This window comes from Lactuca serriola, chromosome 5 (genome assembly GCF_051521515.1).
Source record: "Lactuca serriola cultivar US96UC23 chromosome 5, Lser_US96UC23_V15, whole genome shotgun sequence".
NCBI classification, from domain to species: domain Eukaryota; kingdom Viridiplantae; phylum Streptophyta; class Magnoliopsida; order Asterales; family Asteraceae; genus Lactuca; species Lactuca serriola.
In genome coordinates this window covers 254,129,106-254,201,194 of record NC_136412.1, presented here as the reverse complement: position 1 = coordinate 254,201,194, position 72,089 = coordinate 254,129,106, and the positions used below count along the sequence as shown (strand labels likewise).

Genomic DNA, 72,089 nt, shown 5'->3' with positions numbered 1-72,089 from the left:
AAATGAAAGGTCATGGGTATTAGGGTTTACATGGATGTAACCCTAATCCTCCATAATATATAAAGGGGTCCTTGGCTCACAAAATTGGCACTGGTGTGTGTGAAAATGAAGAAGTGGCCGATTTTAGTGAGCTCCATATTCTCTTAAGTTCTTCCAAGTTGTCGATGGTGATTTGTGATTCCAATTGAGGCTTCCACACTATTGGGGCTAAGCTCTTAAGGCTAGATACATCAAGACTTCAAGCTCCACATTAAGGTATGTTATCCTAACTAGATTCTTGTGTTGTATATGACAATTGTATGCTAGTTATAGGGAATACCTTGGAATATTCATATTTGCATGTATAATAGAGAAAACATATATCCAAGGTATTTAGGGTTGCATGTACACTTAGGAGTCTTAGAATGCTCAAAACCCAATAGTGGTATCAGAGCCTAGGCTTGTTTTCACTTATACTTGGTGCAAATACATTTTTTCAAGCCAAGAAGTTGTCCAGAATGAAAACTCGACGAGTTCCTTCAATAAACTTGAAGAGTTAATTGTTTAATGCATGAACTCGACGAGTTTAGTGTTTGGTTTTGAGCATTCTAACACTCCTACGTGTACATGCAACCCTAAATACCTTGGATCTATGAACTTTCCAAGGTATTCAACCTAACTAGCATAATAACATTGATTTATATGAATATATCAAGTTAGAATTACATACCTCTTTGATGTAGAATGTCTTTATGAAGCTTAAGTGCCTAGTGCCCCAAGTGTGACACCTCAAATTCTTCAAACAACACCAAAATACACTTGGAATAACTTGAGAGAACTTACACACTTCATGAAATCAGCTAGCCCTTTTTTTTCTCACACATAGTCACCAATTTTCTCCAAGAATAAGATCATTATATAGTTAGGGTTACACCATGTAAACCCTAATTGTCATGGCCTTTCATTTCCATGATCCATGGTTACAAATACACCATGGAGCATCTTATGGGTTTTAGCCCAACTTGACAATCCATGGAGCATTAACCCACTATATAAGTATGGATGATTACACAATCAACCCATATATTTAATTTGTCTTCTTTTGATCACTTAATTAATATTAGATTAATTCTTGATCAATACTAATTAAATAATCTTATTAATATATTAGAACATATAATATATTAACCAACCTTAAGTGTTATTTCTCTCATTATAGTCTATCCAAATGCATGATGCCATGCAACCCAAATGGACCATGTCGGGTCGGGTCAAGTCTTACCAATTAAAGTTATGGACGTAGACATTAATCCAACAGTCTCCCACTTGGATAAGTCTATTACTATTATTGTGTATGACTTCAAGAACCGACTAGCAATCGTAGCTCTCAAAACTTTTTGTCGAACTCTGACCTTGCCGATGATCTCTGACCTTTGTCAATGACTTTTCCATTAGATAAGTGATCATATATTCCTCCATTCTAGATATCATATGGACTAAGACATGGATTATAATCATTCTCTCTGTCCATCTATTGTTTCCCGATTTCCAATTCATGATGACTGACTGATTGAACAAATCAAATCAGTCCTGGCTTGGCCAAGCACTCACATGTGTCATCATTAAATCATCGAGGGGCCCACAGATATCGTTTTTATCCCGAAGGTAAAAGAAATGGATAAACTTCGACTCGTATGCCTTGTTCTACTACTGGTTGAATCATACACAAAGGCACGTTTTATAACATCGAGTTACCAATGCGTTTTCGATCAATCAATGTACGACCAACTCATAGTAACAACTCATATCTCTAGGTTTGAAGAATATAAGATATTATCGTCTCATGATCACTCATGATACAATCCATGAAGTGATTCCAAAGAGCGCGGGTTGAATCCAATACTCATAACTTATGAGCACTCATGAGTGTTGTAGCACCACCTTGTCTAACATCTTAGACCTCTACAACCCCAACCCTTGATAGTATTGATTCATATCTACTTCCAACATATGACTGACTATGGATGGTTTGAATAACTTAGACATTCAGGAAGAAAGACCTAGTTATTCTGGAAGTCAAAACATGCAAAATGAAACACAAGAGTAATTGAATCCAATATGGTCTTGGAACTTATGAATATAAATAAAACACCTTTTATTTATCACCATATGATTACACATTATTCATTGCATACTATTTTAGCTATCAACTTTATTCTTGAATTAAAACAATAGTTGACCCATGCTCCAAGCATGTACACTATGTTTTCTAAACACTAGTCATGCCATACACCAAGTATGCACATTATGTTTGTCTATGATCTTTACTTTGTGAAATAGATCGATTAAACATAACTCCAATGATTCTCATTTCACAGTCCAAAATCCCTACCGTAAATGCAAAAATTCCAAATTCATGCCATTTATCGAAATCTGTTAGATTCTAAACTTATATGCATTGATCCTCTTGTAATGATTATGCACAAAGTCACAAAGACTTGACAACAAACATTACAGAGTATTCCAAAGGAGATCATCTCCTTGGAAACATCCTTCCTGCATTAAGTTTCCTAATCTTACATAGATTTATTGAACAACTTCCACCTTCCCACATTCCCATTTTGACAATCATTTCTGAACAAGAGTTGCCTCTTTTTAGAATATGTCAATATGGTCCTTCCAAAAATTAACACCATACTTCCAACTGTCCCTGAGCAACAATCTTTGGTAAACCTTAGATTGTTCTTGACAATTGCTTAATCATTTTAGTCATATTCAGTTCTAGACTTTTCCCTTCTTAATGCCCTGAGCATTTGGAAGAATTTAGAAAGGATAAATATTATAGCACATGCAATCGTTCCTGTACCCAAAGCAAATGGGACAAGATTCATCATGTCTCACATAAAGACATGATTCTAAACCAGTCTTTTGCTACAATATTTTTATTTGACATGTTCTCAAGATTTGACTATGAAGAGGGATGCTGTAATCATAATCGAATTTTGAGAACTCAATATATAGAATTTCCTTATGTTGAACCAATCCAACATAAAATTCATATATATATATATATATATATATATATATATATATATATATATATATATATATATATATTCTTGACTAAATATGATTAAAATCTCAATCTAAGCTTAAAATCTCACTCTAAGCCTTTTAGAATTGACATGAAATATAATTTCCTCTCACTTAATTATAGCAAAACAAATTTTTCAACCCCTGCAACTTCACGAATTGAAACCTTTTGTTTTCTATAATTAACATTGCTAACTTGCAACACCTATCATAATTATTACGCTCCCACTAAGATGATGATTATTCGCATAACACTTATGCTCCCACTAGATTTGACATGTACTCAGTAATCAATTGGACTTCTAGAAATCAATATTTTATTGACTTTCTTTACCAAAGTTCAGACTTCTGATACGAGACGCTTTGATAAAATCTTTATCAAAATCATACACCTTTCCTTAGATAGCATGCATGTGTGTCTACACAATTTCAGAACAATGAAAAGGGATGCCATAATCATAGTCTCAATTGTTTAGACCTTTTGCCATATGTTTTAAATCTACTTGGTGGAAGAGTTTCCTCACCATCATTTTCATGAATCGGAGAGAAACCTTATGACCCTTAGATTTAATGTTGTATGTGTTCTTATCCATGTGAATTTTCAAAACCTTAGTCACAAGACAAGGGTAATGACAAATCCAAACTTATATGGACTAAAATCAGTCTTAATTTCTTGTCACCTGGCAGCTCAAGGGCCTGCCATTGCTTCCAAGTTGTTATGCAACCAATTGAGAACTCTAAGAACTCATATGAAAAGCCAACTTTAATTGGAATGGGCACAGAATATGTCAACACGATAGGTTATAAACCTCAAGTCGTGTGCTAGTGAAGAACTTCAGGCTTTATTCTTGATTAGTTCTTGAGACTTTCAAGACCTTTAAGACTCCCACTGTCCTCTTGACATATAAGACTTCCTTGTCAAACATCCAAGAGATAGTGCAGATTCTTTATCAAGACAAGTACTTCTCACAATTGGCCTAAGTTGGTCTTTGTTTTATCCAAAACATCACAACTTACCAATTTCACATGTACAAGAGTAGGATACTTTTACTCTTACATTTGACTAGTGTTAAGAAACCTTCCTTTAAGATATGTCACTCAAGCTACAATCTTGGAGTATGACTCTAAGAATTGTTTTTGGAACGAAGTATGAATCATCTTCTTGATTTAACCACTTCAACCATTCATAGCTCCTCTTCTTAGCTATCAAAATGCACCTAGAGGATGAATTGTGATAAGGTCTCTTAATCATTAAGATGATCATATAACATGATACTAAAGTACTCTCCCATCTTTTCAGATTTGAGAAACTTTTATCCTTCTGCCTAATTTGATTCTTCTCATTCGTTCTGCCGTAAACTGAAATATTTTCAATGCTTCAGAATTATACTTAGGCTTGTAAGTATAACCATATTTACTAGAGTTAGTAAATCATGACGAATAGTCTTATCAGTCTTTTGTGGTGAACTTTGGTCAGTGCACAAGAATGTGTACTCGATCCCTTAGTCCTTCACTTAACTCACATATACATGTGAACAAGGAACTAGTCTTAATTTTCCAAAGATGAAAAATTCTCATTCATCATGCTATACAACTTGCATGATTCCAAGTTTCGGTCCAATCGAAACGTAGGTGATGAGCATCTTTCCTTATTTGGTAAATTTAGACATTACCACAAATGAAAGAATCAATTTCATATTTTCACTCTTGTTATTAATGGAATCATATAAGCAACAATTTTTTTTCCCAAATGTCATTGTAAGGATATTTTAAAATAAATAAAATCAAAATTTTTCCTTTTATTTTAAAAACTTTGCGGAAAAACTATCCTTACAATGCAAAAGCGCATGAAAACTTTGTTTTTATCTATTCCTAAGCAATATATCATAACTCCTAAGAAGTAGCTCAAGAATACAATCTTCAAACTATGCGATAGAAATCCATCTTTGCGATCAGATTCAACATATTCTTTTCTTTCAGTTTCTTCACTTTTATTTGGTTCTTAAAAGCATCAACAAGTGACCCAATCACATCATGTATCAAGAATCTCAGAATAGAAACTTAGCAGAGTTAGATAGTGGACTTTACTTGAAGTAGGGTCAAACTTATTGACTTTAACATCCTTAGGTAAAATTTGTAGCTTCGCAACTAATGCCCTTTCCTTTTCTCAATAGAACCATATGGACCCTTTGGAAATGGTACATGGAACAATCTCAGACTTAGACTTTCTCTTTACCATTTGGTCAACCGAGTTGACTATGGCCAATCCCTTTCAATTGGGAAGAGAATGTTTTTTCTGGATTTTCAGTGTCATCATTGTCAATGTCCATAAACTTTTGGGAAGTCAGTCTTCTAATCAAATTTGCTTTACTAGCCTTCCAAATCATTGTTGATTCAGTAGTACCAAGCAAATTGATAAGATCATTAAGGGTCTTGTCAAAGTCTGTCTCATAGGAGTCCCAAAGGAACTCACTATGTGACTTAGAAAGTGATTGAACCACCAACTTTCTCAAGAATTTGACACCCAACTCTCCCGTCTTGTCAATATGTGACTTCATCTCCAAGATGTGATCACACCTAGACCTTTCCTAGCTAATAGGGCTTGAGTAACCTTGAACTTGTGGGTTAGGGAGAATAATTGGAGGAGGCGGAGGAAGGGAAGTTCCAAGAGATTTGGGAAGATCATAGATGTCTGAACTAGACATCTTTTGGGAGATATTCAAGATAGTTGATTTAAACTCCTTAATATAACACCCAATATGAAATATTAAGGCTAGGACCCAACACAATATTTTATAACTTGGAAGAGGGATGCCGTAATCCAAGCTATAGAATATTTGAAGGTAGGTGAATGACGATTCACCAATTTCCACCATGAAAAACAAAATAATTTAATTAGGTTTTACATGGATTTGAAACTCCTAGATCTTTTGAGATTCATTGAACTGTTCAATGGCATGTTTCAATCTCGAGTGTGCCCTTCAGGTTTTGTGACTTGGATGCCGAGGATCACAAAACAAGGTGTGAAGTAACCATGCAAATTACTCGGTACCCTTAAGTGTTTACCCCTCAATCGATGTGTCGGTTAACCACACACGCTCCATCGATACTATGATAAACATTAAGTTACCCTTTGCCTACATAGTTAAATACGAGTTAGTGTGCCGGTTAACCACACACGCTCCACTAACTGACTTAAACAAAGTGCAAAGTGTAATTTCATGGATTAGCACCTTATTCACATTTTCCTAAGTAACTAAGATTGGGTATTTATAAAAGGTTTAGTTACTTAGTATTTATCATTAATACTTTTAATGAAGGGAGAATTTATAGTCTTTGTCCTACCCATTCGGCTAACGACCCTCCACCAGTCAAGGAAGCGGTAGGTGAGAGTGGACACCCATTAAACTGCCATTTTATAGGCAGTAACCTTATACCCCCCCCCCCCTTTATAGACCGGCTTTGTAAATGAGACCTACTAATGGTAAGACTAACTTTACTCTTATACATATATATAAATATTATTAACTTATAATATTATAAAGTATAAGGGTTGAATTTTAACTTTTAAAATTCTAAGGGCTAACTTGGAATTAAAGTATTCATAAGTCAAAACTTTTCAAATCCCAAAACTTGAGGGCAAGTTTTGAAACTATTCAAAACTAATTAATTCCATAACTTATATGTTTAAAGTAGTTTTAATTAAAAAACTCTTCAAGTTCCATAACTTGAGGACAATTTATGGAAGACTTTAAACTAATAAAAGAATGTAACTTTTCTTTATTTTGTAACTTATGGATTTAATTAAGTTTACACATTTTATTACTTAATGAAGTGACTCTTTGTCACACCCCAAAACCAAGAACGGCGGAAACGTTCTGGGGCGGAGGACGTCATGTATAGTATCACAACACAGTAAATGTAAATAAGCAAACAACATCATCCATTGCATTAAATATATAATTTCAATACAAGCGTGTTCTGTACAGTTATAGACACCAAAATAATGTAAAACAAAATAATATGAGATGAGTCTTGAATGCACTCCATCTTCTCAAAAGCTGGCCTTGGTACCTGTCTACTGATGACCTGAGAATACAAGTTATTTTGAAAGAGTTTATCAGCATTAAGCTGGTGAGTTCATAAGTATTTTAGTGTCAATGTTTGTTGTCAAAACGTTTGAAACTGTCTCAATGTATAAGTTTGTAAAAAATGTAAGTAAGTGTTTAAAAGTGTTTGTAAAAGTTTGAATCTCTCAGAAAATCCTATATTTTCTATTAAAGTAACCTTCTACCAAGGCTTAACTGTTTTGTATTCTCGTTTATTGTAAAAGTGGGTGATTTCCCAAGTGTAACTATTATTTAATAAAATATAGTATGTACATTAATGCTTAAGTGAGGTTATCACTAAAATATGTAATGGGTAAATCATTGTAGTACTGTAGTTTTGTATAATAAGAACTACTGTTGTACTAATTACTACTACCTTAAACCGGATTTATATTAAGGTATAATGTGATAAATTGCACCATGCTATCGACTGGTAACAACGACATAATGAATGGTCGTAATAAAAAGAAATGACGTTTGGCACCCGCAGACCTGCAGGTCCGGCTGTAGCTAGCAGCAAGGTGTAGGATAGTCAATCCAGTATAGATCTATACGCAAACTCACGCTCTCCCTCCATGTAACGACCCGTTCCCGGTATGATGATTCCTTGGTATTTATTTTGAAGTTTTGTAAAGGGACTCGGCGAGTTCATAGCCTGACTCGCCGAGTAGGGACGGGATTTCGAGCACGTGTTAGTTGGCGACTCGGCGAGTCCATATTCTGGACTCGGCGAGTCTGTCCGTCTGGGAGAAACCCTAAATCCCCAGGTTGCCCACTATTTAAGCCACCTTATAGCACCCAATCTCGCCTCCTTCACCCTCTAAAGCTGTGAGAAAACCCTAATTCGTTCTTGAGAGTTTTAAGTGATCTTGTGTGCATGTTGTGAAGGATTGAAGAAGGAGAAGAAGAAAGGAGCAAGGAGAAGAATTGTAGAGCGAAGATCCAAGGGAAAGCAAGAGTTCTTTGAGGTATTCTTCGGATTTCCTTCCCTTTTATGCTTTAAAATCCCCTTTAGATCTAGTTGATGCTTTTCTCAAGCCTTATGTTGATATGGAAGCCATTTTATGTCGAGATATCCTTAGATCTGTTCATTTAGGGGTTGTAGAGCCCAGATCTATTGTCTTTATGGAGCCATTGTGCATCATAACCCTAGATCTACCCTTTTAAGTGCCTTTTTAGCCTTTATTCCCTTGTTCATGTGTTTGTACACGTAAAGTTGGAAACTTTACGTGGTAAATCAGCTTATTGGACCCAGATCTATCATTTGTATGTATTGGATTCGAGCAGAATCGAGTGTAGAATAGCTGCATGGCGGTGACTCGGCGAGTCGGAAGAACGACTCGGCGAGTCGAGTCGCGAGGTCCCGATGTCTTCCTTTTGAGCGATGCCGAGTAGGCCCAGTGAGTTGTGGAGTGGACTCAGCGAGTTGAGGGTAGACTCAGTCATGGAGGGACTCGGCGAGTTGTTCATACAACTCGACGAGTCCAAGGCAATCTTCTTATGCTCAAGAACAACTCGTCGAGTTGTTCATATGACTCGGCGAGCCGGATGAAGATTGTCTGAATTCTTGGATCGAATGAGTACTCGTCGAGTCGATGCCATACTCGACGAGTAGCAGCGAGTAGGGTCGAGGAGTGAGGATAGGGACTCGGCGAGTTGGCGGCCCAACTCGGCGAGTCAGGTCAACCGTGGGTTGACTTTGACCAAGAGTAAAAGAGTCATTTTACCCAGTGCAGTGTTTAGTATTTGATTGAGTGTGTTTATGGACTTGTAGCCGGGGAGATACCGGAGCAGCAGCAGTTAGCCCTCAGAGCTATTCACTCAGCAGCCAATTCACGAGGTGAGTTCCTTTTCAGTAGGAGCGGGTCTAAGGCCACAATGCCGGCCCGTTTAGCTAGCAGTAGTATCCAGATTTCTATCCGATGCAGTAGTTAGCATGTTTGAAGCCTTCGTGGCTCAGACAGGATTATGTGTGTTCATGCTAAGTGATACGTTATGTTATGATCAGTCAGCTTCGGACTTCGGTCCGATGTCAGCTTCGGAATTCGGTACGATGTAGGGGACAAGGTCCCGGTCAGCTACGGACTTCGGTCCGATGTCAGCTTCGGATTGCGGTCCAATGTAGGGGACAAGGTCCCGGTCAGCTTCGGACTTCGGTTCGATGTCAGCTTCGGACTCAGGTTCGATGTAGGGGACAAGGTCCCAGTCAGCTTCGGACTCGGTCTGATGTGAGCTTCGGATTGCGGTCCGATGTAGGGGAAAAGGTCCCAGTCAGTCACTTTCGGACTTCGGTCCGATGGAGGGGGCAAGGCCCCAGTATGTGCTTGATATATTATTGTATGGTATGTGGTGATTTGGGGGAGCTCACTAAGCTTCGTGCTTACAGTTTCAGTTTTGGTTTCAGGTACTTCCGCTAGCAGAGGGAAGAGCTCGGGTTGATGGCATCGCACACACCACAGCTTCAGCTTTATCCTGGGAGTTGATTTAGTTCTTGAATTTTTATGTCATGGATATGATACAGTTTTCCGCACCGTGTTTTATTATTATTTTGAGATGCATTATGTATGGTTTTATGATATGACACCCAGATTATGGTTTTTGGTTATGTTGAAAAACGAAAATTTTGGGTCGTATTTTTGGGTCGTTTCACTCCAAGAGAATTCTGGCTACAACTCGGGCCATGACATTTAAGGCATGCTCCGACACAGTGGATCACAATTGTTAACGTATTCATGTATATGTATTGTTTCTCGTTCTAGTATACTTGTATATGTCCCGTTTCTAGTATAGATGTATATGTACATGTTTCTAGTATAGTTGTGTATGTTCATGTTTCTAGTATAGTTGTGTATGTTCATGTTTCTAGTATAACTATATATGTACATGGTTCTGGTATAGTTGTATATGTACTTGTTTCTAGTATAGCTGTATATGTACTCGTTTCTAGTATAGTTGTATATGTACTTGTTTCTAGTATAGCTGTATATGTACTTGTTTCTAGTATAGTTGTATATGTTCCTGTGTTACCCCGATGGTAACTAACTATTGATGTACTGATAAGTATGAATATGGAAGTACTTTTATGTCTATACATGTATATATGATATATAAGTAATATGGAAACGACCTTCGGATGGTCACCCGAAATCCCACCAGACCACATCCAAATCGAGAAAAAGGAAATAGGGCGGATGGCCTTCCTAAGCCCTTTAAACATTATTTATATATCTATACATATATTGGCATGCAATTGAATATATAAAAGCATAAATAAGTTTTCATAAGACATTTGAAGCATAAACATAATTTCAAGAGAAGATCGACTTGATGTCGATCTATAAAACAATTTGAAGGTATAAGTTGATAAAACAATTTAAGTATAAGAAATATTTGTTTGAATAACAGTTTGTAAATAAGTTTGGATAGTAAAAGAGTTTGTAAAACATTTCATAGTAAAGCAGTTTGATAAACAGTTTGAACAGTGGTAAAAATCGTTGTTTTCCTAGTTATTAATCACATGTGATTAAATGCAATCACATGTGATTGAAGCAGTAACTATAAGTATTTGACTTGTATCCCCCCCCCCATAAAGTATTTAAAACATTTAAAATCATTTCTAAGGTTGATTCAAGGGGTATGAACTCACTTGTGGTGAGTTGTACGAATCGTAGTGTCGGATACCGTGCTAGGTGGCAAACGGAGACTTGTTTACACGCACGAGCCTAGTTATCATATAATAAGCATATATATAACTAATTAGACAAATAATAACTTAATAAATAAGTTAAGACACTTAGGAACATGTAAACACTTTTTATAAATGTTTAAGGTCCAAATGGTTGCATCTAAGTTGCTACGGGACAAGGCAAAAGGGTTTGAAACATCAAATGGCATTGCATAAGAGTTCACCACCCAAAAAACCCCACCCTTTGGAGTTTACGGCCGTAAACTCATGGGTTTATGGCCGTGAACTCCTCACATGGTGGTTTTGGGTGTTTTTAAAGTGTTATCTTGATCCTAGTACACTCTTAGCTTTGTTGGAATAACACATGAAGTAGTTTAAGGCCCTAGAATGCTCCATAGGGGAGTTTACGGCCTAAAGTCCATTTACCCTAGAGTTTACGGCCGTAAACTCCTATGGGGTGATGGCTTTTTATTGATTTGAGGCACTTACACATCAAGGATGGCTTCCATGATTTTATCTAAGGCTAATGAGGACAAGATGCACACATTTGTGTCATTACTTGGAGTTTACGGCCCAAGATATGTTCCTTGGCTGTAAACTCCTTTTAAGGAGTGATTATGATGTCTTTTGTTCTCCATTCAAGTCCCATGTGTTCAAGGTAAATTGTCTTAAGGCCTTAGGGGTGTTTGGAATGCTTTTTACCCTAGAAAAAGGGGTTTACGGCCCAAGAGAGGTTCTTGGCCGTAAACTCCTATAAACTTATGATTTTGAAGGGTTTTGATGTCTAAAATAGGCACAAGCATTTGAGGGTTAAAGTCCTTAAGCTTTAGGGGTAGTTTAGGGTGCATTTTTCCCTTCAAAAAGGGGTTTACGGCCCAAGGAAGTTCCTTGGCCGTAAACTCCAATATCTTGTGTTTCTTGGTTGCTTTTTAGTCCCAAATATTTATACACTAACCCCTAAACAAGTTGTCTAACAAGGAATCGGGACTAGGAAGCCTTTAGGCTCCGTTTTGGAGTTTACTCCCCAAGAACGTTCTTGGGCGGTAAACTCCCGGATCTTGTAATCTAAACATGTTATTGATGTTATAAAGCATCTAACAAGTATTGAAATACATTTAGTAAAGTAGACTCACAATATGGGATGAAAACCCGAAGATCCGTCAGAGAGAATATGGCTTTTCTCTATTTGGAATTGTGAATAATGAATTAATTTAATTCAGAAAACTATTTATAGTCCTGGAATATTTTGGCAGAAAATATTTTTATTCCCGATATAGGACTGCAACAGTATGAAACTTGAAATGTCCAAATTTCACAAAACCAGGAGCATCCACTCTCCTGATATCACCTAAAACATAAACCCTAATGTACACAAACTGTTTCGGAAAAGTATGAAAATCACAGAAACTGGACTAGCTTCTATTGGATAGATAATGTTCGTACAAATGGAAATTTCGGGTTGTCACACTCTTGAACCTCCATAACTTGAGGACAAGTTATGGAGTCATAAAACCATTCAATGAAAACAAGATTGTTCATTTTGTAACCTTTTCCATCGTTTATTAGTTTTAAGAAACTTAAATCTGACCTTTCATGTAACTTTAGGACAAGTTACACAAACACATTTTAGAATCATCTCTTAGATTAAAATGGATTGAAAACACATAATCAATTAACATATCTATTAATCTAAGCAACTCATATGAACAAAGATAATTTACATCAAACTTTTTCATGTAATTAGCATAACACTTAAACTAATACAAAACATGAATCTATTGACAATTATCGTTGAAATTTGATTAGCATGAACATTACCACATCAAAAAACAAGTTTATAAGTTCAAAAACAGCTTATGGTAATGTTCCTAGTCCAATTCAAGCCAAAAAACACGAAGATATGTTGTCTGGAGGCCAAACTCGTCGAGTTCATGCTCTAATATATGAACTCGTCGAGTTTTCTACCAGAACTCGTCGAGTTTTAGGCCCTGGCAGATTCTTGGCTTCGAATAATATATTTGCATCAAGTATAAGAGAAAGAAATCCTAGGCTCTGATATCATTGTTGGGTTTTAAGCATTCTAACACTCCTAAGTGTACATGCAACCCTGAATACCTTGGATCTATGTTTTCTCTATTATACATGCAAATAAGAACTTTCCAAGGTATTCATCCTAACTAGCATAATAAAATTGATTCATATGAATATATCAAGTTAGAATTACATACCTCTTTGATGTAGAATGTCTTCATGAAGCTTGAGTGCCTAATGCCCAAAGTGTGACACCTCAAATGGTTTACACAACACCAAAATACACTTGGAATAACTTGAGAGAACATACACACTTCATGAAATCGGCTAGCCCTTTTTTTCTCACACATAGTCACCAATTTTCTCCAAGAATAAGATCATTATATAGTTAGGGTTACACCATGTAAACCCTAATTGTCATGGCCTTTCATTTCCATGATCCATGGTTACAAATACACCATGGAGCATCTTATGGGTTTTAGCCCAACTTGACAATCCATGGAGCATTTGCCCACTATATAAGTATGGATGATTACACAATCAACACATATATTTAATTAGCCTTCTTGTGATCACTTAATTATTACTAGATTAATTCTTGATTAATACTTATTAAATAATCTTATTATTATATTGGAACGTATAATATATTAACCAACCTTAAGTGTTATTTCTCTCATTATAGTCTATCCAAATGCATGATGCCATGCAACCTAAATGGACCATGCGGGGTCGGGTCAAGTCTTACCAATTACAGTTATGGACTTAGACATTAATCCAACATTTAGGCCCCTGACAGCTTACTTTTGAGTTTCTTGGCTAGAATTGGACTAGGAACACTACCCTAAGCCGTTTTTCAACTTATAAACTTGTTTTTTATGTGGTAATGTTCATGCTAATCCAATTTCAAAGATAATTGTCAATAGATTCAAGTTTTGTATTAGTTTAATGGTTAGGCTAATTACATGAAAAATTGTTTGATTTGAATTATCTTGTTCATATGAGTTTAATCTAGATCATAGTTTTCCTTGACATATTTGTTTGTTTATTTGATGATCTAAATGGCCTTTAATGGATTCCATAACTTGTCCTCAAGTTGTGCAAAGCCAAAAGTTTTTCTTTAAAAGAATTATTAAAGAGTCTTAGGTTATGAACTTGAAGAGTCTTTTCCCATAAATTGTTTTATGAGCTCCATAACTTGTCCTCAAGTTATGAATGTCCAAGAGTCTTGCCATTAAAAGCCATATTAAACTCATATGTTATAGAAATGAAAAGTTTTTGAATAGTTTCAAAACTTTCCCTCAAGTTTTGGAATTTGTAAAGTCTCACACACACTTTAATTCCAAACCCTAGAGTTTTAAAAATTAAAATTCAACCCTTATACTTTATAGTATTATAAGTTGATAATATATATGTATAAGAGCAAGTCAGTCTTACCGTTAGTAGGCCTCATTCATGAAACCGGTCTATAAGGAAGGGATAAGGTTGTTTCCTATAAAATGTCAGCTTAATGGGAGTCCACTCTCACCCACCGCTTCCTTGATCGGTGGAGGGTCGTTAGCCAAACGGGTAGGACAAGGACTAGAATTCTCCCTTCATTAAAAGTATTAATGATAAATACTAAGTAACTAAACTTTTCTAAATTCACAATCTTAATTACTTAGGAAATTGTGAAATGGTGCTAACCCATGAAATTACACTTTGCACCCTTGTTAAGTCGTTAGTGGAGCGTGTGTGGTTAACCGGCACACTAACATGGGACTGACAATGTGTGGCAAAGGGTGACTTAAGTTTTATCATACATCGGTGGAGCGCGTGTGGTTAACCGGCACATCGATTGGGTGATAAAATTAAGGGTACCAAGTCAATTTGCATGGTTATTCACACCTTGTTTGTGATCCTCGGCATCCCAGTCACAAACTTGAGAGGGCACAATCGAGATTTACACATGCCATTGAAAGTTCAATCAATCTCAAAAGATCTAAGAGTTTCAAATCCAATTAAAACTTAATAATTTTTTTTTTCATGGTGGAAATTGGTAAATCGTCATTTACCTACCTTCAAATCTTTTGTAGCTTGGATTACGGCATCCCTCTTCCACGTTATAAAATTGTTTGTTGGGTCCTAGACTTAATATTTCATATTGGGTGTTATGTTAAGGACTTAAATCAGCTGAAACTTGAATTTCTCCCTCATAGATGTCTAAGTTCAGACAACTATGGTCTTCCTCATCCTTTTGGATAGAGCTTCACTTCCTCCACCTCCTCGAAATTCTCCCTGGCCCCCAAGTTCAAAGTCACTCAATCCCTATCTGGCAAGCAAAGTCTATATGTGCTTACATCTTGGAGATTAAGTCGCATATTGGCACGCCGGGAGACTTGGGTGTCAAAGTCTTAAGGACGTTGACTGTTGATTGGGTTCTTCAATCACTTTCTAAGACACATAGTGAGTTCTTTAAGGACTATTATGTAATAGACGATGACATGACCCTTAATGATCTTACCTATTTGCTTGAAGCTGTTGAATCAACAATGATTTGGAGCACTAGTAAAGCAAATTTGATTAGAAGATCAACTTCCCAAACTTCCATGGACATTGACAATGGTAACATTGGAGATCCAGAAAAGCTTTCTCTTCCCAATGGAAAGGGTTCGGCCATAGTCAACTCGGTTGACGAAATGGTATAGAGAAAGGCTAAGTCTGAGATAGTCCCATTACCAAAGAGTCCATATGTTTCTATTGCCAAGAGAAGGCACATTAGTTGCGAAGCTGCCCATCTTTACAATGGAATTAATGAGAAATTGTTGTTTATATGATTCCATTTGATAGCAATATTAGAAAATGGATTTGATGCTTTCATTTTTGGTGGTGTCATAATTTACCAAATAAGGAAAGATTCTCATCACCCAAGTTTCAGTTGGATAGAAATTTGGAATCATGCAACTTGTATTGTATGATGAATAAGAATTTTTCATCTTTGGGAAATTAAGACTAACTCCTTGCTCACAAGCGTGTGTGAGTCAAGTGAGGGACTAAAGGATTGGGTACACTTGGTTGTGCGTTGGTCAGGTCCACCATAAAGATCGATAAGATTATTCGTTATGATTTACTAAAGTTTAGTAAATATGGTTATACTTACAAGTTTAAGTATAATTCTAAAACATTGGAAAAGTTTCAATGTATGGAAGGACGGATAAGAAGAATCAAATTAGGCAAAAAGATAAAAGTTTCTCCAATCTAGAGAGATGGGAGAGTACTTGAGTATCTTGTTTTATGATTATCTTAGTGATTATGGAACCATATGACAATTGATCCTCTAAAGACACCTTAGTGCATTTGTTTGGCTAAGGAGAGGAATCATGGATTGTTGAAATGGTTAAATCAAAAGATAAATCATACTTCGTTCCAAAATCAAGTCTTAGACTTATAGTCTAAGATTGTAGCTTGAGTGACATAATTCTTAAGAAAGGTTTCTAAACACTTTTCAAATGTAAGAGTAAAATGTTTCTTACTCTTGTACATTTGAAATTTGTAAGTTGTGATGTTTTGGATAAAACAGAGACCAACTAAGACCAATTGTGAGAAGTGTTTATCTTGATAAGAATCCACAATAACTCTTGAATATTTGGCAAGAGAGTATTATATGTCAAGAGGACAGTGGGAGTCAAAAATATCCTGAAAGAATTTCCAGATCTAGTCAAGAATAAAAAAACTGGTAGTTTCACACTAGCACCCGACTTGAGGTTTATAACCTATCGTGTTGACATATTCATATTTATGTGCCCATTCCAGTTAAAGTTGGCTTTGCATATGAGTTCTGAGAGTTCTTAATTGGTTTCACAACAACTTGGAAGCAATGGTAGCCCCTTGTGCTGCCAGGTGGCAAGAAGTGAAGACTGCACAAGTTCAATCCATAGGAGTTTGGATTTGTCACTAAACCTTGTTTTGTGATTATGGTTTTGAAAAATTCACATGGATAGGAACACATACACCATAAAATCTAAGTGTCATAAGGTTTCACTCCGATTCATTTGCATTCTCAAAGTCGTTAGTGGAGCGCGTGTGGTTAACCGGCACACTAACATAGACTTGTGAGAAATCGAAAAGGTCTAAACAATTGATACTATGATTACAGCATCCATTTTCATAGTTCTAAAATTTTTTAGACACACATGTGAGCTATATAAGGAAACATGTATGATTTTGATAATGTCTTATCAAAACATCTTGTATCAGAAATCTGAACTTTGGTAAGAAATTCAATAAAGTATTGATTTCTAAAAAGTCCAGTTGGTTTCTGAGTACATGTAAGAGCTAGTGGGAGCATAAGTGTTATGCTAATAATCATCATGTTAGTCGGAGCATGATTATTATGTTAAGTGTTGCAAGTTAGCAATGTTAATTATAGAAAACAAAAGTTTCAATTCGGGTTTGAAAAGTTGTTTTGCTATAATTAAGGGATAGGATTTTATACTTCATTCCAATTCTAAAAGCTTAGATTAAGATTTTAATCAACTTTAGTCAAGGATATATATGAATGTTATGTTGGAATGGTTCAATATAAGGAAATTCTATATATGTGGCGTTCTTAAAATTTGATTATGATTACGGCATCCCTCTTCATAGTTCGAATTGTGAGAACATGGCAAATAAAATTTATATAGCATGAATCGTGTCCCATATGCTTCGGGTATAGGATCGATTACATCCATTCTAAATTTTCCAAATGCTTAGGGCATTAAGAGGGAAAAGGGAATAGCACCGAATATGACTAAAATGATTAAGCAATTGTTGAGGACAATCTGAGGTTTACCAAAGATTGGTTGCTCACGGACAATTGGAAGTATAGTGTTAAAACTTTGGAAAGGACCATATTGACATATTCTGAAAAGAGGCAACTCTTGTTCATAAGTGATAGTCAAAATGGTAATATGGAACTGTTTCCATAGGTGGAAGTTATTCTCTGAATCTGTGTAAGATTAGAAAACTTAATGCAAAGAAGGATGTTCAAAGGAATATACTTTGAATATGAGACTTTGTTTCCATGGAATTGATCTCCATTGGAATACTTTGTAATGTTTGTTGCCAAGTCTTTGTGACTTTTGTGCATAGTCATTACAAGAGAATCATTGCATATAAGTTTAGAATCTAACAGATTACAGTAAATGGAAAGAGTTTGGTATTCTTACATTTACAAAAGGGATTGGGATTGTGAAATGAGCATCATTGGAGTCGTGTTCAATTGATCTATTTCACAAAAGAAAGGACCATAGGTAAACATAGTGTGCATGCTTGGTGCATGGCATGACTATTGTTTCAATTCAACGATTAAGTTGATAAATTGAAACAATGAATAATGAGTAATCAATATGGTGCTTAGATAAAAGGTTTTTTATTTACACTCAAGAGTTTGGGGCCATATAGGATTAAGTATTATTCTTGTGTTTCACTTTGCATGTTTTAACTTCCATAATAACTAGGTTGTTCTTCCTGGATGACTAAGTTATTCAAACCATCCACAATCGGTCATATGTTGGAAGTAAATATGAATCAAGACAGTCATCAATCTGGCTTGTAAGATTTGTCTAAGGTGAATTAGATATAGCAATGGTTGCTACAACATTCATGAGTGCTCATAAGTTCTGAGTGTTGGATTAAACCCACGCTCGTTTAAATCACTTCATGGATTTTCTCACGAGTGAATCATGAGACGATAATATCTTATATTCTTCAAACCTAGAGATATGATTTGACGACTATAAGTTGGTTATACACTGATTGCACGAAAATGCATTGGTAAAACAATGTTATAAAACGTGCCTTTGTGTGTGATTCAACAAGTAGTTAGTACAAACATATGAGTAGAAGTTTATCCATTCCTTTTACCTCATAAGGATAAAAGCGATATCTGTGGACCCCCTCGATGATTTAGTGATGACACCCCTAAGTGCTTGGCCAACCCTGGACTGATTTGATTTGTTCAATTAGTCTGTTGTCATAAATCAAAAATCGGGAAACAACAAATGGACAGAGAGAATGATTATAATCCATGTATCAGTCCATATGATATCTAGAATGGAGGAATATATGATCACGTATCTAATGGACGCGTCATTTGATTTGTTCAGAGTTCAACAGCGGCTTTAATAGCTACGATTGCTAGTCGAGTTATGAAGTCGTACTTGAAATAATAATTTTAGACTTATCCAAGTAGGAGACTGTTGGATTAGATGTCTAAGCCCATAACTATTATTGGTATGTACTTGACCCGAGAGTAGCATGGTCCGTTTGGGTTACACTTCATCGGAACAATTTGTATGGATAGACTTATGAGAAAAGGATATTTATGATTTATTAATATATTATAAGTTATGATATGATTAATATGAAATCATATTATTTAATTAGTATTGATCAAGAATTAATTTGGAATTAATTTCGTGATCAAAAGAGGCTAATTAAATATGTACTCTTATATATATATATATATATATATATATATATATATATATATATATATATATATATATATATATATATATGGAATGGGCCAAGGTTTACTTAGGTTGGGCTAAAAGTGTATGGAAGTCTATGGATAGTCCATGGAGCTTTTAACCCATGGATCCTATGTAAATGAAATGTCATGGGTATTAGGGTTTACATGGATGTAACCCTAATCCTCCATAATATATAAAGGGGTCCTTGGCTCACAAAATTGGCACTAGTGTGTGTGAAAATGAAGAGGTGGGCGATTTTAGTGAGCTCCATATTCTCTCAAGTTCTTCCAAGTTGTTGATGGTGATTTCTGATTCCACTTGAGGCTTCCACACTATTCGGGCTAAGCTCTTAAGGCTAGATACATCAAGAATTCAAGCTCCACATTAAGGTATCCTAACTAGATTCTAGTGTTGTATATGACAATTGTATGCTAGTTATAGGTAATACCTTGGAATATTCATATTTGCATGTATAATAGAGAAAACATAGATCCAAGGTATTTAGGGTTCAATGTACACTTAGGAGTGTTAAAATGCTCAAAACCCAACAACACCTTCATCAAATAAGAATATGAAGAGAGGCCCTTAACATAATTCTCAGCCTGAGTCTAGCTATCAACCTTATCATACGCCACCACCACTGCTTCCTTCTGATGGTTTTATTAGGTTACAAAAATTTGCAAAATATGGAAAAACACTTAACAATTAAGAAGGACACATGCAATCTAAAAGGATCTATGTCTTCACATTAAGGCAACATACTTTTAATTACAAAACTATGATGAACCCTAGTAAATTTCGAAAATCATAAAGTAGAGTTACATACCTTAAACTTGTTATAGCAAACAAGTTTACTTGATTCCTTCCATTGTTGATCTTAAAAAGCTAGCACCAAAAATATGATGCATCAAATGGCTCACACCCAAACCCTAGAACTAGAAGAAACATGAGGATAGAGGAGGAGATTGTAAATTTCCGTTCATGTGCTCCTTGGAAAGAGTGGTCACAAAATTTAATGCCTAAGGGGTCCTATTTATAGTTTATGTAACTTCGGGACAAAGCAAGATTTGAATAATTAGATAATGGATTTGATCCCAATTCAAATCATTTCCTTATTATCATCTAGGAGGCTTCTGGAAACCCTATAAGAGATCCCAAAACCATCCATTCCTTGGGTGGTTCTAGAATTGCTTCTTTTATTCAACTATTGAACAATTATAATTCACCCCTTGCACCTTTAATTAATTCCGATTAATCCCGAATTAATTCCAGATTAATTTTAATTAATAATTAATTCTAATTGATTTCTTATTAATTTATTAACCATATAAATTAACAAATCAATTATTTTAACAATTGATCTCATATTAATTTATTAATCACATAGTAAATTAACAAATCGACTATCTCTTTCCAATTAATATATTAATCATCTAATATATTAACAAATCATTTCCTCACAAGTTCCAATTAGTTTATTAATCATATGATAATCTAATAAAATGCACTCTCTCTATAAGTGTTATTCTAATCAAGTTATAGTAATGATGGTAACCCAAAAAGGACTTCACTTCTAATCACAAGAATATACCAATTTATTTACTGGATTAGACAACTTAATCCAACAGTCTCCCACTTGGATAAGTCTGTAATTACATTTGCAAGTATAAACCATGCATTAAACAACAAAGAGAGCTTTCCAAAGCCATTTCCGAACTCTGATTCAAATCAAAGGTTGGCCCTAAGATAAGTAATCGGTTATTCCTGTGTTCTACAAGATATTGTATGAACTAAGTCATCAGATTAAATGATCAACCTCTTGTTCATTTATTTATTTCCCGATTCCCTGATTTGTGATCAATTTAGACAACAAAATTGAACACATCAATTTAGTCCGGACTAGGCGTCTAGTTTTCATAGATCCACTCAAATCACTGATGGGCCCACATATATCGCTTTTACTGTTAAGACAAAAGGAACGAACTACTTTGACTATATACTCATATAATTTACATGTCAAATCACACATGGAATAACCCTTTTAACATCTAGTTACAAGATACGTTTGAGTAAACCAATGCACAATTAATATGTAAAGTATGAACTATATATATATATATATATATATATATATATATATATATATATATATATATATATATATATGCTTTAAGAATAGAAGATATTATTGTCTTAGAATTACTTGTGATTAAAATCCATGAAGTAATCTCTGAGCGTGGGTTTATCCAATACTTTAAATCCCTATTTTTAAATTACTCATGAATATTGTAGCAATTTGTATCCAATGTATAATCCTGGACAATCTACAAATCGATTCATGGCAGTCTTAATTCACTACTTCCAAAAGTATGAACGATTGTGTAATTTTGAATAATATTTAAATTACTCAGGAAAGTAAAACACGTAAATTGAAACACAATAATAAATTAATTAACTATGGTATCATACCCATTGATTATAAATAAATCGCTATTATTTAATCAACATAAAATTTATGAATGTGTTCACTGTATAATGTTTCAAGTAATCAACTAACCACTTGAAATAGATAATATCAGTCATGCCATTTTGTGAACATGCATAATATTCCTCTCTATGGTTCTTCCTTTATGAACAAATCAACTAGACATTACTCCAATGATGCCTATTTCACAATTCCAAATTATTGTCATTATTTAATATGTAGTGGAATTTCATCTTTACATGCATTATTTTTCTATGATGTCAAGGTTCTAAAGTCATAGAGACTAAGCCTTCGATATTTTAGAATGTTCCACTGGAACTTGTTTCTTGAAACAATTCCATGATAATGAAGTTTCAAAATCAAGGCACACTCCTTGAACACTTCCCTTGCATTAAAGTTTCTTGCTCACATGTAGATGTCACAAACATTTCCTATTATGGAAACATTTCCATATGACCATCAATTATGACCAAGAATCATCTCAATCCAGAACGTGTCACTATGTTACTTCCTAACAATATCATACTTCCAACTATCCACAAGCAAACAATTCTTCGATAAAACCTTAGAACGTTCTTGACAGTTGTTTGACAACTTTAGTCACTTAAAATTCTAGTCTTTTCACACAATTCTAAAAATATTTGAAAAATAGAATAATCGAATATTATAGCATATGCAATTGATCCTATACCTAAAGCATATGTGACTCGACTCATTATTACAAGGGTCTATATTTGTTCAATTTCTGGCTATAACATTTCCATATAGGGAATCTCCAATGTTGATACAATTCAACATGCTATTCATATATGTCTTTGACTAAGTTCTATACAATCTAAACCCTTAGAGTTGAAAAAAAGTATGAGTGTCGTCTCCCTTAAGTCCACTATATCAAAACATTTCCCTAGAGACAAGGTTTCCTACCAATAGTATTGTCAACATGCAATACCAGCATAACAATTATGCACTAGCTTTGAAATCAACTGGACTTCTAGAAATCGATACCTTTTGACCTTCTCATGGAAGTTTATATTCCTATTTCGTGATGCTTCGTCAAGACTCTAATTAGGATTCTTAAGCTTATGCAATTTATCTGGATAATGTATGTGTTCAAACCCTTTCAAGACGTGATAAACTTATCTCCTGAAAGTTTAAACAATTCATTGCCATTCCTCACAATTCGAAATATGCAGAGGGATGTCACAATCATATTGTAAATTTGAGAACGTAATTAACACAACAAATATTTGCATTGATCTTTATCATATACTTAAATCTACTAGTGAAAGTGTTTCCTCATAACCATTTTTCATGGATTAGAGAGAAACCTTTTGCCACCTAGACTTGAAAATGCATAAGTTCCTATCTATGTGGATCTATCATTCCTAACCTCCAGTTATAAGACAAGGTTTAGAGAAAAACAAATTCAAATTCAGTTTTCCTTCGTGGACTGAACTTCGTGATTATTTTAATTTCTTACCTTTTGGCAGCTCAAGGGCCCACCAGTGCTTCCATGTTCTTAGTAGCTCACCTATATTGATCAGTACACTTTCACTTACCAATGTGCTTTGCTTTTGCAGTTAATTAAAGAACATAGAACTTATAAGCATTGCGAACTCAACTGGAAGTGAACAGAAATATGAATATGTTAATTGAAACACAACATGTTATCAACCTTTGGTCGTCTGCTAGTGATAAGTAAAATGATCATTGATAGCTGAATCTTACAAGATCAAGATCAACATGACTCCCACTGACTTCTTGACATATGAGTTTTCTCTCGTGGAACATTCATTGACGAGATAAAACAAACATTCAAAATTTCGTGTGGAAACACTTCATAGAATAGGACTCCATTTATCTTTTGTTTCTCGATCAACGAAAAACATGAAAACTCCAATTCTAAATGTGTTAGAGTAAGAAAACATTACTAATCCACATATTACAAGGTGTTATCATCCATCTTAGTTTGAGAAGGGTTTTAAGATACGATTTATAGTTACTAGAGCATGGTTCTTAAAACTTGATTGGAACAAAGTATGAGTTATCTATGATCAAATTATTTCCAGCAATGTTCGATTCCTCTTCTTAGTCATATAATTGCACTGAGATGTTCTTGGAGAAGTTAATTTTGCAACAATTTCACAATTACTAAGATGATCATAAAACATGATACTAAAGCACTCTCTTTTCTTTTCAGATTGGATAATCTTTTATCTTTCTGCCTAATAGATTCTTCCATTTGTTCTTATATTCATGAACTTTTCAAAAGTATTAGAATTATGTTTAATCTTATAAAAAATCATATTTATTGAAGCATCAGTAAATCATGACAAATAGAGTTATCGTCCCATGTGGTGGATCTGAATAGTCCATATCAACATCTATTGTATCCATTATTCCTTCACTTGCCATCCCATAAACATGTAACCACTGAATTAATCAGAATTTTACAATGAACCAGATTCTCATATATGATATATTATACAATTCGAATTGTACGACACCAAGTATTTGTCCAGTTGGTGATGAGACTTCTTTTTCACTTGGTCAATTATAACAATACCACAAGAGATATCATAAGAATCAAATCTATAATTAACATTGCTATTATTAGAAACATAACTAAAACTTTCATTAATGTCATTTCAAGGAAATAAGATAAGGCAACTAAGTAAACCAAAACTTTGTATTATTGAGATAAATGAAAAATTAGAACTTATCCTTACAATGCATAAAATGAAAAACTATATTAAACATCTTCGAAGAGTAATAGCAATCTATTAACTTATCGTAACACCCTAGAAGTAGCTCTAAATTCTGACCATCAAACCATGCGACCAAAGTCCATCTTTCATGATCAAATTTACTTCACTTTGCTCAAGCTTCCTTCTTTCTTTTAGATCATGCAATACCATCAAAATGTGATGATCACATAATGTATTAAGAGTCTAAGAATAGGAACTTTTGGAACTAGATAATGGATCTACATGAAGTAGAGTAACACGACTTGACTTTACCATCTTTAAGATCTTTCTGGTATCGTGGGCAACTTTGCTTCCAATGTCCCTTCAATTGGCAGTAGAAACAAATGGACTCAGTGGGGTCAACATGTGGAATGATCTCAGAACGAGCCTTTCTCTTTACCATACGATCAAATGGTTTGATCTTGGTTGATCCCTTTCCATTGGGAAGAGAAATATGTTCTAGATCACTAATGTTACCATTGTAAATGTCCATGAAATTCTTGGAATTAGACCATATAAGCATTTCTACTTTAGTTGTGTTCTTAAGCATATATGCTTCATCAACCATCAACATATAGGTCAGATCAATTAGGGTCACATCAAGATTTCTCATATGAAAGTTCTTAACGAACTGACCATATAACTAGGAAGCGAAAGAAGAACCAAATCAATGGCTCTCTCCTTGGGGAATATAATACCCATCTTTTCCAACTTTTCAATGTACGACTTCATTTTCAGAATGTGCACTCTCATAATTTTCATCTTCATGTTTACATGCCAATAGGGCTTGAGTAGTTTCATATCTTTTAATTCGAGGAAAATGCGACATTGGGGGAATCACAGGAGGAGGTGGAAGAATTGAAGAGAGACGATGTCCAGTTCCACTATTTCCTAAGAAAGGGAAGACATTTTCACGTTGACCTGAAAGTGGAAGACCATCTCCACAAGGTCGAGGAAAAACATTTCTAAAAGAGCGAGGAAGACCATTTCTATCTTCGAAAGACATTTTAAAATTGGGAGAAGAGAGAATTCAAGTTACTTGATTTTAATCCTTAATTATTAACCCAAAATTTAATTTAAGGCTAGGATCCATATTTTCGATTCAAACTTTGACAAGGAATGTGGTAATCAAATTGAGAATCTATTTTACGTAGGTAAGGCATCTTACAAATTTCAATCACATGGAACTCATAGATCTTTGAGATTCATTAAATCTTATCAATGTCAAGTTTAATCTCGATTATGCTCTTACCAATTCTGACTGGGATGTCGAAGATCACATTTAAGATGCAATAACCATGCAAACCTGCTCAAACACCCCCAATCGATTTATAATCTCTTATTGATGTGCCGATTAAGCACACACACTCCATCAATAATTATAAACACAAGTTGTTTCATCAATTCACTTTTATAGTCCCAAATTAGTGTGTCGGTTAACCACACACGCTCCACTAATGACTCATAAAGAAATTATGTATGTTTTCATGGATTAACATAAAATTTCACATTTTCCTAAAGTAACTAGAGTGAGATTTTAAAGAAAATTCTGATAATTTATGTCATTATACTTATAATGAGATTATGTCCTATCGAACTTGTTCAGCTAACAACCCTCCGCAACATAAGAGAGCGGTGGGTGAATAAAACACCCATTCAACGGTCGTTCTATAGGCTATTTCCTTATACCCTATTTATAGCATGGTTTTGTAAATCAGGCTGACTATTGATTCAAATGGCTTTTTATACATATAGTAATTAATCTTATTATATATGAGTTCATGATCAGTCTGAGAGAAAATAGGCATAATAGCATAGCCTGAATACTAGAATTATCAACATTGGAATTGTAAGCAGCCAAAGATATATATATATATATATATATATATATATATATATATATATATATATATATATATATATATATAATGGTGTATTTTAAAACATATCAAGCTACATTGTTTAAGATTAATTATTTCAATTAATTGGTTATTTAACTAAATATTTATGCATTTAAAATTATCTGTTTAAATCAATTAATAAATTAATCAGTTAAACAATTTATGGATTTATAATGATCTTTTATTTAGTCTTATAATTAAATTAATCATTTAGTTCTATATGGATAATATTAATTGAATTCATAATTAATCATTATCTTTTGTAAAGATATCTGCTAATACTTACGGATTTTATTTACTTATCCAAAGCATGAAAAATCAAATTCTAACTAATTTCTTAGCATATAATTACCAAATAAAAATCATATATATCAAATTAGGCAATAAATCCTGTGAAATTATGGATTTGTCTTGAGTTCACGTCGTGACATATACACTGTCATTTCATGAACTCAGTCTGAAAAAAGGCAAAAAAAAATGTTCGATTCAACTAATGTGCTTTCAATGTTTGACACACCAATTAGCTCGGCTACCACTAATGGGTTTATTAGGTTACAACAATATACACAATACGGAAAAACACTTAACAATTAAGAAGGACACATGAAACCTAAAAGGATCTATGTCTTCACATTAAGGACACATACTTTCAGTAACAAAACTATGATGAACCCTAGTAAATTTTGAAAATCATAAAGTAGAGTTACATACCATAAACTTATTATAGCAAACAAGTTTACTTGATTCCTTTATTTGTTGAGTTTGGAAAGCTAGCACCAAAATTATGATGCCTCTAATGGCTCACACCTAACCCTAGAACTAAAAAACACTTGAGGAGAGAGGAGGATAGTGTAAATTTTTGTCTATATGCTCCTTGGAACGAGTGGTCACGAAGTTTAATGCCTAAGGGGTCCTATTTATAGTTTATTTAACTTAGGGACAAATCAAGATTTGAATAATTAAATAATGGACTTAATCTCAATTCAAATATTTTCCTTATAATCATCTAGGAGGCTTTTGGAAACCCTATAAGAGCTCCCAAAATAGTCCACCCCTAGGATGATTCTAGAATTTCTTCTTTTAAACTATTGTACAATTTACAATTCACCCCTTGCACCTTTAATTAATTCCAATTAATCCCAAATTTATTTCAGAATAATTTTGATTAATAATTAATTAATTCTAATTGATTTCTTATTAATTTATTGACCATATAAATTTACAAATCAATTATTAATTACATAATAAATTAACAAATCAACTATTTATTTCCAATTAGCATATTAATCATATAATACATTAGCAAATCATTTCCTCACAATTTCCAATTAGTTTATTAATCATATAATAATCTAATCAATCATTTTCTCTCTATAAGTGTTATTCTAATCAAGTTCTATTTATGAGGGCAATCTAAAAAGGACTTTGCTTCTAATTACAAGAATATACCAATTTATTTATTGTCTTAGACACCTTAATCCAACACCATCTTCCAAAGGAGATGACACTGGACCCTCGACATCTTCTACCGTGGTCACACAAACTGTCCGGTGAATAAAATTCATCGCACAAGCTTCAACCCTAAAAACAATCTGAATCTACTACCCACCATCCTTGAGTCTGGAAAATTGTGGGACAACCTAAAACCTTGAGATCTTTCCTCCTGAAAAATCAGTTCTCCCCCACTTGGAATGAACTAGACTTTGATGAATTCATAACCATTCAAAATTTCGGGCCAAACCATACAATAAGAATAAAATCATCCACAAATAATCATTCAATGTAGAACTAGAGTCGTTAAATAATTATCATTCAAAAAATCATCAAGGATTTCATTTGACACAATGAAAACATAAATGGAAAAGTACTGACGACATCAGCGGATGTTGCACCCGACCCAACTGTAGAACTGGTGACTCTAACTGCAGCCTTTGGGACCCCAACTATCCCATGACATCCATCCAACAACTGTCAAGCTAAAGGTGTTGGATCCAAAACCATCTCATATGATCTTAGCGGACAATCAGCCTTAACATGGCATGGCCGAATGCAAAAGAAACAATTTCATTGACTCCCTGTGACTATAGTCTTGGTTGTAGTGACCCTCCTGATTGCATCTGAAACGCCCAGAAACTGGTGTAACATAAATAGCTCAGTGTGCCGAACCACACCTACAATATAATCCGCGAGTCCCTTGATATCCTGACTGATCGTCAGTCACCATGTTCTTCTTGACGGTTAATATTGATGCATGAACCTGGTCGTGTTTCTATTTCTATTGTTGGGTCTCAAACTCCAACTCTTTGTCCTTGGATGCCTCCACTCAATTGGAAAGGGTCTCACAACTGGAAATGCGTACGAATGTATGGATCTCCGACCTTAACATATCATGATAATGAGTCATCCACATCTCCTTTGTCACTGCATATTGTGGGCAAAGCAACGCTCTATGAACTTGGTGATGATCTCAACCACCGTCTCTCTGTTCTGCTTAAGTGTAAAAATACTTTTGTGTCAACGGTTGAACCTCAATCGTTGGTACAAAATCTCTTTTGAACATGGTAACAAAATCCTCCCAGGTCATAGACTCGACCATACATGGTTTGATGCCCTGAACAACCTCGTGCTACCAGTCCTTCTCTCTATCACGCAGTAGACATGCTGCGAACCTGGCCTTGGCTTCTACCGGAAAAAAGCTGGCGAGGAAGGCACTTTCCATAATCCAACAAATACTAATGATAGAATCCCTCTTCCTCATGAACCATGGATCCCCACAAGCATCAAACTACTTGAAGGTAACCTCATGGTCCCATAGCAAACTGGCCTCCAAATCTGTCCGCAGAACCCTAAACCGCTCGTTCATCACTCAAATCAACTCATCCCTAGTTGAGTTGACCACAACGGGAAAATCATCCATCATGAAACTCGAAACCTCTACAATGATGATGTCATGTAGATCTCTCTCACTCTGACCCGAATCTCCATCATAAAAAGTCACCATCCTGAATCTAAAAGATAATGGAAGCACATCAAATCAATGAACATTGCTAACCTACACTATGCATAGCCACCTACCAGTTCCTTGGTATTCCTGTAACACTTCCTTGACCAAAGTATGGATCTTGTGTTTTCAGTAGTACGAGCCCAATACTACATTCCATAACTACCCATACTCGTTCCAAGAATTATTCCAAGACTCCCAAGTCACTTCGCATCACTACACTAAACTCATGGAATGCATGCATATGTCTAGTTATATGCATAATACTACACTTCCTATACTTTTCTAGGATTCTTCCCTAAAACCACAACCAGTTAAAGAACATGTAATAAGTATGGATAAAAAATTCTAAGGATATCAGATTCTAATCATTTACAACGCTTAAAGCATTTAATTAGTAATTCAGTAATATCAGTCAATGATTCCACAACACATACTATAATCAACACATATAAGGCCTACAAGGCATCTATAGAATCAAGAAATTCTAGAATGAAACTCTTGAAAACGAAAATCAATAATAAAAATGATTTCAGTTTTGCTGCGACTTTCCTAATCAGGCAATCAGTTTAGATCTGGTTATTCAAAATACATTCTACCTAAGCTGGTACTAAGAAAAACTAATAAGCTCTAGTATAATCTCTTTTACCTAGTTAAATTAACCAAAACAAGCTCTTTAGTTAACTCTAACTTTTTACTGTGTAATTAAACAAACTCTTAATTAAGATCAGAAAAGTTGCATTAAGATCTGTGTAAAATTCCTAGAAAAAAAAAACAATACTTCTCACAAGCTTGGAAGCATAAATATATGATTTTTCAGTTTATATCAAAGTTAAATCCCAACACGGAACCAATCTTATACTTCTTACTTATTACCAGTTGACAAGAACAATTACTAATTCTATTAACTTATTAACTTGAATGATAAAACCCTAGCTAGGTGATTAGACTAACAAAAATTAAAAATCAAACATTCATTAAGCTCAAAACTAAAAATTCTAGATAGAAACACAAAAAGAAAATCAGATCTGATAAGTGATCACATGAAAAGTACTTGTCTATGTAGAACTAAAAACTATGGTTTAGACAGACATGGCTAAAGACAAAACTAAACAAATAAAAAGATAAACTAACTAATTAATCTTTCTAACTAAATGTAGAAGGTGATCTTCAGCTTTCAGATCTTCGGAAATTGTTGAAATCGGAGAGAAATTGCCTCAGAAATCGTCTTCTTCATCATCTGGAGCTTTAGGAATCGTCCAACCTTCAATCTGATCAGAGAGGCATCCTATATATACAAGCCAGAGTCTTCGGGATCAAGAAACCCAAAAATTTATTAGAATTTTTTGATTTCTGGTCGAATTTTTTATTTTTCTGATTTTCGGACTTTCTGATTTGCGAAGTGTTTATTCGATCGAATTTTTGCATTTTCTCCTTTTTTTGACAAACACGAAAGTCGTCCTAAATTTTGTCTAGTTTCCAGAAAATTTTGAATCTCGTCAATTGGAGTTACGAGTCAAGAGATATGGTCAAAATTTTGGTAGGGGGTCAAAGTTGTCAGCAACATCCTTTAGGCTTTACAATGTAGCAATCTATCTTCGTATGATCAATTCGATTGAATATTTCTTGACCAAAACATCTTCCAAGCATTCTTCAACATCCTTAATAAGTTCCAAGCTCCAATTAACTACAATGCTCCATCAAACGCATCCAAAGTTGCTCCCAAAGTACTGCTCCACTCGAATTATCTGAAAATGACATAAAAACATGAGCAGTATGAGAATTCTAATGAATGACATGGGTTGAACATAATTTAAACTAATGACATGCAAAACATGAGCAGTATGGGAATTCCGGCTGACTGTACGCATCGTATCCTTCTTTTATGATTTGAAGTTAGATCAAGAAACCATGTTATTGATCTCAAGCTAACAATCAAACAAGAACATGACAAAAGACCGAGCTCATGTTTTTGATCCAACTATTTAATTTCTTTTGATTAAAACATTCTATTTCAAAAAGTCCTCTGTTTGAGTTTAGACAAGCCGTAAAGTGCGCCCAAAACCTTCAAGCTAAGGCTCTGATATTAATTTGTAACTTCCCAAAAATTACAACATAGATTTTTCAATTAAAATAGATTAACCAACTAAAACCCTCTACTTAGAATCGTTAATTAACATTTGTTTTTTTGAAACCCATAAGATTAACATAGTTGATTTTCAAACCAATGAAAACCAATGTCTTCGATGCGAGTGTACAGTCTCGTCGAGATCTTCACACCAACAACCTGCAAAACATCTAATCCACATCTGTAGTTGTACAGCTTCGTGAGTCTGCTCATGTATGTTGCGGGTAATCTAAGACGAAAAGAACTCCCACATCTGATCATCCAATTATCTGGCTCCAGAACCCGAACCTGAACCCTCACCAGCACCAGAACCACTAACTTGTCTTCCTCGAAGGGTCACCACACTAAAAATAAACCATACAAACCATCAGAACACGCATATATATATATATATATATAGAGAGAGAGAGAGAGAGAGAGGAGTCTCATAGTCTACAAGATTCCTGGTATCATCGCAGCTCTTCTTGACTCGAGTACGTATCACTGCTTCCAGTAGTACAAGCCCATACTACCTTCCACATATATCCATAGTTTCCTCAAGGATCGCTTTGAATCCTCCTAGTCACTCCTTATCCATACATACAATCCTCAACAATACAAGGCTCTCAGCATTAAATTTCTTCTTAGGTTTTCCTAGGGCAACCACCATACTACTCCCCATCATCAGATACAAAAGGAAATCCACCTAACATCCTCTAACTAGCTCATGAATACTATTACATATCGCCGACACCAGATAATTCTTCTAATGAATGGTCTCACACTACAAGGGTTGGACTCAAACAAGAGTTGTGCAATAGAGTTAAAACCTAACATTCTAAAATTATTTATTCTAAGCAATATGTAACTTAGTATATTCCCTTACTAGTTATCTAAAGTTAATGGAAAATCCTAAAAGCACAAAGCAAGTAGCATTCGAGCATCGAGTAATCGGAACAAGCATAACCTAACAGGCCATCCTATCACCGACTGATCAGTACTAGCATGCAAGTCTACAAGCTCATACAATAGGCATATATAGGCATCTCTCCTAGCATTCTATCATGAAAATCCTGAGCAAATCCTTATCCCTAACTAGCATGCGATTCACAGATTCACAAATCAAAGCATATCATAAAACATGTATGGGTATTTTGGGAAAACATACTTGAGCTCGGTCGATTGCATGCACCACACCCTTTTTCTTTTATTTGAAAACCATTTTATAAAACATTTCTTTTTGAAAAATCTACCAAACCCTCATCTTGAGTTCAGACACACCCGAGAGTATGCCCAAATCCCTTAAACTAAGGCTCGGATACCAAGTTGTAACGTCCCAAAAATTAAGACCAAAATTTTTTGGTTTTTTTATTAATAAAACCATTATCCATAAAAATATCATAAAACCATAGTGAAATCAGAGTATATAAAATAAAATCCAAGTACAATCAGAGTCATATAAAATGCATAACAATGTGGTGTGTGCACTGCAATCAACCCAGGCTCTTCCCCTTCGGACCAGAAGTACCTGAAAAATAAACTGAAAATCGTAAGCACAAAGCTTATTGAGTTCCCCAAAATACCACATACCATACATATCAAACATATAATGGGCTCCGCCCATCATCAGGCTCCGCCCGACATCGAGCCCCGCTTGGAACATATCTGTCAGGTATCAGGCTCCGCCAGGCATCGAGCCCCGACCGGTATACATACAAACACATAAACACATGCAAAAATCACAAAGATAAATAACATACAATATAAACAACATGCCTCGCCCGGTATACATATAAACACATATCATACATGCAAGAGTCACGCAGACAACTAGCATCCTAATCATAATAAATCATGGGTCGGCATTGGTATCTTCGATCCACTAAACACATTGAGGAAGCTCACCTCAAGTTATTGAATCTCTCAAATAAAATCTCGGTCTGCTGATCCGAAAAATCCTCACGCGCTAAAACCATCAAATAATATCCAATTAATAGTTGGACCTCGACCCACAATCAAGCATCTAAATTACTTGTGCAACATCCAGGGTAAAAGACCATTTTACTCTTTTCTTTCTTGGTCAAAAACAAAGTGTCAACCCTTTTGCTCAAAAGGCCCTAATTCCTAATTGGCATCCCAAGGCCCAATATGGCCCAACTTCCTAATTGGTCCCAAAATCATTACGGGCCTAATTCCAAGAAATCACATAGTCTATCCATGGCCCAAAGTCAGAAGCCTAATGGCCCAACAAGGCCCAAACCGTAAAAGCCTAAAATACGGCCCAAACCCATAAAGTCAATCCAAAAGTCAAACAGCTAAGTACGATGGGCGTACTCAGGTTTACGCTTAGTGTACTCCTTCTGCGGCCAGTACGCACAGCGTACAAGCTGGGTACGCCCCGCATACTCCGCAGACAACTAATTCAACCGATTAATCACTTAATCAGTTAAGCCATCATGCAAAACTCTCAGATTTGGTCCTAAGTGGTGACTTAACACGTAAAGTTTGCAACTTTATTCCCATGTATGTCTGAAAAAGACCAAAAACTCAAAGAGAACCATAACAAGGAACCTAAAACATGCATGGACCAAAATATCACATAAATGTTTCATTTTTATGAACAAGGGACCTCAAATGTGCTAAGATCTAACATTCATGGCTTCTCGAGTAGACCATAATCTCAAATATGGCTTAAAATACCCAAAAATGCACAAATAACACCCTAAGTTGGATCTAGCATAAAGAGCCATCATGATGAGAGCTTTTTACTTCAAATGACTTGCTAAGATGAAGATGACTCTGGATCTACAAGCTCAAGCCACTCCCAAGCAACCTCCAAGTGTTCTTCTTCTTCTACTTCACCAAAAACACCACCAAAACTCACTTTCAAGCTCAAATGTCACAAATGACAACTAGGGTTTCGATCTCAGGGTATAGAGTGATGGAGGTTGTTCAATAGAAGGTCCAAGAGTGTCTTAAGTTGTTTAAATAGGACACAAACCCTAAAAACTAGTGTTTGTATCTGCATTACGTACGCCATGCGTACTCCCATGTATGCCACGCATACGTGGATGAACCCGCGATCCGTCGATGAGCTAGTACGCTAGGTGTACTCATAGAGTACGCCCCACGTACTGGCCGGGGACTTAAATGATAGAAATTTTTGCATTAAGGGTTAAAAAGGAAACATACCAAATCTCAAATGTTACAGTTTCATGGGCCTTCCTTGTCCACATCGTGGTTTCTAGCAAATTGCTTTTTTCTTCATTAAGAGCTTAAGCCTTACAGATCAAAGCCCAAAACTTCATATCTGATCCTTTTCATTGACTTAATGGGCAAAAATTTCCAACTTTAACCATTAATACATCACCACAAAGCAAGATATATAACCCTAAGTCCATTAAGCCATCAATATAACAAAAATTTGTGCATGTTTTAAAGGGAACCATGAGCTAACACTTTTTCCATTAGATTAGGCCAATAAATGGTCACCAAGCAAGTCTAAGGTTCTACATTTGCTCAAAACTCCAAGAACATCCTTTCAAAGGATTAAGAAGGACCTCAAATCATGAAATGAGAAACAAGAATGATAAAGGTGGACGCTTTATACCTTCCAAAGTTCCACAAGATGCAAAATCTAAAGTATATACAACCTTTCAACCGAAAAGCACACCACCTTCCTCTCCCAAGACGTCTTTCAAGGCTAAAGCTTCAAAAACATCACACAAACATCAAGAACACTCAAGTGGGGGCTAGGGTTTCGAGTTAGTAAGGTGGAGGTTGAAGAGGATAATCGGAGTGTTAAGGTCTTTAAATATGGGAGCAACCCTAAAAATCATGGCTTGGGATGCAACAACCACCATGTGGCCAGATACCTGTCAAGTCGTGGCATCCAGTTTTTCTCCAAAAAATAGCTAAAAAGAAAATTAATAGAGTGGTCAGTAAGTGCATGTTGTATCCTAGCCAAACTATCTTTAAAATCTAACTTTATAACCTTTGCAAGTCTCCCAAACCAAAATTTCGATTCTCCCTATTTCTTTGTGACATCCCCATTTTCATGGTCAGAAAAGACTTTTTTTATTTATAATTATGGAATTTGTCCCATAAAGGTATTTCCGAAGAAATGTTTCTCATTGATTATTAAAACTTGGGATGTCATAAGTGATACAAGAAAATAGGCATAAACATAGTCATTACATGCCTTACAATTTCATATGATACTAATGACCTATATCTCCTTGAATCTCTCATTATATCATTATCCATGTACCTTCGTACCGCTACATGTGATACAAAGAAATTGAGTGGGTCAGGCTTGGTAGCCTAGTGAGCACATAGGGTTTCCAATCCTCAATATTATTGTTATATTGTTTTTAGTATGTATGTGTGTGTGTGTGTATATATATATATATATATATATATATCACATTAAATAGATTAATCCCAATTACCCATTCAAGTTATTCTCACTCTATGATCCTAAAATGATAATCTCGAGGGACATATCCTAAGGGATCTTTGTAAGAACGAGTAGACAACACTACATCGGGAATTCCTTAGTAATACATGTCAGTAAGGCTACCATGAGCGGGATAGAGTACTCGAATGAACACACAATCCATACTCCTGGATACTGTAATTCATTAACACGTACAAATTGCGAGTCTGCTAGTGTTCCATTGAACCGTCTAGAAGATTATGTGGTTGTTATCAATACTCTACTAGAAGACTGCTCTCAATTGGGCATGGTCTCTCACCATTATATTATCTATGGTATGGTCTTTCATATCATATTATCTCTAGTATGATCTCTCACCACTATTTTATCTCTGGTATGGTCTCTTATTATTATATTATCTCTGGTATGGTCTCTCACCACTATTTTATCTCTGGCATGGTCTCTTACTATTATCTCATCTTTTTCTCTATGTACCCTCTTTACTCGATACCATATAAGTATAATAAAATGCCTATATACTCCATTGAAAGTAGAAATCATTATCTTATTTCGCACAGATATCAGCAACACATAAAATAGGCACATAGGGCATCTAAGCAAATTAAATACTTGATATCTATGTATAAGCTGAAAATAACTATGTACTCATTTGTTAAAAGTGGATGACTGATGAATTCCGCGGCACTTCGCGTAGCACCTTGACTTTTCCTTTTATATGACCTAGGTTTAATTATCACTAGGTCTTAGTCTAATATTCATCGTGACTAATGATGGTCTAGATTTCTCACTAATCCTAATGTCTACATCAAGATCTATCAAGTAAGGAACAACCAGGTAGGATCATATCAGATGTAAGGTCTGTTTGGTATACATAGTATATTGTTTGGAAATCTCACTTTAAACACCTCGCTAAATCCAACATATACATCACTTCTGTAAGTAGAGCAATCATTATAATGACTTGGAATCACTGATAAATCTTATTTATAGGTTCATAATAACGACTATGAACATAAATATAAGTTACACTTGAAATAGAATAATTGTAGCTTAACTTATAGAGATTTTAGGAAAATCGGGAAATTATGCAGACATAACTCTGGCCTTGGAGCTTCTATTCTTCGGCTTTCTGACGCCGCATGGCCTTGCTAAAGTGGTCGGACAACTAGAGAGTAAAGGGACTAAAGGTATGTAAGTATTCCAGAGGATTTGAGTGGAAATGGTGTAAAGAGAATGCTGAAAAACGAAGATATATATATATATATATATATATATATATATATATATATATATATATATATATATAGGAGAACTTTTTAGGGTGCATTGCGTTCTTGGTCGGTGCGCGTCACGCACTTGGTCGGGGTGGGTGACGTGGCTCCAACATTATAGTCTTTTTATGTGTCATAAGGGATTAAATGTGCCAATTTAAACTATGGATGAAACACATAATTTTAAAGACATGAATGATGTTCTGAGTTAATTTTTAAAAATAAGGACTAAACATGCTTTTTAGCATATACACGAGGGACAATTGGTGTAATTTACTCTAGATTTTGAGAAGTTATTAAGATAATTGTGTTCCGTGGAGAGAGAGAGAGAGAGAGAGAGAGAGAGAGAGAGAGAGGTCACAAAAAAACTAATGGTTAGAAATAAGGGTTAATATCACAAAAGTCCTATGTTTTGGCACTAAATTGGAAAAATCCCTGAATTTAATTTTTCATTTACTGTGACCACGACATTTTCTTTGAGTTATCGTTTGAGGGCAAAGAGTCGGTCACCAGCAGGTAACCTGTACCATCCGGTCACCACTAAGCTATTTCGTAGCCATCACCTTTCACGAACCATCACTACTAAAGGGTTTTTCATGCATTCGAGAAGTTTTTGACGCTGAGAAGAATTTCACAGTCCCCAATTTCGCAACTTGAAGCTTCGAAATCGTTGGTGAAGTAAGGTTGTAGTAGAAAGGTACGTGTATGGAAACAAGAAATTGATGATTATGAGGGTGGTTATCTTCGTCTATGGAGTTCCAAGTTTGAACTAACAAGTTGTGTTTTTGTTTTTTTTATGAAACAGATGGCTTCTACTTCTAGAACTAAGAAGCCTAAAGGGCCTAAGCTCCCTGAGAAGACATATCTTCTAGTCTCTGACTCCGATAAAGATGCATTTGACTTTAGCTTCTTGGATTTTTTTGAAGAAACTTTCAAAGCCCCCTCAAGACTATGTGATGATCAGTTTCTTAACTTATTGTGTGATGAAAACGTATTAAGGAGGAGTATTTGATGGATGGTAGATGATGGAGACATTCCTAGTGTCCAACAAAAAGAGCATGCCCACTTAGATGAGGAAAATGAAGATGCTGGTGTGGAGTATAGGGTGCATGATCCCAATGTTGACTGGAAAGAGATGAGGCCCCGATTAGGAGACTGTTATGAATCCCCTTCTCAACTCAGGTTTGCTTTAACTAACTATGCAGTCCATGGAGGGTACCAGCTTTATTTTGAAAAAAGTGATAGAGTGAGGGTTATAGCTAAGTGTGGTAGTGGAACCAAGGACAACAATGATAATAACAAAATGCAGTGTCCATATAGGGTTGCAGCTGGATGGAAGTACAATGAAAGAACATTCCAGATAAAATTTTGTAATGAAATGCATCTGTATGCTAGGAATTATCATTTTGGTTCCTTAGTTATTAGCAGTTGGTTAGCCAAACACTACCTGAAAGATGTAATCATGAAGCTCAAGATGACATTGCTAGAGATGCAAGCAGATGTGCTACAAAGGTTTTCAGTGAGTGTATCTCTTGGGCAATGCCAAAGAGAAAGGGCTACTGCAATGGGGATGATAGAAGGGAATTTAGTTAGAAGACCACTATGCCAAGGTTTGGGACTATGCAGTTGCAATTAGGTTAAGTAATCTGGGTACAACTTGCTTGGTGGGGATAGAAAGTAATATAGGGTTTAACTATTTCAAAGGGTTTTATGTTGGCTTCAAGGCTTTCAGAGATGGATGGAGCAGAGAATGTAGAAGGGTAATAGGACTAGATGGTAGTTTCTTGAAGGGGCAGGTTAAGGGGGAGATTTTAACTGCTATTGGGAGGGATGTAGACAACCATGTCTACCCAATAGCGTGGGCAGTTGTGAATGTTGAGAATAAGGACAACTGGACCTGGTTTATTGATAATTTGGTTGCTGATTTGGATCTTGGTGCTGGCAATGGATTGGTTGTTATCTCAGACCAACACAAGGTACCACAACATACACTAGTATACAATATATATTTGTATGTTACAGTCATTAATATTTACATGTGTTGTGTTTTGTTTGTTTGTTAATTATAGGGACTTTTACAAGCTGTGGCAGACCTACTCCCTAATGTTGAGCACAAACAATGTGCTAGACACATCTTTGCAAACTTTAGAAAGAAATTCACATGATTAGAGCTAGAGAGTTTGTTCTGGGAAGCTGCTATAAGTACATTGGAAGGGGACTTTCTTGCTACAATGGAGAAGGTAAAGAAGATAACAGAAATAGGATACAATTATCTTATGGCAAGGAAACCTGAAACTTGGTGCAGAGCCTTCTTTTCTCATGGGTATGCTTGTGAAGCAGTAGAGAATGGGGTTGTAGAATGCTTCAATGTCATGATCAAACAAATAAGGAAGAAGCCTATAATCACTATGCTTGAGGAAATAAGGATTCTCCTTATGAAAAGGTTTTTTCATCAAGGTCAAGAGGCCACCAAATGGAGGGGTAATTATGGGCATAACATACAACTGAAGCTTAATGAATTTGGGAAAGATATGAGGTAATATAAGTTTTTATTGGCATGTATCCAAAAATATTAAGTATGTATTTATATATTTATATGTGTACTTTGTTTGTTTTGTGTGTAGGTTGTGGACAGTGGTGGTGATGTGTTTGAGACTAGGTATGGATACAATGGATACAAGGTTGATTTAGCCAATCACACTTGCACCTGCAACTTGTGGATGTTGTCAGGCATACCATGTGTGCATAGTCAAGCTACAATTAACTATGTCCACAAAGATCCAATTGAATTCATTTCTTCTTGGTTCCACAAGGACAAATATGTTGCAACCTACAGTCAGAACATACAACCTGTTGGTGGAAGCAACTTGTGGCCAATGACTGAGTTTATTAAACCATTACCACCCCTAGTTAGAAGGATGCCTGGAAGACCCAAAGTAAATAGAGTGAAGCATGCATCTGAATCAGAAGATGCCAAATACCCCTCTCAAATGTTAAAGGTTACTAGGACTGTGAGGTCTGGAAAGTGCCAACAACTTGGGCATAATAAGATTTCATGCACAAATGATGAGGTACCTAAGCCACCTGTCCCAAAAAGGAAGATTGGAAGACCTATGAAAGATGGGGGGAGGCCAACCTATCTTTAATCAATTCCCTCCAATTGAGTCTGCTATACCAAGAAGTGATGCTGCTCCTCCCACAGTTTCAGAATGTGGTGATCAAGTTAGTGGGCCTGATGTACCAAGAAGTGATGTTACTCCTCCCCCAGTTTCAGAATCTGGTAATCAAGTAGGTGGTCCTAATATTAGTCCTCTGAAAAGGACTAAGATGATGGCAAGGAGAGGAGGGAAAACTAAAGTGTCTGGATCAAGGAACAAAACACACAAGAAAACACCTAATGGTAAGAAACATAAGAGTAATGCAAATGAGGATGTGTCCCTAACCTTTGATGAGGATTTTGTTGATCTTTTTACCCATGTACCTAATGGTAAGCAAGGTATGAGTCAAGCAACAGAGGATGTTCAGGAACAAGAACATGATGACAATGAGGTGAAGGTGAGTGAAAGACTTACTTTACAGGAGTTATTGATGTCTGGATATACACATGTTGAAGCAGTGGTTGCTATGAAAGAGGTATGTTCTGGTAATCACTATTTTTGGCTTTCATATTGTAGATTTACTAACTACCCCTCCATATTGTAGGTTTATGGAGAGGTTGAGGAACAACAGATTGAAGAAAAAGAGGCTGAGGAAGGAGTTGAAGATAGAGAGGTTGAAGAAGAAGAAGTTGAAGGCATACAGGTTGAGCAAGAAGAAGTTGAAGGCATAGTGGTTGAGGAAGAAGGAGTTGAAGAGAGAGAGGTTGGAGCAAGAGTCCTACCCTCTAGAAGAAGTTATGGTGCTTACAATTTCCATTGGGAGAAAAAGAGGAAACCCCCTAAAAGAATTAGGAAGTTGAAGCTCAGGAAAATGGTTGAAGATGTTGATGGTGGTGGTTCCTCCAAAACCCCTTGGGTTTTAGAGTAAGGAGTTGTGTTTAAGGGTTCAATGGGTAGAATGGGCATTAGTAAATAGGTTGCCCTTTTTGTAAACATCTGCTTTTTGTGTTTAAGGGTTCAATGGGTAGGATGGGCATTAGTAAATAGGTTGCCCTTTTTGTAAACATCTACTCACCTGTCTTTTGGTAACAAGCTTCCAATTCATATCCATAATGTTTGGTAGAATTGGAAGTTTGGTTCTAATTAGGTTAAACGGTATGATAGTGGTTTTTGGGAAGCATTGTAAAGTACATTCCCATTTTTGGGCTGTTAACTGACATTGATATTTGGTATGATTGTTAAGTTATCAATATATATATATATATATATATATATATATATATATATATATATATATATATATATGCCTTGATCACTATAATTGTTGTTACCTTCCATAGTTTGGTTAGCTTGGTAAGTAGGTTTATACATATGTATGTGTTAAAGTACTTAATACATTGTTATCATTAAGACATAATAAGTTGTTGTCATTGTCATCTCTTACAAAACCAAAAAATTGTCATACATAACACATGCATCTACTTACTGCCTAACTTGACCAAAATACCCTTACACCTAAACTACTACTACCATTCCACCTGAACCTAACTAATGCCCACAACTTCACAGTGCTTTAACCATAACATTATGAACCATAAACCCCATCACTATCACCACCACCAAAAGCATGACCATCATAAGTAGCTCCACCTTCAACGGGTTTAAAATATCCAGTTGAATTTCTTTGTTGTTCTTGGCCTCCTCCAAAAGCTTCAAAACCTCCATTGCAAATGCTTTATTGTTGTTAGGCTCCTCCAAATCCATATGGAACATCCACATAGTTTCCTTGTAGTAAGTGTTTGGCAAGGGTGGATCAAGCCATAAAAAAAAAAAAGCCGCATTTTTTTGGAATCCTGCACAACAATCACTTGTTCATAATGGTTCAACAAGACCACAAAAAATTACTTAATATTACCTAATAGTTTGGACACCCCCTGAATTTCCTCCATGGATTATCAACAGTTTTGGAGATCGAGAATGTCGCAGGTTCATCACAATCGCATCTCAAATCTTCAGACCAACGATTCCTTAAAGCCCACTCTTTGTAACCTTGTGTGTGCGTGTTGGAGGAGCTTACCATCTTTTTGGTTTGAAGTTGGAGAGAGAATCGACCCAAAACTACCTGCAACATTCGACTAAGGGAGCAACCTGTAGAAACCGGCTCTTTGCCCTCAAACGATAAGTCAATGAAAATACTGTGGTCACAGTAAATGAAAAATTAAATTCAGGGCTTTTTCCAATTTAGTGCCAAAAACATGAGACTTTTGTGATATTAACCCTAGAAATAAAGAGAAAATAGTATTTTAACATTTTAGCAAAATTAATAATTGTGTTTTTTAACATTTTAGCAAAATTAATAGTATAATTTGCAACAAAAATACTTCAATGATATTTTGTTAAACAAAATACAAACTTTGTTACCTTTTCCTTAAATTGATTTTCCTTTTTTTTTGGTGGTTAACACATAATTTATGTTCATGAGTAATATTGTTGCACACAAAAAAAGTAAAAAACACAATACTGTCTGTGTTTGAAGAGGTGGTTATCAGTAAGCACATGGGCATGGGCCATGAGGCTATGCATTTGAACCTAAGCTCACATGGTCATGAGGGTTTTTTTTTACTTTTATAACCATTTATTATTATTATTATTATTATTATTATTATTATTATTATTATTATTATTATTATTATTACTTTTTGGTCTCTTCAGCCTTAACTTTTAACACTCTGTAAAACACCATTTTTTTACCATTATTATATCACATCATATGATACACAAATTGTTAAAAAGCATAGAGTACAAGATCCCAGTGGCAATAAAACCAACATCTACAGCTGTATAGATTGATATAAAAGAAAAAGAAGAAGAAGAATGGACCACTTTACCCCCGTGGCCATGTCCTAATCATATTTTCTCAAACACGCTTTGCTTCAAACGATGCAATTCCACCTCTCCATTGCATATATCATAGTGGATGTGATGCTGATGCATACATTTGTCAAAAAGCCAAACCATAAAGTTTTCTTCTATCCATATCACCATAAGCATGCAACTTTTATTAAAGTAAAAAAGAATCTTCAAAAGGGTACATATAGATATAGATAAATAAATATATATATATATTCTTTTCATTCCAAACTTATAGAATAAAACCCATTCGGTAACATTTTGGTTACAATAGGTCACTAAAAACCTCAACTTATATAAAAAAAAGATCAGAAAACCCCCTTTTTGATCTTTTAACAAACAAAGATAATAATAATAATAATACTAGAAACAAACATAAACCCCAAGTGTATGGAAGGTGAACTAAAAATAAACCTCCATTTCAAAGAAAAAAAAACCGAGCTCCAGCCCCGGGCCCAGGTTGTGAAATTACTTAAATGCCCCTCTACCCCTACTCTCTAACTTCTAAGATGTTAGTCAATCAGGAACTACTGTTGACCCTATATATCCATATCGCGCACCTAAACAAGGGCAGCAACCTTTGCCCGATGACCCGAAACCACAAGGGCAGAATTGGAATTGGAATTGGTGGAATTGAGATTTCCTCTTTCGTCCTCGTGGAGTTGGGATGTTTCACAAATGGAAGTGGATTTTAAATCGGCGGGAGGGATAAAACAGTCAATTGACAAGCCAGGGACATTGAAGGCAACCTCTTCAATAGACCATGCTTCTTCCATTCTGGTTTTAGTATGACTCATCGCCATTTCACCAAATCTGAAAAGGGTAACGACTGAATGACCCGAATGGGCAATCATTATGCCTTCAACAGACCTATAATCCTCCATACTTGAATTAATTGTTGTTTCCCAATACACAGCGTCACCTCCATTCGTTTGAATTCGAGTCAAATGTGAATCCTCCATGTGAACAATGAGTCCTGTTTTCTGACTAAAATACCCAAAAAGTACATGACGTATGATCTCAGCCGGACCTTCGCTCCTCGATTTCAATGTCTGCGGATCAGCAGTGAGTTTTAGGATAAAGCAATCTTCCCCGTTCATCTTCTTCTCCCCTACGCATTTCGCATTGGAAAACATACTCGCAGTTGTTCTTGGATCAAGCCCCTGTAACAAATATGTTTAAATTTCTTCACATAAATGGTGAAATCAAATCATGGTTTTTACCTGAAGAGCGCGACGGAGGGGTCTGACGGGGCCTTTGGCGGTGTGGGCGCCGAGCCATGGCGTGTGGCGCCAAACGAGATTTCCGTTGCAACCGGCGTGAACCTTGCTGCCGCCGACGGCGAGCTCGACGTACCACATATCGGGATTCATCTGCCATAGAACAAATCCGCCGGTGTCTGCGGCTCTGGCGCCGTGTTTGTTCTTCATTACTCTTGATGCGGTTTCGAACTCTGACGCTACCATCTTCACTTTCCCCATGGCGTAAGCGTTTTTTATGGAGTTTTGAAGCTTTTGACCACCGGAAGCGGCTGTGTACTGTTGTAATATGTATTGAGCAGATGAAGTTTCCTGAATCAAAATAAACACATCAAATCGAGTCAGTGATTTAATAATACAAGTAACATCCATCAACGCCACTAGTTTCAAGTCGAATCTGTGAAGTAAAAACTCGTGAACTGGGTTATATATACTGGAAACGAAGAGCAAACGATTATAGTTAAATCTATGAATAATGATTTCAGAAATTATTGATCAAATTACTCGAAATAGGCTATAATCCAAACCCAAATATCAAATTTCTCAAAACAGAAAAGAAATGTAGATTGTAGTTAGGAAACATTCGAGGGGACTCTACAGTCTACTCTTTGAAATCAATGATGGATGACATTGAAGAGACAGACTTACAATAGGTGTGTCCTTAATGCTAAGGTGAGGGAGAGGGTCATTGGTGCTAACGTGCACTGGGGCTAAAGGTGCGCCCATTACGCCAAGCAAAAGCCTCAAATCAGACCTATGTTTGTAAGCCATGGTAGCTGTCATGGACGGAGTTCTAGAAAGCTGACCCTTCATCCAGTGTCCAATAGCCGACCCGACCCGTTTCGACTCCCCAAGCTCCGATCCTTCTTGATCAGGCCCTTCATACAGCGGCGCGAGCGTCTCTCCGGTGAGGCTCCCGGACCGCCCAATCAATGGTTCCCCGTTTGTCAACTGTTTCGGCCGTCGGCGAAGAAGTGCAGACATCGGAGAGCCACTTCTCGCCGGACTCTTCGACCGCGACCTCACCGGAGACAAACCACGTATGACTTCGTCTCTTAAAGCGGAGAAAAACCCTTGTTTCCTCTCCATCTCTTTGTCAAAAACAACAGAGAAAAGAAAAAAGTTACTGAAACAGTCTAGAAAACTATCTAATCAAGCAAGGGGAGCCATGTTAATGGGATTTGTCGAATACAGAGATGAAAATGGTGTGAAAAACAGCAAATTTGTTGGGGTTTCGAAAAGAGAAAGAGAAGATTTTAGTTTAGTGAGTGGGGTATGAAATATGATGATTATGCTCCCTACGTTGTGTGTGTACTGCGTACTGTGTGAAGGGTGTGAAATGAGCCGACGCGCACTTAAACTCTGTGAAGACACACGGAACGCTGAGGGTAATTTATGAGCGTTACACCAAAAGTCAAATATGGAATTTCGATCATTTTATTTATTGTATTATAAATTATCCTGTAATATTTTTTTTCTTGAAGTGGATGATGATATATAGTTTTGATTGTTTCTGATTCGGTTCATTGTAAGGCACATGTGAAATGAATGATACTATCATTTTACTACGTAATATAATATAAACTTTAATATTTTTATGTAAAATGATATATCGAAAAAGGATAGAAAAAAATAAAGGTATCATTTAAAAAAAAAATATACTTTTAAAGAAAATTCACGTCACATGTTTTCTATTAAGGTTATAATTATTATGTTTATGTTTTTATTTTCTTTATAATTTTATAATTTATATTTATATTTTGTTAAAATATATATTATTAAAAAAGTTTATATACTTTTATTTGTTATATTTTAACATTTATTCAAATAATGTTTTCTGTATTTTTAACAATTTGTTCGAATTGATTTTTTCTAATACTTTATATTTTTGTTTGATTATATTTTTTTAATGGCGTTTTAATGTTTTATTTGTTAATATTTGTAAGAATTTCATGACCATTATAATCATACTTTGTAACGATTATTATTTTTTATTTCAAAAATTTAACTATATAATATTGAGTTATATAATTGTTATTTTTATAAAAAAAATATATATATAAATAGGTATGCTATATGATTAAAGGATCATGCTGCATATATTAAAAATATAAACCTATATTATATTTTTGAACAGTTGATGCTTCTATATTTATATATTTATTAATAGAGTTTTCTTCTTTTTTTTTTGTCTAATGTCAAATAAGTATAATTATAATTTACGACTAGTTTTTATTTGTTAATAACTAAAAAATATAGCACACCCACAAAGTTTCAAAAGAAAGTAATAAATGAAAAACACAAAAATCAAATATGATAAAATACCTTAAAACGTGTTATATTTTTAAATCTTAATATATATGCAACAAATTTAGCTTATTGTTTAAAAATTTATAAAGTTTATTTTGAGTTATCACAAAGATTGATATATTATATCTTTTTAAAAATTTAGTGGGGATGGTTGAAATATACCATGGGTTCCTAACAAAACTTTTTGTTTCTCTTTTACATCCGTAGAGCTATTGCGCAAGTTATTCATATACTTATTTTATTGCTTTTTACGCCGTTTTTGTGATTTTAATATACTTCATGACAATGTATTAAAAAAAATTACTTAGTTATACAAAAAATGGTATGGAAATGATTTTTTTTGATGTATTTCAATATATATTGGTAACTAACATCTATATCTATCTATATCTATCTATATATTTTATCAAGCTGACATTTTTCATTGAACCTCATGCATTTGAAACTCTCATTTATTTTTCATTTCACCATATTCATTTTCTTTATAATAATAATTATAAGTTAGTTAATAAATTTAAATAAATATCAAACCTAAAGTGTAATCATATATAAACTAAATTTCATTATTAAAATAATATATTTACTTTTACTTATAAAGTTATGTTTTTAACTTTTAACATATTATACTTAATTTATTAGTTTTAATATATTGTTGGATGTAAACGATTATCATTTAAAAAAACAATTTTAGAACAATTTATATAAAATAGTTAAATTATTAATTTCAGTATAACATTACAGGGTCAACTTAAATATAAATTTTAGTTTACCTTAAACAACCCAAAAAAAAATTTGTAAATAATTAAAAGTGATAAATTGTAGTGTTTTTCTAATAATGATTATAAGTTGGTTAATAATGTTAAATCAATATCAAACCTAAAGTATAATCATAAATAAACTAAATTTCAATTTTAAAATAATATATTTACTTCTACTTATAAAGTTATGTCTTTAACTTTTAACATATTATATTTAATTTATTAGATTTAAAATTGTGTTGTATGTAAACCATTATCAGTTTAAAACTTCAACTTTTGACCAATTTTGACAAAATACTTAAATTGTTAATTTAAATATAACATTACAGTGTCAACTTAAATATAAATTTCAGTTCCACTTAAAAAAACTAAAGAATATTTTATAAATAATTAAAAGTGATAAATTGTAGTGATAAATGCAAAAAACTACATTGTAATATTAGTTTAACTAAAATATTTCCTAAAGAGATTTTTATAATCATTAAAAGTTTTCAAATTAGTAGCTTAAAATAACTTATAATAACAATAGTTAAAAATAACTATATATAAATGATTATATTATTACCTTTAAAATCAAAAAACAATGTTTGATGTTTTAAATAATTATAATAATAGAAATTAAAACATTAAGCAAATAAATTTTAAAAACTTTATGAACAATAACAACAACTATAAACAACATTAAACCATATATTATATTTAATTTTATTCATATGTAATTCGCGGGTAGAAGTCATTCAAACGATTGAGATAATGCAGTTATAATAAATGTATATATTATTATATAATTTAAAATAATCAATATATTATATCAATTTAGTATACGAATTATTATATAAAATTTAACAACAACATTATTGTTATATTTAAAAAAAAACATATATTTGTAAATACTTCAACTATATAGGTGTTTCTGCGTGACGCGCGGACATTTGCCTAGTATTTTAAGAAAATATATTAAATGTGACGCACCTAGGAACACCACACTTTTGGTACGATTTAGTGGTGAAAGCTCTCATTACCGCCCTCTCTCTCCTCTCTTGATCGACTTGAGTCATTTAAATATAATTTCTATTTCTTTTTTTCATTTTATTAAATTATATGTATACTAAAAAAATTAAAATATATATATATATATATATATATATATATATATATATATATATATATATTAAATTTTATGGTTTCTAATTCCATGTAAAAAAAGAGTGTAACATTTGTATAAAATATATTATTTAAACAAAAAATTTAAAAAAATTGTAACGTTGTGTTTTTTAGGCTAAGAGTTTTGGGCATTTAGTAAAAATAAAAGTTCCTTTTATTTAAAATAAAAAAATGAGTTGAAAAACAAATAAATAAAATATGATAGAATTTCGGTGTCGGATGAAAACTATTAAGGTTTATTGGCAAAAAGTACCAAGTTAGGGAAACTTGTGATTGATTAGATGGTTTGACCAAAGAATCATATAAGACTGATTTTGTGGAAGTTAAGATAAGTAATGACTATTTGCGGGTTAACATGAGCATTTGGTGAGTTTAGGGACCATTTTTGAAAAGAGTTTTGGAAGAAGGGCTAAAAATGTCAACTTTGCCAAACCAGGGGGTCTGCACCGTTGTTCGTTGTGTGTCGCTTCGTAGTGTTGGTGCTGAATAGACTGTATCAATGTTTTGGTACATCCTTTTTCTCATTTATTCCTCCATTATTTACATGGGTTAATTAAAAAAGTTCAATATAAATGTAAAAGTATTTAAGAATTTTAAATTTATAATAAAATAAGAAAAATAATTAATTATTATAATAGAAATGTTTTTTTATCTTTTAGATTTAAACTTATTTGAATAAATAAACAAAAGAAATTAATGAGCTTTAATTTTAGGAATTTTGAAATTATAAGGTAAGTTCATTAATAAAATTGATATCCATTTATTACTATATTTATTATAATTATTACATTAAAATATCATGTGAAATTTAACAAAATAGAAAAACTCATAAAATGACTTGTGGAAAAAAAAATTAATTCAAAATAACCACAAAATAACATTTGACAAATTAAATGAGAATGTGACAACTGACAGAAAAAGCATTTATTTATTAGAGTAGATTTTCTTTTCCTCTCGTTATATCAATCCCTTCCACCTTCATAATCGATTTTCCCTCGGTTTTCTTGGTGTTTTGATGATTGAAGTTGTTAGACTAATTATTGCTCAAATCCTTCTCAACATCTTGCATCAAAGAGGTAGTTTTCCCTTTTTCCTTGAATTCGTTCTAGGGTTTTGGTTGGATTTCAAATCCGATATTTATGGTTAAATTGTGATGTTAATGTGAAATTGTTGATGTGGTTTAACTCCTTTTTTCCATCTCCAAGCTCTAACCAACAAATGGTTAAGATATTTGTGAAAATTGGAGGATGTTTGATAGGTTTTCGAGCCCTAGATCTTCAAATCTGAATTTGATACTCCAAGCAATGATATGAGCTTGAGCTTATGGTTAGATGGTACATTTCCCTTCAATCAATGATCCATTTGTCAACCCTTTGGCTTATGGTGAGATTCCATGATGTTTGAATCAAGTTCTAGTTCTAATGGTGATGATTTGGGCATTTTCATTTATAGGGTTCATTAATTCAAATGATTGATTCCAAGAAATGATATGAGCTTGGATTTGTGATTAGCTTGCTTATGTTCTTTGATTAGATTGATTATGTTCTTTCAAATACATGACCCATTTGTTAATTCATGACTAATGGTGAGATTTCTAGAGTTTGATTCAAGTTTAAATTATGTATTATGATATGGGTATTTTTTAAACCCTGAGTGTTTTAGATCAAGTTCCACAGTTCCAAACAAAGATGTGATTTCAGTGTTCTGTACAGATTATGTATTTCCATTCTAATCTATGATCCATTGGCAATCCTTGTCTCATGGTCTATATTATGAAATGTTAAATAAAACTTTTCTTTAATTTGAGAATTTTAACTTTGTTGATTATGAAACTATGTTATAAGCTTGAATAACTACATTGAATGTATCCTTTTGTCTAGTTTTTGTATTCAAGCATTCCTTTAAGAATTATAAAATAAATTTTACATCTTGTGTTATAAATGGCACTGTAATAGTCAGTGAAATTTCTAAGGATGTGAAACTTGGAATTTAATCATGTTCCAAGCTCTAGTTTCTTATAACATCAGTATTCCATCATGAAGTGGCAATCCTTTTCTCATGGTGAAATTATGAAATGTTGAATATAACTTTACTTTAATTTGAGAATTTCAACTTTGTTGATTATGAAACTATGCTCTAAGCTTGAATTCCCACATTGGACGTATCCTCTTGTCTAGTTTTTGTATTCAATCATTTCTTTAAGAATTATGAAATAAATTATTCATCTTGTGTCATAAATGGTGTCGTAATGGTCAATGACTTAGTGAAATTTCTAAGGATATGAAACTTGGAATTTAGTCATGAAATGGTTTTGGTGTGTTTATTGTAAGTATGGAGTCAAAGGAATTGTCTGTGACAACCGTCAATTTCCGATCAAGTCAAAGTCAACTAAAGTCAACAAGTCAAACCGGTCGACTCAATTAACCTTTGTGTACTAGGGCTTACGTTAGGTAATTACTATACAACTCGCTATTCTAATGAGAAATCATCAATTGAAAAGTTCGTATATCTGGATTTCCTTAACCTAAAACTGTGGTAAGTAATGAACCAAATCAATAAAACAATGTTGCATACTCATCGGGAGTGTGTAAGATCCTTAAACATGGCTTAACAGGGCTTACGGACCTTGCGTTGCGAAGCCAAGCACTCAAAAAGGTCACAAAAGAAGCCTCTCCCAATCTATTTAACTTTATCTCTCTCTATTTAAAATAACTCCCGAATCTCTCTAAGTATGTGAAATCTCTCCCAAATCTCTCTAAGTATGTGAAATCTCTCCCAAATTTCTCCAAGTATGTGAAATCTCTCTAAGTATGTGAAATCTCTCCCAATCTCTCTCAAAAGTTCCTCTAACTTTTTATAGTCTTTCGGGTCATCCCGACCCTTAACCGGGTCAAAAACCGCTTAAAACGGGGGTAAAAACGGGTAAAATAGCCTTAAGGACCCGAAACCCACACTATAGGGCCGAAAGTCCTCTTAAGGAACTGAACTGCTGAGAACCGAAGCCCCAGGACCAAACCCGATGCCTCCTCTCGAGCCCGAACCTCGCATGCGAACTGAACCCTTCGGTCCATTTCGCTTCTGATCAACTTCGCTCCATTTCGCCTCCTGACTCACCCTCGCCTTCGGTCCAGTCTTCTAAGGACCGAACCTAACCACCTTCGCCCCCCCCCCCCCCCCAAATGCGAGAAGCCTCATAGAAAGACCATTTCTTCCCTGTTTTCGACTAGTTTTGCATTTTAGGCCCGTTTTTAATTATTTTAATGCAGGATTTTCACCCAAAACTTTGTTTTAACATATAAGGCCCCATATTTATTAATTAATCACGTTTTTGGGATAAATCTTATCCAAGAAGAGTGGGTGAAGTACAAGAGGTGGAGTGTTGACTTTTCTTTAGTTTATGACACAAGCAACCACCCATACCCACTCTATGACCAACCCACACCCCTCCCCACCATACCTAGTCATATCCTTGTACTTTTCCATCTATCTCCATCCATTCTCACGTTCTAAGAGCTGGGAAAACTCACCCTCTCTCCTCACTTCACTCATTTTCTCTCATTTCCACCAAAAGATCAAACACTTTTCTCTCAACTCTTCTCTCTCAATTTCGAGATTTCCAAGGCTTTCCTTCTACTTTTGGTAAGTATCTTCATCATGCTTATGATTATTACACTTCCTTCTGCTCCAATCATGGATTGCTTACACAAATCCCATCATTTTGGTGTTAGATTCTCGAATCTTCAAGACAACCTTCTAAGTGTTCTTGAGTGGAACACTTCTCTTCTTCGACATTTATCCACCTGAAATCACCCAAGGTGAGTTCATACCACTATCTTTTCATGTTTTATTAAGTTTTAAGGGGGGGGGGGGGAGATACAAGTTAAAACACCAAGAAGAAAACTAAACTTTTTCAATAGCTTTCATCAAGAAAGTTTAACTCCATTCATGGACTGTTTTGGTCAACTTAAAAATTTTAGTTTTCAAAACTGTATTAGGTGAAAATATTTCAGGTTTATACCTTTAAAATGAATACTTGCACATCTCCATACGATTTTTCTATGATTTATGGTGATTTTTACAAAACAGCCTATCATTCCACGAACAAATCCGGACCAGTCTGTGAATATGGACATTTTAACACAAGTTAAAGACTTCCAAAAATCATAATAAAAATTATGGATAAACTAGACACATTTTATGAACTCTTAGAATTTACGAATTTAGTTTTTGACTTTGTATGATTTTTCTATGATTTTTCTAAAACAGTGCAGAAAGGTTAAAAACTAGTTAACAGCTTATAACTCTCATTCACACCTTGTAACTTGTTGAGCAATGTATGTATCATTATGTGATTATATAATATTACATTATGTGTCATTTTGTCTTGGTATATAGACATACATCAGAAAACAAATGGATTCTTACCTTCATAAGTATGGTAAATATATAAATGGTATTACGAGGTTATATCCATTGAAATACAAACATTGGTAAACTATGACAAGTATAGTTTATGCTCGCCACCTCAACAATTACTTTGATAAACTATAATAGGTATATTTTATGATTCATTTACATAACAAACATATTACTAAAGGTATTACATATACAAAAGGGTTACTACCACTACGAATAATTATGATAAACTATAATAAGTATAGTTAAGTCTATTATACCCCCACAAACGAATACGCTAATTATAATCGGTACAGTTAGGGCATATATACATTACAAACAATGTGATAAACTATAATAGGTATAGTTTATGTTTCATCTACACTACAAACTTATTACAAAAAAGGATTTCACCCTCACCACCATTTTTGATAAACTATAATATGCATAGTTCATGTTCACTATCACTATCGCTATTTGATGAACTATGGTATGTATAGCTTATGTTCACCGTCACCACCACATTTGATAAACTATAATATGCATAGTTCATGTGCACTACCACTATCACTATTTGATGAACTATGATATGTATAGTTTATGTTCACTACTACTACTACTATTTCATACACTACACTAGGATTTGGTTTCGGTCTTTGGTTTTAAGACTACATTCTATCTAGAATTGTTAGTTTTCAGCTATAATTTCTAAATGTATATGCTAGAGTTATATAGAATTTAGTTGTGATCGACTTAGAATTGGTGGGTCCGCTTTATTTCATGTTCCTTATTTAGTTGTGGGCCTAGGGCAGACCCATTACGTTCGACGGTTTATTTAACTTTAATTTTATATAACTTATATACACTTGGAGATTATGGAAGGAAATTATTGGGAATTCTAGGATGCACAATTTCATAACACGGAAACTTACAACTCACTTTTCAAGGAAAATATTGGATTTTCTGAAATTCCTTTACCGCTTTTACAAGGAAAACAATTTATTTCTCAAATTAAACTCTTATGAACTCACCAACCCTTGTGTTGACATTTTTTCAAACAACTTGTATTCTCAGGAAATCACTAAACAGGTAATCGACTGCTTTCGAGGACGGGACGCTAAGGCGTTAAAATTCAAAACTTATTTTGTCATCATGATGTAATTGATTTTGAAACATGTAAACTTACTCTATGATGTAACTCTTTCAATTATATTGATGATGGTTGTGTTTGCTTTCTTCACTATTATACTCGTTGTTATGATACTATACATGAAGTCCTCCACCCCCAAACGTTTCCGCCATTCTGGTTTGGGGGTGTGACATTGTCCTTTTAAAGCAACCCCTTCAACTTTTGAGCTTTTATCCTCTTTGGCGATTAAAATGATTTTTATAAAAATGTGGATGTTTTAACGTTATTCCAAGGATATAAACCAATTTGTGATCCTTCTTATGTCCTTTTGAAGTATTATAACCTATGTTTGATGTCCTTGAGTCATTTGATTTGTTTTAGAATTTTACTGAAATTATGATGATTAAACGAGAAACAAAATCTAGACTTTTGCATTTGTTCTTGTTCCCGCAGTGCGAACCATAGTTGGTTGCGGTGTGGTTGTTGCCAAGCCTCATTTTCAATTTTGTGTTGTGCTTATATCTATAACACCCCATTTTTATCGTTCTGTGGGATTCGGTATAAACCATTGTTTAGAAAATTTGAAGTAGAAATACATTAATTTATAGCCAAAATAATCGTATTAGACACGTAGGAAACGTCACTAAGATTTTCGTAGATGCATAGAATGCTTAAATCCGACTTCGTATGAAGAAGTTATGCTCCTTCGAAGTTTCGCGAATTAATCGACATTACTCAATGTATCGTAAAAAGTGGATTGTAGATAGGTTATTTATTAGCCTAAGTAATGTAAACGAAAGTCGTAATAGTCGTAAAACCGAGAGCGTACATATAGAGAACGTCCAAATAGGGACACGCTTCAGGTCGGAACCGACCCAAATCCGAATAACCCGAAACCCGGATTGGATGAAATGTAGGAACCGAACCCCAAACTGATTATACTGATACGGGACCTATTCAGTTCGGGTAATATGGGTTTCGGTTCGGTTATTAACCCCAAAAGATCGAAATAACTGAAATAAACATTTACACTATGTTTTTAACCAAATAACCCAAATAAACTGAAATGACCCGAATAACCCAAATAAACCGAAATATCCCGAATAAACCAAATAAAGAAATTATATATCTAGTTCAAGAAAAAACTTTTAATTTAATATTTTTTTCTTGAACTAAATATAGAATTTCCTTATTTTGATTATTCGGGTAATTTCGGTTTATTTGGGTTATTCAGGTTATTTTGGTTTATTTGGGTTATTCGGTTCAACTGACTTTTCACTTTCTGGGTTGGTCATTTTCGCCCGATTAAACCATTATTCGGGTAACCCGGACCGAATAACCCTAAACCCGAATTGGGCAAAAATAGATACCCGAGAACCGACCCAAATAACTTAATCGGTCCTAATTAGGGTGGTCCGGTTCGGGTTTCGATTTCGGTTTGGGTATTCGGTCCAAACACACATCCCTACGTCCAAATCTGACTTCATATGAGGAAGTTATGATTTTTTGAAGTTTCAGCGCAGCTGTACAGGCACAGGAATCGAAATTTCGGTTGATTGTTAGCTGAAACAATCTAAACGAGACTTGAATATCTCATTAATAGGAGCTCAATGATATAAAGACAGTAAAAAACGGAGTCTATATGTAAAAGTTATGAAATTTACAGGGCCGTTAATAGTGTAATCTTCATAGACTGTTAAATTTAAGATCAACTGAGAATACGCAGACGGGATCTAAATGAAAGTTGTATTACTCATCAATACCTACACGTAGATATAAAGAATGTCAAAATGGAGATCTTATGAAAAAGATATGAATTTGTAAAGATCTACGATTTTACCTGACGTGATTGGTCAAGAAGCAAACATGTGGCAGCTATTGGGGGGAGGAGTGCTAACCAAGACAAGGAGTGGCACGCACCTTGTTTGGGCACGACGTGCACCCCCATATTTGTGCCTATACATAGCTTTCCATGCTTCATTCATCCTCCACACCCCTAGAACTCATTCTATCGAGTTGCTCTCCACCTTAGCTATAACACCATAAATTTTCAAACAAATTTTTCATTTTTAAAAATCACGTAATTCTCATAACATAGTTCACAGAACCCCAAATGACAATGTTTTCAAAAACACATATTCAGAAAATGTTTTAAACACAATCCAGGATCCTCAAAATGTGACATCGCCTCGTGTGTACAATCAAGTCGGCGCCTTCCCGTGATCCTGAGAAGTACCTGAAACACATAACACATAACACAGTAAGCACGAAGCTTAGTGAGTTCCCCAAAAATACCACACAAATCTCATTAGCTTCTCGTGGCTATACTTGAATAAGACCCTCCGGTCAATGTATCTCAGTGGAACCCTTTGGTCCCACAACTCGGGTGGACCCTCCGGTCCTAACTCAGTAAGCTCAGAATAATACAAAACATAAATCACAAAGACATAATGCAAGATATCACAATACTCAATATAAACACATAAGACCCTCCAGTCACACAAAGATTGCCACTCTAGGTAAGTATAGTGAGAAGACTCACCTCGTAAGAAATCGGATAACCTCGAACTCAAATCACCGGTCTAGCCTCCGTCTAACACATATGATAATTATCTCTAATTAATAACGACTCTCAAAGAAGCTAGACTAACCCTTCTACAAACTCATAGAAGGATAAAATACCATTTTACCCTTCCATGGCCTTAATAGTCCACAAATTGACCAAACCCTAAAAGTCAACTAAAAGTCAATGGCAGCGCGTATCTCATGCATGGGGTTGGTTTAAACGTCTTAGTCTCGATTTTTATGACTCTAGACCACTAAAAACACTCAAAGGAGCTGATAATAAACTCTGGAGCTCAATATCTCATAAATCATCCAACTTTGGGACCTAAAATGAACTAAAATGATGCAAAAATCAAAAGGGTGAGAAAGCTTTGAGCTTTATACCTCTAACTGAAGCTCCAACCACAGATAAGCTCAGATCCAAAGTCTGGACTCCCACTCCTTCCTCTTCAAAGCTCCTTCTTCACTCCAAAGAAACCACAAGAACACTTAATATCGCACAAATGGACACACAAGCTCAAGGGACGAGAAATTAGGGTTTGAGAGGGTTGATGTCTGGGAATGGTCGCCTGAAATGAGGCCATCATGTCCTTTAAATAGGGACACACCCTAAATCAGGGTTTTCACTCTGGGCCTAGTACGCATAATGTACCCTCTAGTACGCCCAACGTACTAGGTGGCTTCCACGTCAAAAACACGCACATGAGTACACTGAGCGTACACACACGTACGCCCCGCGTACTCATTTACCACCTTTTCTCAAATAAGGGCTAAACTTGACAATTACCAAAAGAACAAGAGTTTATAAGGTATACCTGGTCTTGAGATGTTACATTAGCCATACTTTTCATTAGATTTAAGTTCCATAGAATCCCTAAGACCCATAGGAGCTCGGTATTTAGAAGCTATCAGTTGGGATCCTACCAGCACAATTTCCCGGTTCTCACTAGAACCTCTGTAAGTTAAGCTATGCTCTTTCGCTTTCAGTTTAACTTATATTTATAGTCATAAGTCATTATTATGAACCTATAAATAAGATTTATCAATAATTCCAATCATAATACTGATTAATCTACTTACGAAAGAGGTGTCTAGATTTGTCATGTTGGATTCCAGAAAGGTTGTACACCGAAATAATCCTGCATCCCAACTGGCCTGTCTGTCTGATCCATATTTGATAAAACTATTAGTATTCATTGGGATTAGTGATATGTCTAATCCACATTGCCAGATTTGCCTAGTATCTAATAAGCGGTAGTATTATAGGTTAATACTCGTCGGGTACGTTACCGTCAGTTGGATCGCCAGTAAATTGTTATTAGTTGTCAGAGAAACTGTCTAGGTGAGTTCATCTCAATATATTATGTATTACAATATATATTGATGTATGTTAGGATATAGGAACCAGTAGTGTAGAGCTCATAGTATAGTTTTCTATTTGCATTTAGAGCCGAATATTTAATATATATATATATATATATATATATATATATATATATGTGTGTGTGTGTGTGTGTGTGTGCATGATTGTTGGTAGGCTTAAAAGTTATTCCGAACTAGTTAGGGGATGATGACGGAACAACAAAGAGGTCGAGAGCCTATATGCCCACGTAGACCCGTGTTGAAGACGGAATGGCGCGTAGGCCATAAGTCTAAGATACGCATATTATTTGTATGCATGTATGCGTATTGTGGTATATGGTATATTGGGGGAACTCACTAAGCCTAGCGCTTACCCAATTGATATTAAATGTTTTTAGGTACTCTATCAGATAATAAGAAGGACGGAGCTCGACTGTACACACGCATTGGCAACTTGTTTCCGCATATACTATGAAATAGGATAAATGACTTTTGAATGTAAAACATTGGTATTTTTCATAAATGAATGAAATATTATTTTATAAAACTGAAAAATATTATTTTGAAATTGGATACGTTACAATATCTCATGTTTGGCTCTTTCATTTTGTTCCCTTTTGCATCTATGATCCATATTTGGACATTTTCGAGTATTTTGATCCTATAATGAGGATTTGACCCATTGAAGGGTATTTTAGTCATTTGACACCTAATAATGATATTGGGTGATTGATTTGGAAGTTTGGAGCTTGAAGTGACATAGTTCAAGTGAATAAGGTGCTTGATGTTGCAAGCTTAGGACTTAAGGTGAGTACACTTACCTTGGCACACATGTCCCCAAAATAAGTATCCTACTTGTGTTTTCCCTGTTTGTGCTATGTTATATGTATGTATATTATTTGAAAATATATGCTTCATTTTCTCCTTATAACGGTTTATTATTCAGGGACGACCTTTTGAATTAAGGGCATGTTGTTGATAAATTGATTTATTTGTAGGGGTTAAACTTACTCTTTAGTATTATGGGTATTTCCCTTTTATTATATTGTAAGTTACCCGAAGCATACATCCCGTATTATTGGTTTTGTGTTTTGAAACTACTTATCATATATTTGATTGCTAGTTGCCTGTATGGAGATTATTTGTGCATTCATGAAATTATATTTTTCAGAAATGCTTTTGATTGATATAAAGCAAAAAACTGCTTATTTTGAGAAAAGAGGTTTTTGGCATCCTACTTGTTGTATATATGCATATCATGCTAGAATTGGTGTGACTTTTTGGTCTCGGATACCCAAATGGACAAATTTAGTTGCTTGTTGTTTGTTTGTGAGTAGATTTCTAGATAACTCTCATGTCTACGAGTACAGACTTGCTACCCTTCGTGTGGCCTAGGTTAAATGTCCTAGTGCCTTGTTTGTGGGTGTAAGGGCGACTCGACAATTTCTTCTGTCGTACATTCTTCACACCCGTCCACCATTATTTTATTGTGGGGTGTGAGTACAAAAGTTGGTTGTCTGTCATGAGTTCTTCACATGTGCCGATCGTTATGAGCTGGACTTTGAGATTGACATGGGTTGGGATAGTTTCATGCATTGCATTAGCCATTGAATTGTTTCTTCCTATATATATATATATATATATATATATATATATATATATATATATATATATATATATATATATATAAGTGTCAAGTTTTTTACACTTATTTGTTTATCGGACTATCGCTTTCAAGTGTTTTGTAACTCGTGTGAGTATTATTTGGATTTATATGATCTTGTTCGGATTTTAATTATTGAGAAGTTTTTCCTTGAGGTACATTCACCACATATTGTTGATTCACTTGTGAAGTTTAATGGGATTTGTCATAAATGATAATGTACTTTGACTGATATAACGTTTTACTCGAAAGTTAACTTTTGATGTTGATTTTGTTCCTTTGAGATGGTATGGGTCTGTACATTGGTGTATGGACCATAATTTTCATTCATACACCGTTCATAATGTCTAACCCTAGGATCGTAATAACTAGGCTCCCCATAGTCTAACTTACTTGTTGATAAATTGTTGCAGGTTAGTATATAATGTTAGAAGCTTAGGAGACTCATAAGCTTTAGATATTTAGAAGACATTTGGTTGTTAATATCTTTTTAAACATTTTTTATATTTGTTGTAGCACTCTCGCATGATTTTTTGTATTAAACCACTAAATATTTTGGAAATTTTAATTGGGACCGCTATCTACGTTTGAACTCTATAAAGTATTTGAGTTAAACTTTGGAAAACGTTTGTATACAAACTAAAACTTTGAAATTATTTTTAAAGATTTATTAAAGTTCAAATATACCCATGCAAGAGGTGTTATTAAAATAAAAGGAAGGGAATGGTAACAACTTTCTGGGTTTTGAAGAGTGAAAGGAGAGTGAAGGAAAAACTGATGTGACATAGAAAAAATGAGGGGTGAAAGGTGAGTACACATTGTGGTCTAATACTAGAGTGAGTGGTGCCACTTTTTTCACAACCTTTTGTCTATCACATCAGCGCCACGTCACATTTGTTATATCTGTTCAAAAGTCTGTCATTTATGGGGGGTGATTGCCACTTTTGCCTAGGGGTGAACATGGTATGATACTGATTCATTTTCTTCTAAACCGTGTACCATACCGACTATAATAGGTATAAAATTTTTGCTACCAGTACCGTACTAAGTATAGTTGGTACCGATATGTTTGGCTACCAACAAGTTTGGTTGATACAAATTGGTAATGGTGTATGCCAACTTCTATTAATTTTCAATTACAAAATTTAAAAATAGCTAATACATCAAGTAATTTTAACGATTAGCGAATAAAATAGTTACACTTATTTTAATTTATTAAAAAAATCTATTAAAATAACATTTTAATTTTATAAGCTAATGTGGTAGTAACTATTAACTAAAGCAGCGAAAGGACTTATATTAATATATCATAGTCGTAAGCACTAAAGACAATTGACAATTGAGATATAGGATTTTATGTGTGTGTGTGTATATATATATATATATATATATATATATATATATATATATATATATAATAAATGAATTGGTTGGTATGTAATTACCATGATATTCAATTTTTTATACCGTTATCATACCAAGATTGCTCAATTGGTATAATACTATCAACCAAACATGTTGGCTACCAACTTTTTTGGTTCGGTTGATAACATAATGGTTGGTTTTCCATGGTATAATTTTGACAACCCTGCTTTTGCCATAATATCTTTTTATTTTATTTTGAAACTAAAATTAATTTATATAGAAACTAATATATATTATTTTACATAAAACTAAATTTTTCATTAAAATTAAAAAGACAAATACATTTGAAATAAAATAAAACATAAATAAAACACAAGACACTTTAAATTAAAATAACAAACAAGATAACTTCTTTCAAAATGCTGACGTTATTTTTCGGACTTCCTCACAATTTGCCAAAACTCTACAAACCAGAAATGTTTGTTACCTTCTACATGGTAATGGTATACTAGGTCGGTAATCCGAGGAAATCCATTTTCGAACCGACACTTACTAGATTGGAGTTACAGACTCCATGACTTATCACGAAGGAATATAAATTCGAATACATTGTACGAAAAGTATCAGAACTATATCCAAGGAAACATATAAAAGAAATTGTACGAAACAAAAAAAAAATAAACAAGGAAAGGACAAGAGATGTGTCTGCCTGTAGACCGGATAATAGATGAAGGACCGGTCAATGATATAAGCTCTTCTAACAACGAGCAGCCTATAAATACCTCCAGAGACATGAAATTTGGGCCAAAGGAAGGTAAGGGAAAAAAGAGACATCATACATAGCATTAAGGCAACACCAAGAATCACAATTTAATTTAGACATCGGAGAGTTATGCCCGGGTCAAACCCTCAGTATGGCTTTCTGACCTAGCGCTTGTTTATTTTATGAAGAGTGGATTCCGAATGCTTATTAGACCGAGACCTTTAGGTGAGAGAGCTAAACGTGCACCTAGAGTTTGTCGTAACAATATTGGCGCCATTCGTATTATGAGGGTACAAAAGTGACAAACAAAAAGGAATACCTGACAAGCAGATCGAAATTTAAACATCATGTGCAGGGCAACATGTCAAATAGTAAAGCAAAGGAAATAAACTATCCATTGCATGCAGAAGAAAAAGACACTGACCATCTACACGATATGTTCAATGGAGAAAAAGAACATATTGCTCACCACCAAGAAGACGGGTTGATACTCATATATGGGCAAATATGCGATATAGGCATTCGTAGGATACACTGCGATATTGGGAGTTCGACTAAAATTATGTACGCCCACTGCTTCTCACAGTTACACAAGCAAAAATTTAAAAAAAATGAAACAAACGGCAGGGCATTTGACAGGTTTTGCGGGACATTTTGTGTGGCTGAAAGGGATATTGTATGTTCCATTAACTTTAACAGATCAATTAACACCAGCCAAAAATACACATACATTAGCTTTCACGATCGTACAGTCAACATTGCCATTCAATACTATATTCGGTAGAAGCACAATGAGAAATTTTGGAGCAATCGTGTCAACGATCCATGGCGTGATTCGGTTCTGAACGATAAACGGATATGGAACGATCCACAACAAACCACCAACATGACCTATAGCAATGGTGGTAGAGAACGAAGCATGTATGACGATGTCTGAGACAATGCAAGAAAATAACAGATTAGAAGAATTATAATCAATAACATATATGCAGACCAAGGAGTGCGGATCGGAGTAGGGTTATCATAGAAGTTAAAAGACGAATTGACAACACTCTTAAAAGAAAATGTTGATATATTCGCGTGGGATGCAACATACATGACCGGTGTGCCCAAACAGATGGTCAAACACAAAATAAACGAAAGTCGGGAAGCAAACCAATCCGACAGAAAAAGAGGAGGAAATCGAAAGACATGAATAAAGCAATAAATGACGAAGTTGATAAATTGGTAAAAGCAGGCATAGTACGGGAATTGCTTTTCCCATCCTGGGTAGCAAACCCGGCCTTAGTAAAAAAAAAGGAGATGGGCAATGGAGGATGTGTATAGACTTCACAAACCTAAACAAAGCATGTCCAAAAGACTACTACTCGTTACCTTCCATCGATGAAAAGATAGAGTCGTTACACTGACATAAGTGGAAGAGTTTTCTGGATGCTTACAAAGGATACCACAAAATACACATGGACAATGGGGACGAAGAAAAAAGACCTTTTCATACGGATAGAGGAACATTTTGCTACATAAAAATTCCATTCGGACAAAGGAATGTGTGACAACCCAAACCTTATTCCATCAAAGTTAAACCAATTGCGTTAAATTCTTATGGTTTAGAAAATCTTTTTATTTGTATAAATAGATTTCAAATAAGAGTTGGAACCAAAATCGCGAAAACCCGAGTTTTTCTTCGAAAATCAGCAAAACCGGTCAGGCTGGCGTTCATGGCCGTAAACCCAATCACAGCCGTAAATTGTTCACGGCTAGTGGACCCCACCCACTGACCATAAAGCCAACCAATATATACGTGCTCCTACCCTCAGTTACACTTTTCTGGCCGAAAACACACTTTCTCTCTCTAAAAATCCTCACCCGAAAACTGAAGTTTTCTCTTCATCTATCACTCAATCCACCTTGGGGACCCGTTTTGGAGCATCAAACACCAGTCTTTTCATTGAATTAAATATTGTTGTTCTTGAGTTCATGACCGTAAACCCTTCAAATCTTCAAGGGTCGAAATCAGTTTACGGCCGTCAACCCTTCAAACTATCATATTTCTTCAAGAAAATCAAGAACGGACCGTGAACCATTCAAAGACACTAAACCCTTCAAAGGTAGAGAATATTTCACGGCCGAGAACATATCACGGCCGAGAACAGTTCACAGCTGGAAACCCTTCACGACCGCAAACTACCCTACATTGTGAATCTTGGCTGCAAACCCACTTTTCCATTTTGATCGAGTCTCGGTAACATTCCTTAGCCAAAAGCAAGTGTTTTTCTAACACTTTAAAGTTTAATCTATAGGGTTTGCTAATTTAAATGCACATATGTATTCAATTATTATCAGGATCCTATTAAGTGCCATGTACGTCAGCTCGAGGGTCTTCATTCCCAGTCTTGTTGTCCGACACATACACGCAATCATCAGTGAGTTCATACCCCTACGCTTTTACTATTTGTAACGTTTTCAGGGGGAATACAAGCCAAATACAAATGATTTTTATGAACTTATGCAAAAAAAATTCATAGGATTAAAACTTATGCAATTGATACAACTAAAAGATCACATGTTTTTCAGATCCATTGTGTAACATGCTGAGCATAAGGGATGTTTTCAATCCACAACCATAATTGCATAGTTTTTTAGATCCATACATGAATCAAGTACATAACATACATGCAAGCTATAATAGGTATAGTTTGGGGTTTCAAAATACAGTTTTACAAATTCAGAGCTTATGTATCAATAAACATATAAACTATGACAGATATAGTTTATGGTATACATTACTACTTTCAGATGTCAAGAGTACAACATTAAATAGTTATTTTAGTATAATTATTATTACTCTACAAGATATACAAATGGATTCAGATACAAGAGAACAATACAAAACCAAACGTAGACTAGTTAATACAGGGTTGTGAGACATCACTTCAATTGTACCCCTCGGGGTGCAGGTTAAATCCTATCTTAGTATAACTAGAGTCTCCTGGAGGGAGAGCGTGAGATTAGTGAATAGATCTATTTGGGACTGACAATCCCACACCTGAACCGCTAGCTATGGTTAGGCAGGCATGCCTGGGGTGACAAATGTCATAACGTCTGACGCCTGAAGAACGTCGTAGAGGCCACTAGGTGATATCAATCATGGTTTTACGAACTCACAACAGTATAAACTAATCATTTGTTTACGGGATTTAAATTCTTCAAATCGTTTTCTTTTAATTAATAGAACTATCATTCACTACACTGGAGGATTTTAGGGATACATTACACGGTTTTATTTTAAGTAATAAAACTATTATACATTGTTGGCGGCAGCCATGGTTTTCATACAAGAACATACTATACATATTGATGTTAGCCAGGGTTTTGATACAATACATTACTTTATATTACTGGTGATATCCAGGGATTTCATATACAATTATAGAATTTAGTAACAAACATATATGTTAGAAAATATTGGATTTTTTTGGGAAGCATACAAACATTTTACAAATTCAAGGACTAGTTTTCGTTACAAAATCATACTTATGAACTCACCAGCCGAACTCACCAGCCTAATGATGATACACTTTTTCAAAACTGCTTGTATTATTAGGAAATCAGTAGACAGGTACTCCTGCAAATTTTGAGAACACGGAGCGTATAGAGTCACGTCTTTTATATTTTGCTATACTTTTGGTGTATACAAACTATGTATCAAACAAATGCAAATACCTTATATATATATATATATATATATATATATATATATATATATATATATATATATTCAATGTGATGGTTGTGTTTACTTTGATTACTATGATGTTATTGTTGTGATACTTTACATGATATCCACCATCCCCGAACGTTTCTGCCGTTTCGGTTTAGGGGTGTGACAGAATGCATGGGCAACATACCAAAGGTTAGCAGATAACGTTTTTGAGCCACAAGTCGGTAGAAACATTGAAGTATATGTGGATGACATGGTTGGCAAAAGCAAAAATGACAGATATTTCATAGCGTAAACCTTTGCCAACTTAAGAGCTGCAAATATTAAATTGAACCCCCAAAAGTGTATATTTGGGACGGAAGAAGGAAAATTCTTTGGACATGTCATCACAAAGGATGGAATAAAAGTGAACCCTAAAAAGATAGAAGTATTATTAGAAATGCGATCGCTAAATACAATAAAAGAGGTTCAGGCACTAAACGGTAAATTGGCAGCATTGAGACGTTTCCTGGCGAAATCTGCAGAGAAAACATACCCTTTCTACAACGCTACAAAGAGTATTAGACAAAGAGACTTTTATATGTACGGAAGAAGCTGAGAGTGCATTCCACAAACTCAAAATGGTGTTAGCCAAGTTACCTACTCTGACATCAGCGATCCCACGTGAAGTTTTAAGCACGTACTTGGCGGCATCAAGAATGGCAGCCAGTACAGTACTTGTAATGCCCGCAAATTTAGGCTAGACAATTAAGATATAATAAGTGGTAATTATTATCATTAAAATCCTTGATTAGGATAATTTATAGTTGTTCGCACTTTACACTATATAATATAAGTTTAATAGTATGAAAGATAAGAAAAATCAACCGAATCGTCCATAAATCATAAAAATAAGTGCGCATATATATATATATATATATATATATATATATATATATATATATATTTATATATATATATATATATATATATAAATTTCGTAGAAATCCGACCCCGTATCAATTAGATATGATTTTTATAAAGATATAAAATTCAGCCGCGCACAAGGAATGTGTGACGTTAAAAGGTATGAAAAGTGGTGGACTTTTGGATAAAGTCACCAAAATGAAAGTCATAGTACTCTTTAAGATAAGAATTTTGATAAAAGGAACACCAAAATCGGAGTCCGTACGGGAGAGTTATGATTTTTGCAAAATCATTAAATCATATAAGTGCTAAAAATATATTAGAATTAGTCGATGGACCCTAAAGTAAAGTTGTGGTACTCATCGAGAGCTATGCGTAAAAAAAAGAACGCCAAAAACAGATTTCATATGAAGAAGTTATGGAATTTACTAAATCTGCATTTTGCGCCCCGTGCAGTGCGCGCCAGGTGCGCGACAAGTGTGTGACACACTCTTCTATAAGGTGAAAACGTGGATCACGGAAAGCCTGACACGGGGCACAAAGTGGTTGGGGAGACGTAGCCTTAAAATGTGCGACGTGCACCCTTTTTTCACGCCATGTACTCCAAATTTGGCTATAAATAGAGCTTCAACCCTCATTTCATTCCTCACACTCTCTCATTTCATTTCTCTTGAGTCCCTTTGACTTTTAGCCCGTTTTACCTTAGTTTTAGTCTGCGGTGAAGCCCTGCGATCCCTGAAGTAGTAATAGCTAGCAAGTAGAAGCTCTATGAGTGCAATTTCTTGACTTTTGTCCAGGGAATCATTGTAAGTTAAATTGCACTCTGTTTTATTTTAGTGTAATTTATATATTTAAATTCATAATAGTTGTTATGAATTTATAAATAAGATTTTCAATAATTCCAATGTCACATTACCGATTGATCTACTTATGGGATGATGTATACACTGGATTTGGTGAGGTGTTTAAAGTGGGATTTCCAAACAACATACTCTATATACCAAATGGAACCTACCTCTGATATGATCCTACCTGGTTATCCCTTATCAACTATAGATCAGTAAACCTTGGAATTAATGATGAATCTGATGGGTTTTTGCCATAAGAACATCCTATGTGCTCATACAAACCCTAATGCTTGGATCTAGGTTTCTCTATTGTACATGCAATTCATCCAAGACTATAAACCCTAGATCTAGCATATGATAATCACTATAACATATAAATTAGGGTTTAGATCATACCTTGATTGTTATGTAGCAATAACAATCCCAAATCCTTCTTGTAATGACTTTAGAAAGCTTATAGTCACAAATGTCACTCCTCTAATGGTTCACAAACACCAAGAGCAAGAGGATGAAGAAGAGAAGAGAGAGGAGGCTGCCCAAAACGTGTGGAAACCCTAATCAACAAGTTCACCACGTTTTTGGGGCGTAAGGGTCCTTTAAATAGTGAGGCTATTAGGGTTATCTAACAAGGAAACCCTAATTTGGATGCTTATGCCCTAAGCAACCCATGAACCCTTCTTTAATAAGCCTTGGACGATTTCTAATGGGTTTCCCCATAGAATTCGTCCAACCTTATGTTATAAGATAATCCATGGCCCAATTGCAATTATCTTATAATTACAATTCCAGTCCCTTAAGTTTAATTAATCTCTTTTAGTCACAAACTTAATTCTTATTAATTCTTGACTAATATTAATTAAACAATATGATCTCTCATTTAATATATTATTCTCATAATATATTAATAAATCATAATTAATCATTTCTCTCCATAATTCATCCTATCAAGTTGCTTTGGTGAAGGCAACCCAAAAGGACCATGCACCATCGGGTCAAGTACATACCAAAATAGTTATGGACTTAGACACTAATCCAACAGTCTCCCACTTGGATAAGTCTAATAACTATTCTGCGTATGACTTCAGATCCCGATCTGCAATCATAGCTTTCCAAAGCCGCTGTCAACTCTGATCTTATCAGATACGCGTGTCCTTTAGACAAGGGATCATATATTACTTCATTCTTGATATCGTATAGACCGAGACATGGATCTAAATCATTCTCTCTGTCTATGTGCTGTTTCCTGAATTCAGATTTATGATGACTGATAACAAACTACAATTGAACACATCAATTTAGTCCCGACTTGGCCAAGCACTTAGGTGCCATCACTAAATCATCGAGGGGCCCACAGATATCGCTTTTATCCTAATTTGGATAAAAGGAACGGATAAACTTTGACTCAATGCTCGCTTGCACTCACTTACCGAATTACACACAACAATATGTTTTATAACACCAAGTTACTGGTGCGTTTACATATTATCAATGTGCAACCGACTCGCAAGATACAACTCACACATCTCGGTTTCAAGAATATAAGATGTTATCGTCTCACCAATCACTCGTGATAAAATCCATGAAGTGATCCAAGTGAGCGTGGGTTTAATCCAATGCTCAAATCATATTCATAAGCAATAATGAACGTTGCAGCAAACATTTGCTTATGTCTAATGCTCTTTAGACAATCCACACACCAATTCACGACAGTCTTCATTCATATCTACTTCCAACATATGAACGACTGTGGCCCGTTTGAATAATTTTACTGTTCTAAACCAATTAAATTATTCAGGAAGTCAAAACATGCAAAGTGAAACACAAGAATAATAGTAATCCCATATGACCTCAAACCTTTGAGTATAAATAAAACGCCTTTTTTTATCACCATATCGATTACTCATTATTTGTTGTTTCGGGTAATCAACTTCTTACTTGAATTATTACTACACTTGTCTCATGCTCTTAGCATGCACACAATATTTACCTACGGTTCTTACTTTGTGAAATAGATCAAATGAACACATTTCCAATCATACTCATTTCACAACTCCTAATCCTTTTTCATAAGTGAAAGAATATCAAATTCTTGCCACTTATAGAATATGCTAGATTCTAACATTTTATGCAATGATCCTTTCGTAATGTCATAGCACAAAAGTCACAATGACTATTGCCAATGAAATTACAAAGTCCTCTATCGGAGATAGTTACAATACAATTCCTTAGATGTGATGTCTCTCACTCAAAGTACATTCCTTTGAACATCCTTTTGCATAAAAGTTTCTAATCTAAACATTGATTCTCAATATCCAACTCTCAATATGGAAAACTTTCCATACTTACCATATGACAACTCATTCTCAATAGAATCTTATCTATTCATAATAATGTCGATATGGTCCATCCAATACTATACTTCCAACTACTCACAAGCGACCAATCCTCGGCGAACTTTGGATTGTCCTTTGATAGTTGTTTAATTATTTTAGTCAAAACCGATTCTTGTCCTTTTTTCCTCTAAATGCGCTAGACATTTGGAAAATTTTAGAATGGTCAAATATTATAGCATTTGCAATCGATCCTATACCCGAAGCGTATGGGACACGATGCATAATGTCTTACATGAAGATTTAATACTTTATCAATCTTCTGCCATAATATTTTATGTGCTACGTTCTTATAATTCGAATTATGAAGAGGAATGCCGTAATCATAATTGAAATTTAAGAACAAACTATGTATCCTTGACTAAAAAAATTATTAATATTCCAAAACCTAAACCTTTAGATTTGAAACGAAGCATAATATTCTCTCCGTTAATTATAGAAAAACAATTATTCAACCTTTACGACTTTGCAAAGTATGACTCTTGTTTTCTATAATTAATATTGCTAACTTGCAATACTTGCCTTGATAATCATACAAGCACAACATTTATGCTCCCACTATCATGATTATTATTATAAACATAACACTTATGCTCCCACTAGCTTTGACATGTATTCAGAAACAGCTTAACTTTCAGAAAAACAATACCTATTGAATTTCTTAAGTTCATGTTTCTAATACCTAATGCTTTGATAATTCTTTATCTAAGCTTATACACCTTTCCTTTCGATAGCTCATATGTGTGTCTAAACAATTAAGACTAATTGCCAAATCTCATAATTCGAATCATGGAAAGGGATACCGTAACCATAATCGAATTCGAGAATACAATTTCACAATCACTATCTTCTTAAAATCTCTATTAGTGAAAGCATTTCCTCACAGTCATTTTCATGAAGGAGGGAATCTTATGACACTTAGGTTTTAATGGTGTATGTGTTCCTATCCATGTGAATTTGTCAAAACCAAAGTTTACGACAAATTCAAACTCATATGGACCGAACTTTCTTAATCTTGATTTTCTTGCCTTATGGTAACACAACTGCCCACCATGTCTTCCAAGTAGTTAAGCAGCTCACCTTTTCCTATCAATGTACTTTACATTGATCAAGGTGTTTGCCTTTTATGCGTTCAAATGAGAACTCATAGGACTCACATGCATAATTAACTCGATTGGAACGGCACATAAACAGGCTAATGTCAACATGATATGTTGTAAACCTCAACTCGTGTGCTAGTGATGATTGATAAGGTTTATTCTTGATTAGTTCTTGAAACTTTTCGAGATCATTAAGTCTCCCACTGACTCCTTGACATATAAGATTCTCTTGTCAATAACATTTCTTGACAAACAAATATTCAAGAGTTAGTGTAGCTTTTATCAAGACAAAACATTTCATAAAATTGGTCCTAGTTGGTCTTTGTCTTATCCAAGACATCACAACTTTCCAATTTCAAATGTGCGAGAATAAGAAAAACCTTTTTCTAAATTCTATATTTTATGAATGTTATAAACCTTCTTAAGAATTGTCACTCAATGTCACAATCTTAACTTTAAGACTTGTTTTTGGAACGAAGTATGATTGACTTTTTGATTTTAACCATTTCTTCAATTCTTGATTCCTATTCTCAGACATACAATTGTACTAAGACTCACTTAGAGAATCAATTGAGATATGGTTCTTAATCATTAAGACCTATCATAACACATAATAAAAGGTACTCTCCCTTCTTCTTAGAATAGAGAAACTTTTATCTTTCTGCCTACTTGATTCTTTTTATTCGTTCTGCTATTGATTTAAACCTTTTCCAATCAATTCAGAATTACACTTAATCTTATAAGTATAATCACACTTACTAAACTTTTAGTAAATCATGACGAATATCTTTATTATTCTTATGGTGGACTTGATCAACACACAACTTTGTGTACTCGATTTCCTAGTCCTTCACTTGACACTTTGTCAACGAATTAGTCTAATTTCCAAATATGAAATTTCTCATTCATCGTGCAACCAAGTTGCATGATTCCAAGTTTCTATCCAATTGAAACTTGGGTGATGAGAAACTTTCCCTATTTGGTAAATTCTTGACATTTCCACTATTAACATAATTAA

The 72,089-nt window shown here is 34.6% G+C and overlaps 2 protein-coding genes across 2 annotated transcripts; one reads left to right on the top strand and one right to left on the bottom strand.

Moving 5' to 3' along the window:
- Nucleotides 1-38,380: 38,380 nt before the first annotated feature.
- Nucleotides 38,381-39,530, top strand: LOC145050390 (uncharacterized). Its single transcript, XM_078998647.1, has 3 exons — nt 38,381-38,975; nt 39,040-39,341; nt 39,435-39,530. Exons 1-3 carry the CDS (start codon nt 38,381-38,383, stop codon nt 39,528-39,530), a joined length of 993 nt encoding a protein of 330 aa, XP_078854773.1.
- Nucleotides 39,531-43,564: 4,034 nt separating this feature from the next.
- LOC145054036 (uncharacterized) lies at nt 43,565-45,994 on the bottom strand. Its single transcript, XM_079002169.1, has 3 exons — nt 45,281-45,994; nt 44,597-44,944; nt 43,565-44,536 (listed from the first exon to the last, which is right to left on the bottom strand). The coding sequence occupies exons 1-3, from the start codon at nt 45,719-45,721 to the stop codon at nt 43,934-43,936; spliced, it is 1,392 nt and encodes a 463-aa protein (XP_078858295.1). The 5' UTR covers nt 45,722-45,994; the 3' UTR covers nt 43,565-43,933.
- Between the last annotated feature and the right edge of the window lie 26,095 nt (nt 45,995-72,089).

Bases quoted from the DNA above. Each gene is read 5' to 3' on its own strand.
- LOC145050390 (XM_078998647.1), top strand. From the start codon at position 38,381: ATGGTAGATGATGGAGACATTCCTAGTGTCCAACAAAAAGAGCATGCC. The intron at 38,976-39,039 runs GTTTGGGACTAT...TGGTGGGGATAG, and splicing joins TAGAAGACCACTATGCCAAG to AAAGTAATATAGGGTTTAAC. The intron at 39,342-39,434 runs GTACCACAACAT...TGTTAATTATAG, and splicing joins TTATCTCAGACCAACACAAG to GGACTTTTACAAGCTGTGGC.
- LOC145054036 (XM_079002169.1), bottom strand. From the start codon at position 45,721: ATGGAGAGGAAACAAGGGTTTTTCTCCGCTTTAAGAGACGAAGTCATA. The intron at 44,945-45,280 runs GTAAGTCTGTCT...ATTTTGATTCAG, and splicing joins GCATTAAGGACACACCTATT to GAAACTTCATCTGCTCAATA. The intron at 44,537-44,596 runs GTAAAAACCATG...TATTTGTTACAG, and splicing joins CCCTCCGTCGCGCTCTTCAG to GGGCTTGATCCAAGAACAAC.